The 72,089-nt window shown below is 35.3% G+C and overlaps 3 protein-coding genes across 4 annotated transcripts; all 3 read left to right on the top strand.

Moving 5' to 3' along the window:
* Window positions 1–13,183: 13,183 nt before the first annotated feature.
* On the top strand, window positions 13,184–23,211 carry LOC138691447 (zinc finger protein 235-like). Its single transcript, XM_069813376.1, has 3 exons — window positions 13,184–13,237; window positions 13,718–13,800; window positions 14,955–23,211. Exons 1-3 carry the CDS (start codon window positions 13,184–13,186, stop codon window positions 16,189–16,191), a joined length of 1,374 nt encoding a protein of 457 aa, XP_069669477.1. The 3' UTR covers window positions 16,192–23,211.
* A 2,363-nt stretch (window positions 23,212–25,574) lies between these two features.
* Window positions 25,575–48,338, top strand: LOC138692109 (zinc finger protein 723-like). Of its 2 annotated transcripts, none has more exons than XM_069815062.1 (4): window positions 25,575–25,841; window positions 30,448–30,585; window positions 40,246–40,328; window positions 46,651–46,839. In XM_069815062.1, the coding sequence occupies exons 1-4, from the start codon at window positions 25,728–25,730 to the stop codon at window positions 46,697–46,699; spliced, it is 384 nt and encodes a 127-aa protein (XP_069671163.1). In that variant the 5' UTR covers window positions 25,575–25,727; the 3' UTR covers window positions 46,700–46,839. The 2 variants fall into 2 exon arrangements, with proteins under 2 accessions (XP_069671163.1, XP_069671161.1); XM_069815060.1 differs by having other exon boundaries at window positions 25,586–25,841; window positions 46,643–48,338.
* Window positions 48,339–56,090: 7,752 nt separating this feature from the next.
* Window positions 56,091–68,502, top strand: LOC138692092 (zinc finger protein 235-like). The gene is made up of 5 exons (XM_069815025.1): window positions 56,091–56,170; window positions 58,618–58,718; window positions 61,267–61,407; window positions 64,124–64,206; window positions 66,935–68,502. The coding sequence occupies exons 2-5, from the start codon at window positions 58,623–58,625 to the stop codon at window positions 67,866–67,868; spliced, it is 1,254 nt and encodes a 417-aa protein (XP_069671126.1). The 5' UTR covers window positions 56,091–56,170; window positions 58,618–58,622; the 3' UTR covers window positions 67,869–68,502.
* The last annotated feature ends 3,587 nt before the right edge of the window (window positions 68,503–72,089 follow it).

The raw sequence follows: 72,089 nt of genomic DNA, 5'->3' as shown, positions 1-72,089 counted from the left end.
AATTTAGTTATTGTTTCTGCAATGCATTGGAATGTGCAGAGAATTAGCATGTGTTGTGCTAAACAGGATAAATTCATCCTTTTTTACTTTTTCATTAGGAACAGCAATAAATTTTGCAGTAATATTGAATTAGGAAATGACATCACACTTAATGAAATTGTGACTTTGTTTTCCCTGTATTCTTCATAAATATTACACACTTTATTTGGTGTGTAATCTTTTATCCTTTAATGTTGTGTAAAATGGATGGCCGTACTTTACTGTTAACGTCACCAATGTTTTTGTAATGTATACGGTAGGCTAGTCATGTTTGATTAATGTAATGTAGAATGTAGTCCCCTTTTCCTTAGAAGTTTTATGAAATAACACGATACTTTTTTTGTCATGTATAGTTTTTTATATTATTTTGTGATAAATGATGTAGGGAACTTTTGTTGGTAGAGTGTATACTTGGATGCTTGAACTTAAGGTGCATCTGTACGGTTCAACTTTTCTTTGAACTTCAAGCATTCGAGTATTACATGCCACCTAGCATCGTAATTCTATGATGAAAATAGAGATGGAGATTAACCGATTTGAATCGCTATTTGTTAAAAGGGCCGAAGTCATATTTTTTTTTCAAACTAATTTTTTTTTATAAAATGTGTTCTCTTACCATAGATGCATTAATTTATGTTAAAAGAACTAAAAAACAGTAAAAATCGTTAAAATCCAACATAACATATTATAATTTCTGTTAAAAGTGCGGATCTCCTCCACAGTTTTTTGTCTCTCCTGTAAAATTTATGATTTTGGACTTCTGCCCTTTTAACAAATAACGATTCATTGAGTTGTCTGCATTGATGTTAAGCAATGTTTTGCAATTGATCTGTTATCTTTAATAAATGTACTGTAATATGTGGCTGGATATTGAGTAGAATTCTCATGGAGATATTGGTACTGCAGTAGCTGATTGTGATGATTTGAAATTGATGTTAAAAATTGTTGATGTGGTTTCTATCCAGTAGATTATTTCCTCCATGGATTCAATGTTGAGTAGTTCATGCAGATTTTTATTTGATGTAAGGAAAGTCAATGCACTTTCTACTAATATGATGACTTTCGACTGTGAGTTGTCACATTACCTTATTTTTTGTGACGTTTTCATTAGGTTTAGAAGTCCTTGGATGTTAAAATTTTTAAATAAATTGAGGAAGGATTTTAAATCATATAATGGAGATGGATCATCTGAAGCATTACAATGTAGATTTAAAGAAGGTGAAATTTGAGACATATATTGTCGAGGTAGTGGGGGAAATTCATTTTTGTTGTTTTCTGGTGGATCAGATTTTGCTTCTACTTTGCTTCGTCTCTTAATAAAATGATAATAGTACATTATGCAACGAGCCTATAATGATAGTAATTAAGAATCGAATATGAACATTTATGAAACGAGCGCAAGCGAGTTTCATAATTTTCATACGAGCTTCTTAATTACCATTATAGGCGAGTTTCATACGACTTTTTATGCTCGACCATATTTCTAACTTCAAATTACCGGTATTCAGATTTATACATTTTATTTGTATCTGACAAGATCGAAAGTGACCTTGTTCTAGGTCGTGAATTGTGAGATGTGCGCAGACGCGAAGGTATTGATTTTTTCCGAGGAACAATAATGTCATTGACCTTGACGTAGTCCCGTTAAACTTGATAATATTATAATATTATAACCTTGATTATTGAATTCGACATTGAAAAACGAGATGAAAAATTGAATTTATTTGAATATTATTTACAATTAACGCTAATTATTATAGTAACAGAACATATTAACCTTCTGCGACAGTATTGGATTTCCAGCCTCCGTGACTTTTCGCTAATTCTCTTTCGATTGCATATCCGAGAATAATCGATACTTGCGGTTTTATAACGGTACAAAGCTGACTTGTCATTGGCTGAACACATGTAAGCTGAGTTATCATTGGCTGAAGACCTGTAATATAATGAGTAGGTGTACTTTAATGACTTGCATTAAAGGACTGCTACCTGGTGTATTAATTACTACATTTCGGCATGGTCGAGCATAAAGATGATTTATAAAACAGGGCATTCTCTGAAATTTGAAATGTGATTTCCTTGACATTTGGCACATTTTACAGTATAGTATGGTCCCTTTGTTGGACCTTATGTAAGGTGATTTTCACCGCATTTCAAGCAGCTGGCTTCATACAACCTGAGGACACATGCCCGAAGGATGGCATTTGTGCCAATGTTCAAGACGTACTTGAGAATTATAAGCTTCGGCTTCGATCAATATGTTTTACATACTATTGAGTTGGAAAATTTCTTCTGAATTTGGTTTATTTTCAAGGGTCACTTGGAAAATAGTAAGCTTATAAGATACTGTAGAATATTTTATATTATCACTGTTGTACATTACAGAGCAACCTAATGTTTTTGCTTCATATTTAATTTCTTCCTCAGTTAAAGAATGAACAAAACACATTCAATTGTGCATGCTTTCTTTCACTAAAATTAAGAGTGCATGCGGCAATTGAAAGCCATCCATTGCCAGTGGGTATCTTGTGCGTATTTCGTTCAACAGTAGCATGTAGCGACCAGCTGATTGTTCTAGGAGGCCGCGAATAAACCGAATTTTTTTTTTTGTTTTGTGATGGTGAACTTTTAAGCTGAAAATGGCAGCAAGTATGATTAGCTTCATTGAAGATTATAGCAAATGCAAGTGCCTCTGGAGTGTTGAACCACAATTTTGCAAATCAAGTAGGCCTAAGTATTGGATTGGGAACAGATGCGTTATAGGACCCACCCTAAATAAAATATAGGCAAAGCCGCAAATAAGTGAACGGAAGTAGCGTTTCGATCAAGTAAATTATCAATATATATATATCGTTTTTATTATGTTGCCAACCAACCAATATTGTTGGAAGTAAGTTTGATCATTCATATAAATTGAGAGAAAGTTGACAGAGGACGGACACTGGAAAGTTTTCTTTTCTCAATCGTACTGTCAGGGACTGTAACGCTTTACCTGCAGACTTACTAAAGGCTTTACCAATAACCAAAATGTATTTAAAATTAGGCTTAAGGACTTCACTAATAGACGGTAGTATAATATTATACACACTACTTAAAGGGTGTGATTGATATCTTGTTATTTGAAGTGTTCTATCAGTGAGGAAGTGCGTTGTGTCAGTGAAGTGTGTAGTGTCACTGAAGTCTATTGTGTAAGTGAAATGTGTTGGTGCCAGTGAAGTGGCTGTGCGAAGTATTTGAACAGTGAAATGGTTAGAAGTGTTAGTGAAATCAGATAGAATCAGTGCAGTGAGTGAGTTGACAGAGAAATAAGTGTAGTGCCGAAAGGTACTTGTGCAGATATGAACCTGTCACACTCGTGGGTCTTAGTTCGAACTTAGGGTTAAGATACAAATTACATTTACTTTAAATATTATTTTAAGTGATCATGCTTCATTTAATTTAGGATTCTTCTTGTTTTTTTTTTATTTTATAGGGTTATTTTACGACGCTGTATCAACATCTAGGTTATTTAGCGTCTGAATGATATGAAGGTGATAATGCCGGTGAAATGAGTCTGGGGTCCAGCACCGAAAGTTACCCAGCATTTGCTCGTATTGGGTTGAGAGAAAACCCCAGAAAAAACCTCAACCAGGTAACTTGCCCCGACCAGGATTCTAACCCGGGCCACCTGGTTTCGCAGCCAGACGCGCTGACCGTTACTCCACACGTGTGGACTTCTTCTTATTATTATTATTATTATTATTTTATCATCATTATTATTAATATTAATTATTGTTTTTATTAGTTGTGTTCATTATTGTCATTATTGAGTGTAATTAGTTACCACTGCTACCGGGTATACACCCATTTGCAGTGTGAATATATACATACATATATACATAATCATGGCGGCAATTTCGAATGCTACAGTTAAATATAAAAAAGGATTGGATCAAATTTTCCCTGTTGGCTTAAAATGTAAGCCTAGAAATGGAAATTATACAATTATAAATAGAATCTTTTTACTTCCTTATTCCATGAATACAGATATGTTCTATGGTTTTTATGTGATTGTGGTTTACTTAGGAGTGAAATGTTCTGCGAAACATATAGTTCCGAGATGAAGAAATGAAAAAGTAAACTAGATTGACTCATGTGGAGATGTCATCGGAAAATACAAGGTAGGCCTATTAAATGATAAACACACAACCGCCGTATGTATCACTTTCTGAAATCACTTGAATTACACAGAAAATGAAAAACATCTCCAGTGAGGTCCATGTTAAAATGCTAAATTTACACCAATTTTTTATTTTTTTTTCTTGGTCCGGGGAAAATACTAGTAAAAAGTGCTTTTATGGAAGAATAGTATTTTCCCTGGAGCAGAAATGAAGTATAAATGGAGTAAAATTAGTATTTTATAATGTATTATGAAGATGACTAATATGAATTTAATTTCATCGTTGTTTTAATACCAGTGTTGTATTATTCGAAAGTTTAGTGTTACTGTCATTTTTAAGTTTAGTTTTGGTTTCATTCTTTAACTTTATTTTGAACTAAATATAACATATTGTACAACAGAGGTCACTAATATGAGCTTAATTTCATTGTTGTTGGTTTTATTAAATGATACGTTTGTAGTATGCTTTTAGTTCTGTTAAGTGGCATACTTTGTACAATAATCGAAAATATACAATATATAATCGATACTATGGAATACTCGAGGTGGATCCTATAATGCATCTGTTCCTTGGAATGATATTTAATGTATTTATTAATTAATTATATACATAGTGAAAATGACGTTCAACACAGCGCACCATGTAGACACAAAATCTGCATGCATCTTAATTTAACGTTCATTTTCAACTTGATTCTTTCAATATCCTCTCCAGATTGCATGTGTAAACGCATGGAAAATTGAACCGTGAAGATGGACCTTTAGTGATTTGTTGATACGCTCATTACTTGGGAAAGAGATTTGCTGGCCACAACAGGTGTATATGCCATTCCACAGCTGTACATGGGAGTAAGAAATTGTTCAAGAGTTGATGGAATTACTAATGGGTCCTTGATAAAAAAAATGGATTCCTCTTTTGAAAATGAGGCTGTATCTGTTGACAGGAATGTCGTCCCTTTCTTTAATCAAATTTAGAATTGTAATTTTATCACTATCCATAATTGATTTTCTAACGGTGGTTACTAATTTCGAACAAAATCAATAATGGTTTGCATCATGAAACCATCCAATCAATTCGTCTCATATCTACTCGTTTTACTTTTATAAAAATGTGATATCAATAAGAAATAATTTGCTATCTATCTTACATGTATACACATATTTTGTTATTGTCATGTTTATGAAACGCTGTTTACAATTCACAAATTGTACTTGTCAAAGCAGATAAGAATGGTAAGAAAATAAATGCTACAATATTCTGATATATTTGTAGAATTGTCATGATTGTAGGACCTGTCAGCTTTATGATACAGAACGCTGGTCACCTGCGGTTAGATTAGGTTATTTGTGTAATATTATGTGAGAGGTTAGGTTGTTAGATTAGGTGTCTAGTAGCTATTAAGTGAGAGGTGCTATTTTGAAAAGCTCTTTATTCCTCCCCTCAAATTACGTCACATTTAGGAAATATCACAGCCTTTTTCTCACGCATGACGAATTTGATATATGAGTACGGTATGTATTTGGTGTGGGATTGGTAGGCATACAGCTCTCCAAGTGACCACATCCAATTTCCACTAATCCATACTATAAATCCTAAGCATTTTCAGGTATTTAGGAACTGTCCCGTTCGCCTGAGGTTTTTGTTACGTGAAAGCGTGGGTTAAGTTATTTGTGTAGTATTCTGTGAGAGGTTAGGTCTTGTTAAGTTAGATTAGGTGTGTAGTATTACGTGAGTAGTGTTAGCTACACTGAGAATCCCTTTATTCCCTCGCAAAAATTATGCGAATTCAGGAAATATGGCAGTGTGCTTCATTCACGCATGACTAATTTGGTATTACGAGTAAGATGTATTTGGGGCGGGTTGGCAGGCATACAGCTCTCTCGTCATCACATCTAAAATCCACTACTCTATGTTATAAATAGTAAGTATTTTCAAGGTATTTCACATTGGCAATATAAAAGTGTGCAATATTCATTTACAGTGGCCGATGGAATCTCTACCTTGAATCTATTAATCAGTAATCTTGACAGAAAACTAATAATACTAAAAATATAAACAATGAAGCATGAAACTACAGCCGTTTTGAATCTCGATCATCTGTTAGATCACGGCCTTCTGGTAAAAACTTCGTTATTTCGTTAAGGATTTAGTCAGCCCTGACCATTGTACATATAGAAGAAGGTACTGCATGAATCAATTTAACGATTATCAGTTGTACATAGTCCTACGCAAAGATGTCTTATTCCTCCCAGGATTATATGGACCAGGGATATGCTGTCTCGTCTGAGGTTAAATTCGAGAAAGATCAGGTACCAATTTCGTCCGCTGTAGTGAAACGTGAACCTGAGGTAAGTGGAGCACATGAAATGCGCTACTTATTTTTCTTCCATTGTCTGTCTTGTATTTTGATTGTCACGGACACTGCCTATTTACAGTAGTACTTGCAGTCCGTTTTATTTGTGATACAGATATAAAAATATTTTGGCTCTGTATCTACTACTTATGTCATGTTGCAAAGAAGTCTAATGTTGAACTTACCTGGTTTTATGTTTCAAATTTGGAAACGAAATTGCTTGTTACATTTATCCTTAAAAGTTGCCAAACTACACATTCCCGCAGTGTTACTTAAGGACATGACTTCCGTTTGTTTTCTCCGTGTTTTGTCTCAAATTCTCAGTCCGGGCACTCTTTTAGCGTTTCAAATGATTAGTTTTGTATTAGGTGTACGTACAAATATAACTCCAATTGCTTTATAAAGTTTTAGGCTATCTTTTAATAGGATTGCAATACGTCCATATATTGTACGGACAGTTTGTATTTTAAGAGAGAGTAGAATAATAATAATTGGTTGCTACATCCTTCAAGGGATGACCCGTCTACATAGCCACCAATGGTAGCCTAATATCCACAGTTTGATACACTTAGGTTTTAATCGTGTAGGCCAGGCGTCTCAAGGCCAACGCATGAAAGTTGTCCCAGAGAGCGAGTATAGATAGCATAGTCAGCTGAAGAGATAAGCGCAATACCCGAAGATAGCCGATCGCTGATTAATGTTACAAGCATGAGCGAGCTAAGTTGTAACTGTCGCGGGAGAAATGCTACAAAGCTGCACTTTTGAGTTGTACTGTCACAATAGACGGTTGTTTTCGGAACGAATTTCTTAAGTAGTTTGCAATAATAATAATACTACATTTATTTTCTAATTATGTACTATCAATGAGTAAAAAGAAGACATCTGAAGCATGAAGAACCATACATGTTACGTAATTATTTAAGCACAAGGAACTGGCCACCTTACTCCATTATTTCCTGGCCTAGTTGACTCATAAGTGGTGCCTTGTTGGTATCACTTGTGAGGTTCAGACCTGTCTTCGGACAGTTGACCAAACAATAACAATATTTCGTTTCTAGTAAAGGTTTTTGGTATCGCTCTTTTTTTAAGTTTATACTATATTTAATAAAATAAAATTCAATTAAATAATAATAAAATTACAATTAAACTTGTTGGTTGTTAAAGTAAGTATTCTTACGTTACTCTAATATGAATATATTAATTACAATAATAGTTAAATAATATATTTCGTAATGTTTTCAATAATTAAAAATAACCTAAACATCTTAGAAATTCACAAGCAATTTTTTTAAATTAGAACTATTCAAATCTTAAATCTGGTCTGAAATTCTTTTCTCAAGTCCTTGAGTATTTCATTATATTTGTTACACTGGTCTTGATTCAAATCAGGTAATAATTTTAGATTAATAAAGTGGTAACAGTTACCCACTGAAACTTGCGTCTCCCACAATTTCGCTTCCTCTATGAAAGCTTTTATTTCTTCATATATTTGCGGTAATAAGAACATTCTTTCCTCGGAGATGGACACAATGACTGACTGTTACATCACAGTCTACTATATACAGTCGCGAAGCTCAATATGTAGTAAAAATGCAAACATGGGTAGTTGCCCACCACTAGGATCGCTACTATCGCCTCATCATCGCTGATCTCTCTCCTAGCAGACGGCAAAATATGTTACACTTTCGTTGTCTTGTTCTTTTGGAAAAATTAACACCTTTCTTCCATTATTGAAATATTAAGTGCATGAAGTTATACTTGTTTTTTCGAAAGATGGGACATGACAGTTAAGTGGCCGAGCTTGGAAGTACAGTGCTATGTTGCCAATATGGACTGCCACGCTGCCAGCTGATGGAAGCTAGCAATTGACGTCAAGATGGCTGACGTTAAAACATTAATTGACAATTGACGCGAAGGTAAGAAAAGAATACAAAAATCGACAGAGAATCAAAGACGAAACGTACCAATGCTAACATTGTGTGCACAATAAATGTCGCCAAGAGAGCTATTAAGCACTCGCCACGTGGGAACGGTAAGTTTGGCAACTCAACCGTTGTTACCATAGCAACAGGCCTACCACGCTACGTGACATTCAGTTGTTTTTCCGATCGCAACGCTCCTGTCATGTCCCATCTTTCAAAAAAACAAGTATAATTTATTATTTGAATGAAGTGTATTAAATTCTACCATAAACTCGAAGATACCTGCAAGAAATAGGTTAATGTTATTTTGGTTTGTGCAAAACGAACTGAAATTTACTATAATCGCTTCACTCATCCAAGATTATAGCGATAATGAACTATGAAACCAATAAATATTAATTTGCATTTCCCTTTACAACAATAATAATGGAAATATGAATTAATGGAGTAACTTACGTGTACCGGTACTTGTAGTGTAGGCTTACGTAGTTAACAAAGTGGGATGAGGTTAAGCAATAATAATCACACCAGAATTGGAAATAAAACGTGATCAATAAATTTTATTGTAACAGACTTTTTCTACGTCTCTAGTAAAGTAACAAATAAAAATAACAAAATTAACAGCTATAATTAAAAACATATCCTTTGAAAAAAAAAAGTAGGCCTAAGCAATAATAATCCCACCAGAATTGGAAATAAAACGTGATCAATAAATTTAATTAAAACAAACTTAATTTTTCTACGTCTCTAGTAAAATATTATTATTCCAATTATTGTATTTTAGTCATTAACATTTTCATTACAACCAATAACGAACATTTCACAAGCATCAATGTCAAATACGCAACGAGATAGCTCTCGATGGAAATACCACACAGTCCAAAGTCGACCGTGGACAGTCTATTGTTTCTAGTTGCTAACCGCTTGGAGCGCTTTATCTCGAGATTTGCAAAAAAAAAACACCTCAAGCTTCGCGACTATGTAGGTATAGTAGACTGTGGTTACATCGTAGCGGTTGCAGATGTCTATTCAAACGTCGCGGTCAATGACGTCATCCGGAGATACACGAACTACTCCTGCATCTTGTTCCACTCTTACATTGAAAAAGGGAAAGAGGAGGAAGTGCTCTAAGAAGGTCCTATTGAGACGTCTGGTGTAGGCTATCAAAGACCAAACTACTACATTCACAGATTACAAAGCTCACTTCAAGGAGAAAACATAAATTTATCTCAAGCAGGCAAACAGAAACTAGCGATATTGGTCGCTGAAGGAGAACATTTCGAAAAATATTATGAACTTTTACGACCAGTGGAAATCGTTTTGAGAGACGGCGCCAAAATGAGGAAATTTCGTCTCCAGCTTTGTTCACCACATTCCAGTTTATCAACTATTGAAATTGATTGATTCAGAGACATTCTAATGAGGAAGGGAAGAAATTTATTAAGTTATGCTAAATTTGGGAACAGGATCAGTTATTAAAGCAAACTAATTTGCAGCTAGGTTTACCGAGGTGAACTGTTTAGAAGTCAGTGGAAGAAAATATAAAGTTAGTACAAAAATCAGAAATATTAAAATATTCCAGGGTCGGAATTAATATGAAAAAAACAGGTCGTAAAATAAAGTGTCACCATGTACCGGTTGATTATATAAGTGAATGAAGCTTTGTAGGCCACAAGATCACCTCATTGGGCCACATCTGCCTGCCCGTCTGAAAGACCACGAAATGTAACCTTTGCTACTAGGAATGTTTGGAATAGCATCTTGCTGTACAGTAGTTCGATGGAATAAAAGCAGAGAATGGTTGTTTGGGATTAACCACAGCTTCACTTCATACACAAGAAATTTCTAGCCATCCAGTACAGTCGATCATAAAATATTATATGACCGCTAACAACTAAACTTTTCAGCTTTGGACATGTATGCTTGAAACATGGCCTTCTTCACAGATTATTTTTCTAAACACCATGACATTACGGTGCAGCACTAAATTAGGAAGGCTGTGTCCTAATACAGTTTCATTACGAGTTATATGGAAAAGATAAGGGCTTAATATAATACAGTAATGTTTAAAACATTGTACAGAAGGTACTAACAATATCAGTGTGCAAAGTTAACGTGTTATTCTACATTATATTTACATTATTTCAATTCCAAAGCATTTTCAGATTTAATAACCCCAATTGTTGATGAGGTATCCATGTTTGTTTAGTGAACATCAATCAATCAAGCAAGCATTTTCGTTTACTAGCTACTACGGACTTGATTTCTATGCACTATGTAGCTTTGGGTCATGACTTCTGACGTCACATCCGCCTATTCCGTCAGCAATCTAGTTCACTTCAGCTGAAATTGTAGCTTTGAGACACGGCCTTAGTATTCTTCTTAACATGTTATTCAAATTTTGGGATTACCCCTACAAAATCCCGAAACTATGCTACAGTATTTGCACAATAATGTTTTACGTGCAGGAAACCCTGATATATACAAATATATTCGCGATTTTCTTTGCTTATTCATAATCGCAGACATACATATATAATGTGTATGACTTTCAAAAGGCGAGTAAAATTTTGCCACTGCCTACGAATTCTGGACATATTCTTCATAATGTATCGCACATACAGCGAGTTTTAGTCGAGCTGTGGCATGCATATATATATATATATATGTGTGTGTGTGTGTGTGTGTGTGTAAGGTTATGTAAACATAAGGCCTATATTACGTAATTCTTCAAAACAGCTGAACCAAACGAAACACAATTTCCTTTTGTTGTATTATCTCCTGTGAGATGTACATAACTTACTTTCAACGTAAACGTCATTTGATACTTACATGTACATTCTAATGCACTGTTGAAAGTATTTATGGCTGCAAACTAAAACTACGTGTTTATCACTACCGGTATATACATTTCACGACAGGCAATGAATCGTGCCTTTGGTGTAGGTTTCTGAGAAAATCCTTATAATATCATAAACAATGTAAATATTATATAATTAATTTCAATATGAGTAATTAATTGTTTTTGTGTTCAAAGAATGACGTTACTTTCAGTAGTCACTGTTCTAAAATGAAAGTATATAATTTATTGTAATACTTTAATACATATATTGGAGTGAATTATAATGCAGAACAATATTCTGTTATGCATAATAATTTATTGTAATATTATAACATATTCCAAATGTTTACTTACCACGGAACACGCATATAGGCCTACATAATATCGAACTATAGTTCTGAAAAGAACTATTTGACAAAGTCTTATTATGTGAAGTAATGAAAACAATAACTTCACATACAAATCGCAACTTTCGCAATTTATAATGTATTATAATCGCGATATACAATAAAATACACACATTATTAAAATTGGTGAATTTTTGCCGAACGAGATTTATCAGCTTGAAGATAATCTCCGACCGGAATCAATTGTGTCACTCCTAACAATTACAAAATGACTAACTATGCTGATATCTGTAACTTGTGGGCTGGAAAAGCACTAGATTTAGGCTTGTGATCAAGTAATAGGGGAAATATGTCGAAGTTGTATCTTAGTACCTCATAATATGTTGTATCGAGTATAAAAAGCAGCTTGTAACGTTAGAAGTCATCTTACAACCTCCTGTAATAAATTGTTGATTTAAGAAATCACTTTGTACTGCAGGAACGAAATTTTTCGGACCAGGATGTGACTGGTATAGAGGAAGTATATATGGACCAGAGTCATGACGTCACAGCCGAGGTAAAAGTTGAGGAAGATCCGCTGCTAATTTCCTTCCTTGTGGAGAAACGTCAACCAGAGGTGAGTGCAGCATGAAGAATAAATTGATTTCTTCTTCCAGTGTCTATCTTTGTGTTTTGATTGTCACGCACACTACCGCTTTGCAGCAGTGTTTGCAATGCCTTTCACTCCATGATAGAGGCAAATAAAATTCCTTCACTGTTCACTATTACCAGTTCTGTCATGTTGCAGAGAACTTCAATGTTGAAGTGCTATTTCGTTTTATGTTTTAGATTTGAAAATGAAACTGTTTGTTAAATTTTTTTAATGATTGTCTAGCTACACATTCCCGAAATGTCGTATTTTAGGACTCAACTGCTTTTTGTTTTCTCAGTTCTGTCTAAAATTCTGAATACTGTTCATAGTTTCCCAATAATTGACTTTGCATTAGGTGTAGGTACAAACATCATGTGTCATAATTTATTTTTCATCCATTGTTTTTCATTATTTATTTATTTACAGTACATCCTTCATAAATTATTCTTTTGCCCATAGAGAACAGATATTTAGTATCCTTAAGATAAGTTATAGCGCTGATTTTGAGTGAATTGAATAATAGGTTCTAAATTTTACAAAATATTCTGGTACATATGCACGGGTAGAACATACATGAAACTGATGTCTATTTTATGTGCTCTTATTCTGTCAGTGAAGTGCATTTAATATTAATACAGGTAGAAAGACATAACTTGGCTTCGAGACTTCGGACCCAATAGAGCAGTTCAGTGGGAAATCCACATAACGGTGTACTGAGTATAGTGGTAAAGCATGCAGTGGGTGGGGGTACTGTAGAATGATTGCCAATAAATACGCAAAGGAAAACGCTCTGGATTTGAAGGTTCTGACGAATTATTTGGTTTTCATACAAAACTATTTTCAAACTGTTTCTGAAACTATTACACAGCTACAAACGTCAGAGCAAGAGATGCCGGAAGCCCTCAAATTAGTTGAGGAAATGTCACAGAGAATTAGACACCAAGTACACCGGTTACTGAACGTCTAAAACAGAAGTGGAAGTCAATTTTATGTAAAAATAACGGATATGGATATTTCATTCAGTCGCTAAATAACCCGAGATGTTGATACAGCGTCGGAAAATAACCCAATAAATTAAAAATAAAAAATTGAAAATATTTTATTTTATATGTTAATGCATATACATTTGTATCATTTATTTGTATTTTATAGTGTTCATTCCCTCCTAAATCCCCTAACAGCTTTAGATTATATGGGTCTGCCACAGGATTTAAAATGACACTTTTAGTTTGTCACACGTTGAAAAAAGGTTGAAAAACGCTGTTCTACGAGGAAAAATCTGACACATTAATTGTCTTCTATTAACTAAAATTTCTACTACACCTAACACGATTTAAATGCAGTTCTGTGGAATCTAAAATCTGTGTTCTTCTTAAAATGTTAAGAGTGCTGTCTACCTGTTTTTATTTTTTTGTATTTTTAGGAAGAGCAGACTGACTTGGACACAGTGAATGATGACCCATGGATGGAAGTAACAGCAGAGGACAACGAGGTTTCTACTGAAAGGTGAGTGTCTGCACTGTACCCATAATCCAAAAATTGCCAATTGTAAATGTGGTGTATATGAACAAAGAGTTGAATGTAATGTCTATGTTCCCCTTACATTGGCTTGAAATCTAATTTCATACCTGAACATAACTGATATTGAATATTTCAAGCCCTTTTCAATACCCATAGTTACAATCACTCTGTGTCCTTCGTAGATAAAGTAGCCTAATTCCCAAGCTCTAATATTTTATTCTCTCTTTCCTACATTAATTATAAATGCGTTTTGTTTTATACTTTATGCTCGACCATGCCAAAATGTAAATTATAAATGCGTTTTGTTTTATACTTTATGCTCGACCATGCCAAAATGTAGTAATTATGCACCTGGTAGCATTCCTTTAATGCATGTCCTTAAAGTACACCTATCTATTAAATTTTAGGTTTCCGATTATTCTCGGATATGCATTTGAACGACAACTAGGGAAACGTCACGGAGGCTGGAAATCCAATACTGTCGCAGAAGATTATGTTCTGTTACTGTAATAATTAGCGTTAATTGTAAATAATATTCAAATATATTCAATTTGTCCTCTCGTTTTTCAATTCTATATCAATTTCCAGGTTATATCAAAATTAATGTTCATCTTATTCTCTAGATTATATCAAGATCAATGACACATTCGTTCCTCGGATAAAATCAATACTAATGCGTCTGCGCACATCTCACAATTTAGGTCAGTTCCGCTCCTCACTTATGTAACCATAACAGGAATTCTTATGACTAATTTCAAGTTATAAATATGGTCGAGCATAAAAAGTCGTATGAAACTTGCCTATAATGGTAATTAAGACGCTCGTATGAAAATTATGAAACTGGCTTGGCTCGTTTCATAAACAAATATAATCACGTCTTAATTACTACCATTATAGGCTCGTTGCATAATGCACTATTATTATTATTTTAGTCTGTATATTGGAGTATAATGTTAATTTTTAAAGCGTTCTTTGACGCGTATAAATAACCAAACTAAACTGATAATTCACGACGATGTATCTCCGACGGAGATGTACCTCCTGGTCAAGTGGGTTTAATCTCATTTGGGTATTCAACATAAAATAAATATATATTTGTTGTGGGTATTGTAAAGACTGATAGAATATTTTCTTCATAGGATTGGATCGCCCAGTAGGAGGGAATCATCAGAATCCGTCGGTATTTCACATGAAGAGAACACTACTGCATGTCAGATTCTAAATAATTCAGGATCCTCGGAAAAAACTGTGGGGACTCATCAAGATGAGAGGCAATTTGAATTCAAAACATCTGAAGAATGTTTCTCGCAGCCGAATACTCCAACAATCCATGAATTCTTGCACACAGGGCAGAAGCCTTTCAAATGCTTTGTTTGTGGTGAGAGATTCTCGCATTCCTCTACCCTAGAAAGTCATGAATGCCGATATACAGACGAGAAACCTTTCAAATGCGATTTGTGTGGTAAGTGTTTCTCCCGGCTGTCTTACCTAAGGACACATGAACGTCGTCACACAACCGAGAAACCTTTCAAATGCGATCTGTGTGGTAAGTGTTTCTCACAATCGAGTGAACTCAAATGCCATGAACGCCGTCACACAGGCGAGAAACCTTTTAAATGTGATGTCTGTGGTAAGTGTTTCTCGCAGTCGAATAATCTAAAATCGCATGCACGTCTTCACACAGGCGAAAAACCCTTCAAATGCGATTTGTGTGGTAAGTGTTTCGCGCAGCTGTCTAATCTAAGGGGACACGAACGTCGTCACACTAACGAGAAACCTTTCAAATGCGATGCGTGTTGTAAGCTTTTCCTACGATCGAGTGATTTGAAAAGCCATGAACGCACTCACACAGGCGAGAAACCTTTCAAATGCGATGTCTGCGGCAAGAGTTTCTCGCAGTTTCATAATCTAAAATGCCATGAACGACTTCATACAGGCGAGAAACCCTTCAAGTGCGACTTGTGTGGTAAGTGTTTCTCGCAGCCAAGTGTCTTAAGTAGGCACGAACGCATACACACAGGTGAGAAACCTTTTAAATGCGAAGTTTGTGGTAAGTTTTTTTCGCGACCAAATAGTCTAAAAGCTCATGAACGCTGTCACACAGGCGAGAAACCCTTCAAATGCGATGTGTGTGGCAAGTGTTTCTCATACTCAAGTGATCTGAAATCCCATGAACGCCGTCACACAGGCGAGAAACCTTTCAAGTGCGATGTGTGTGGTAGGAGTTTCTCGCATTTGCAAACTCTAAAATCGCATAGACTCGTGCACACAGGCGAGAAACCCTTCAAGTGCGACTTGTGTGGTAAGAGTTTCTCGCAGTTGAGTATCTTAAGGAGGCACCAAAGCATGCACACTGGTGCGAAGCCTTTTAAATGAGAAGTTTGCGGTAAGTGTTTCTCGCAATTAAATAGTCTAGAATCTCATGAATGCCGTAATACAGGCGAGAAACCTTTCAAATGCGATTTGTGTGGTAAGTGTTTCTCAGAATGGATTAGTCTCAGATGCCATGAACGCCTGCACATTGGCGAGAAATCTTTCAAATGCGAGTTGTGTGGTAAGTGTTACTCAGAATGGAGTAGTGTCAGATGCCATTAATGCCTGCACATTGGCGAGAAACCTTTCAATTGCAAGTTGTGTGGTAAGTGTTACTCAGAATGGAGTAGTCCCAGATGCAATGAACGCATGCACACAGGCGAGAAACCTTTCAAATGCGATTTGTGTGGTCAGAATGGTGTAGGCTCAGATGCCATGAACGCCTGCACACACAGGCGAGAAACCTTTCGAATGCGATTTGTGTCGCAAGTGTTACTCGGAATAGAGTAGTCCCGAATGCCATTAACGCCTGCACATACGTGAGAAAACTTTTAAAGTGCGATTTGTGTGGTGAATATTTGTTGTAGGCTCATTACCTAACGAAACTTATACAGATGTCTCACATAAGAAATGAACGATTGCAGACAAGGGAAACATTTTAAATGCAATTTTTGTTATATATCTCGCATTCATGTAGCCTTAAATGATATGAACACTTGCGCAGACGTGATAACCATTACAAATGCAATGTTCGTGGTGTTTCCCGCAGTCTAATATTCTATAAAGACACGAAAACTGCTATAGAGGTGAAAAAAAAAATCTTTAGAATCCGTTGTTTCTGATGTTTACCGATCTACTGTTATCCAAGAGTCCGTAAAGGCAAGTGTACAGGAGAATAGCCTTTCAAATGCGAGGTTTGCCTTATGCCATTCTCGCAATGCAGTACTTTAGTAATTATTAGTCGCCAGCACACTCATGAGAAGCCTTCCAAATGTGGTGATATTATACGTGTGCCTTGGTTTAAAACGTCACGGGCGAGAAGCTTTTTGAAATGTGATGTTTGTCATAAGCATTTCTTATATTTAAGTGATTTAATGCGCTAGCATGCTAGCGGGAAGCCTTTCAAATGTGATATTTGTCGAAATTGTTTTGCTCATAAGCGTGTCTTATGTAATCATGTATTCAAACATGTTGCCAACAAACGTGTTCTTAAATATACTGACGAGAAACGTTTGTAATCCGACGTCCATGTTACATATTTCTTGCGATCGTCTAACCTAAAATTTCAGGAACGCCAGCAAGCCCGATAAACTTTTCAAAGTTGTGTTTGTCAAACGTTTTTCTTTCGTCAGTTTCGTGTAATACGTCTTGTACTCAAATCATGCTGTCAGTATGCCCTTCTTCTGCCATACTTGAGGTAAATGAGTTTCAGAGGAAAAAAATTGTAAATTCTTGAAGTGTTCAACGTCAGCTGATTATTCTCCTTACAGCGGACATCGTCCCCTTCGCTATCTGAAGTTTTGTACTCTCAGAAAATTTGATTCCTGGAGATAAATTTGGAGTCAATATTTCTGCTTAATTTTTTGGCACTTATTTCTATAATACAAAAAGAAGGGCTAAATGGTATCAGTCAGATACTTTGTCTATTTAAGGAGAGAGGGTGGTATTTTTCGGAATAAATTTTCAAAAAAAAAAAATCTTTAAAACACTCTGTGATATATGTGGAATGCATAGCTTAACATTTTGTGGGTATTTGTGCTCTTATCGGATGTTGAGTCGCCATTTTTAAATTTCCTGCGTTATGTATTTTTAAATCACTCGCCCACTTTTGCACATCGAAAAGTTACATTTCTTCGGATCAAATTTATACACAAAACTAAAATTATTTACGAGGATGGTATTTTTTCGTGAAATATGACTAAATTTTCAAAAAAAATCTTTAAAACACTCTGTGATATGTGTGGAATGCATAGCATAACATTTTGTGGGTATTCGTGGCCTTATCGGATGTTGAGACGTTATTTTCAAACTTCCTGCGCTATGTTTTTTTTTTTTTAATTACACGCCCCCTTTTATCGGTTTCCAGTAACTTCATTTTCTTTGCTATATTGCCAGACAAAAATGCATATAATTTCTGAACTATTAAAGATACATGCACGAAATTTAGAACACACTTTCTTTAGATTATTATGAAACGTTTCTCTGTAACAGAATTTTGTTAATTGATTTCATTTTAAAAATACGTCCGTCTGTTTGCAAGAAAGGAAATCAGAAAATTGGTATTGAATTTTAATTGTTTATTTTACAAACGTGGGGACTAATATCAAAATTCTGTTACAGACAGTTTGTACAACATGCTTTTGCAAAAACATTGCAAAAAAAACTGTTTGAATATATCTTTAAAAATGGTTTAGATATATCGGTTTTAGTACAATCCTGCATTGGGTATATTTTTTTCAAATTTGTGCCCCCAAATAATTTTTTTTATATTTTTATTTGGTTGAGTTGGCACAGCTATGAGCTCTCTACATACAAAAAATTAATATTTTACACCAAATAGGAAAAAAGCTTAAAAAAAATACCATCCTCTCCCCTTAAAGTGGCATTTAAATAGAAGTTTTTAAAATTATTGTCCGATTGAGCGTTCTCTGTTAGAAAAATTAATTATAACTTTCATTATAAATATTAGTGGTTACTATATTGAAGGTAATGTCCAAGTTCTTCAACTGAAATGTAGTTCCAGAACACACTTCATTACAATTTTTTTTAAATCTCATGTAATTGTTTACATCATTGCCATCTTATAGGTTTAAATATATTGGAAGATATCTCTTGACACTATACATACGTTTCTTTTCTAACGACACCAAATTTAGCTTTTTTATATAAAGACTGTCTTTAAGAAATGGCAATAATTTAATTATTGTTTCTCCATTGCATTGGAATGAGCATAGAATTAGCATGTGTTTTGCTAAAAGGATAAAGTCAACTTTTTTTTTTTTACTTTTTCATTAGGAACAGCAATAAATTTTGCAGTAATATATTGAATTAAAAATGACATCACCCTTAAGAATATTGTGACTTTGTTTTTCCCCTGTATTCTTCATAAATATTATACACTATTTCATGTGTAATCTTTTATTCTTTAGTATTGTATAAAATTGATGGTCGTACTTTACTGTTGACGTCGCCAATGTTTTTGTAATCTATACAGTACTCATGTTTGATTAATGTAATGTAGAATGTAGTCCCCTTTTCCTTGAAAAGTTTTGTGAAATCACACGATATTTTTTTCTGTAATGTATGGTTTTTTATATTATATTGTATGTGATGGGAAATTTTGTTGGTAGAGTGTATATTTGGATGCTTAAACTTAAGGTGCATGTACACGGTTCAACTTTTCTTTGAACTTCAAGCATTCAAGTATTGCATGCCAGCCAGCATCCTATTTCTTTGATGAAAATAGACACGTAAATTAACCGATTTGCTTTTGACTCCGAAAATTGAATTGTCTGCATTGATGTTAAGTAATGTTTGACAATTGATCTGGTAACTGCTATCTTTAACCCAGATATGCCTACTGTCCTATTAAAAGGACAGTTGTCAATGTTTCAAATTACTCTCTCTACAGTTAACGCATTTACTTTTTCACAGGTGTCACTGTTACTGGTCTTAATTAGAGGCTTGCTAGGTGTGGAAAGACTGGTAATTGGAGTTCTGGTCATCGTTGAGTTTCGGATGAGGATGTGAAAAATGTTCGTTTATTTCAGCTATGGCATCCGAGACGCAAATCAGATAAGTATGTTAAATATTTTTACAGTTCGGAATTATTTTGCAAATTGTTGTAGATCAAATGACTCCTAATAAACATAAATATAACGTGAAACCACAATGCGTCCGAAATATCTATTCATTGCGACATGACAATGACGAAAACTTATGTGTCCTTTTAGAAGGACAGTAGGCATATCCCCATATATTTTGAAATTGTTTCGCTTTTTCCATTTTAGTGGATTTTCCCTGCATGAAATGCTATCTACGTTTGAAAATTATGCTACGGGCGAAATTTCATCTCAAATACAGACATATCACTATAATGCAGCCTACAAATGCCACACAGAATTCGTGTGCACTCAATTGGGTTTCTGGCGTCTTGTCAGCCCACTGAGGTGTGTGGATATGAAGGGAAAAGTTGAGACAGTGTTGGGTGTAGTTACTGGGTAGCTAGTCGGCAGAGCGTTGGTGCGCTAAGCCAAAGGTCCCGGGATCGATACCCGGCTCCAGAACAATTTTTCCTTTGAAATTATTCAAGTCTACTTCACAGGAAGAATACCTGAAAGCCATATTTGCACAGCAAGATCTGTTTACAAGTGGAGGACTGGTGACGTTCTGGAGGGAGATATTGAACGGACATAAGTTTCTATTGTTTTTCATTTAGTATTTTTGCAAGAGGTCTTATTTCCTATCTAAATTGTCATTGTCATAACAATGTAGATTTTAGAAAATGAACTGAAACCTGTCTTTCTACATTGCCACAGCACGTCACTTCTCTCCCAATATAACCTCCTCCTCGAAACTTTAACGCTCTTTTCGCCTATTACTTATTTTTACGTACCAACAGCAATACGGTACTATTCAATAACGAAAGCATTCCAGAGTTAAAACGAATTTAGCCACAATGCTTCATTCTTCAGAATAATATTAGTAGTAATAATGAAGAAACTATAATAAAATAACAACGTAATAATTTGTTAATATTAGTAATAATTGTAAATTGCATCAATTACATTGTTTCCTTTCATGTGAGCATAGTATACAATTATTCTCAAAATGTATGCTCATATGCCTACTGTCCTTTTAAAGGGACACTTGTTTCTAGCTCAACCAGTTACAACTAGAATGTTTCGACACCATACAAATACTTCAGTCATATACTGCATTAAATGAGATTTGAAAAATACACAAAAATTGCAAAAAAAATATATTTCAGGCATATCTGCGTTAATAAAAGTACTGTAAGATGTGGCTGCATATTGAGTAGAATTCTCTTGGAGATACATGTACTGCAGTAGGTGATTGGTATGATTTGAAATTAATGTTAAAATTTGTTGGTGTAGTTTATATCCAGTAGATTATTTCGTCCTTGGATTCAGTCTTGAGTAGTTCATGCAGATTTTTATTTGATGTGGTGTAGTCTGGATGTTCTATGGTTTAGTTAAGGTCTGCACTCTTTGTTGTCACTAAAGAAAGTCAGTGCACTTTCTATTAATATGATGACTTTCGACTGTATGTTCTAACATTGCCTTATTTTATGTGACGTTGTTTTCATTAGGTTTAGAAATCCTTGGATGTTAAAATTTTTTAATATATTGAGGATGAATTTTATGTCATCAAATGGAGATAACTTTGTAGTTTTGAGGAAGATGAAGTTTGAGGCATATATTGTCGAGGTAGTGGGGGGGGAGGGGAAATCATTTTTGTTGTTTTCTGGTGGATCAGGTTTTGCTTGTACTTTGCTTCGTCTCTTAATAAAATGGTAAAGATTATGTATAAAACAGGGCATTCTCTGAAATTTGAAGTGTGATTTCCTTGACAATTCGCACATTTTACAGTATAGTTTGTCCCTTTGATGGACCTTATATAAGGTGATTTTCACTGCATTTCAAGCAGCTGGGTTCATGCTTACAACCTCATAACACATGCCCGAAGGATTGGCATTTCTGGCATTGTTCAAGACGTACTTGAGAATTATAAGCTTCGACTTTGATAAATACGTTTTACATACTATTGAGTTGGAAAATCTCTTCTGATTTTGGGTTATTTTCAAGAATCGCTTGGAAAATAGGAAGTCTATAAGATTCTGTAGAATTTTTTTTTATTTATTGTTATACATTAACTATAGAGAAACCTAATGTTTTTACTGCATATTTAATTTCTTCCTCAGTGAAAGAATGAACGAAACACATTCAATTGTGCATGCTTTCTTTCACTAAAAATAAGAGTGCATGAGGCAATTGAAAGCTATCCATTGCCATTTGGTTTCTTGTGCGTATTTCGTTCAACAGTAGCATGTAGCAACCAGCTGATTGTTCTAGGACTCCGCGAATTTCCCCCTCCCCGTGATGGTGGACCTTTTAAGTTGAAAATGGCGACTAAGTACGATTAGCTACATTGAAGATTATAGCAAATGCGAGTGCCTATGGAGTGTTGAACCACAATTTTGCGAAACAAGTAGGCGTAAGTATTGGATTAGGAACAGATTGCATTATAGGACCTGCCCTGCAAAGCCGCAAAAAAAAAAAAAAAAGTTGAACGGTAGTAGCGTTTTGATCAATTTATTATCGATATATATCGTTTTTATTATGTTGCCAACTAACCAATATTGTTGGAAGTAAGTTTGATCATAATCATGGCGGCAATTTCGAATGCTATAGTTACATATAAAAAAGGAGTGGATCAAATTTTCCCTGTTGGCTTAAAATGTAAGCCTAGAAATGGAATTATACATGGAACATTTTTACTTCCTTAATCCATGAATACATATATGTTCTATGGTTTTTTTATGTGATTGTGGTTTACTTAGGAGTGAAATGTTCTGCGAAACATATAGTTCTAAGATGAAATGTTAAAGTAAACTAGATGGACTCATGTGGAGATATCATTGGAAAATACAAGGTAGGCTTATTAAATGATAAACACACGATCGCCGTATCTAACACTTTGTGAAATCACTTGAATAACAGAGAAAATGAAAAGAAACATCTCCAGTGAGGTCCATGATAAAATGCGAATTTTTACACAATTTTTTATTTATTTATTTTTGGTCCAGGGAAAATACTAGTAAAAAGTGCTTTTGTGGAAGATAATATTTTTACTGGAGCAGAAATGAAGTATAAATGGAGTAAAATTAGTATTTTATAATGTATTATAAAGATGACTAATATGAATTTAATTTCATCGTTCTATTAATACCAGTATTGTATTATTTGAAAGTTTAATGTTAGTGTGTTTTTTAAGTTTAGTTTTGGTTTGTTTCTTTAACTTTATTTTGAACAAAATATAACATATTATACAACAAAGGTAACTAATTTTTATTTTATTTTATTAGGTTATTTTACGACGCTGTATCAACATCTAGGTTATTTAGCGTCTGAATGATAAGAAGGTGATAATGCCAGTGAAATGAGTCCGGGGTCCAGCACCGAAAGTTACCTAGCATTTGCTCTATTGGGTTGAGGGAAAACCCCGGAAAAACCTCAACCAGGTAACTTGCCCCGACCGGAATTCGAACCCGGGCCACCTGGTTTCGCAGCCAGACGCGCTGACCGTTACTCCACAGGTGTGGACCAAAGGTAACTAATATGAGCCTAATTTCATTGTTGGTTTTATTAAATGATACGTTTGTAGTATGCTTTTAGTTTTGATAAGTGGCATACTTGGTACAATAAACGAAAATATACAATATATAGGCTAATCGATACTTTGGAATACTCAGTGGCGTATGCTGGTTAAAGGGTTTGGGCTACCGCTGACCCTATTATTACACAAAATATATCTAACAATTACTTTAATTTTAATTACTATGGTAAAACTAATAATACAAAATTATTACATTATGTTATATTATAAACTTTTTCTTTTGTAATTTCCTTGGGCTACCCCCGGTAGCCCGCAAAATACGCCCCTGGGAATACTCGAGGTGGATCCTATAATGCATCTGTTCCTTGGATTGATATTTAATACTTATTAATTAATTATATACAGAGTGAAAATGGCGTTCAACACGGTGCACATGTAGACACAAAATCTGCATTAATCTTAATTTAACGTTCGTTTTGAACTTGATTCATTCAATATCCTTTCCAGATTGCATATGTAAACTCATTGAAAATTGAACCGTGAAGATGGACCTCTAGTGATTTGTTGATACGCTCATTACTTGGGAAAGAGATTTCCTGCCTATAACAGATGTATATGCCATTCCACAGCTCTACATGGGAGCAACAAATTTTTCAAGAGTTGATGAAATTACTAATGGGTCCTTGATAAAAAAAAATTGATGCTTCTTTTGTAAATGAGGCTGTATTTGTTGACAGGAATGTCGTCCCTTTCTTTAATCATATTTAAAATTGTAATTTTATCACTGTTCATAATTTATTTTCTAACGGTGGTTACGAATTTCGAAGAAAATCAATAGTGGCGTGCATCATAAAATCATCCAATCAAATCGTCTCATATCTACTCGTTTTACTGTTATAAAAATATGATATCAAAAAGAAATAATTTGCTATCGATCTTACATGTTTACACATATTTTGTCATTGTCATGTTTATGAAACGCTGTTGACAATTCACAAATTGTATTTGTCAAAGCAGATAAGAATGGTCAGAAAGTAAATGCTACAATATTCTGACATATTTGTAAAATTGTCATAATTGTAGGACCTGTCAGTTTTATGATACAGAACGCTAGTCATCTGTGGTGTGTATTACGTGACAGGTTAAGTTATTTGTGTAGTGTTATGTGAGAGGTTAGGATAAGTTAGATTAGGTGTCTAGCAGGGGCGTATTTTGCGGGCTACCGGTGGTAGCCCAAGGAAATTACGAAAGAAAAAGTTTATAATATAACATAATGTAATAATTTTGTATTATTAGTTTTACCATAGTAATTAAAATTAAGGTAATTGTTAGATATATTTTGTGTAATAATAGGGTCAGCGGTAGCCCAAACCCTTTAACCAGTATACGCCACTGGTGTCTAGTAGCTATTATGTGAGAGGTGTTGGCTACATTGAAAACCCCTTTATTCTTTACCTCAAATTACGTCACATTCAGGAAATATCACAGTGTTTTTGTCACGCATGACGAATTTGATATAATGTATTTGGGGTGGGATTGTTAGGCATACAGCTCACCTAGTGACCACATCCAATTTCCACTAATCCATACTATAAATCCTAAGCATTTTCAGGTATTTAGGAACTGTCGCGTTCACCTGAGTTGTTTATTATGTGAAATCTTAGCTTAGGTTATTTGTATAGTATTAAGTGATAGGTTAGGTCATGGTAAGTTAGAATATGTGTGTAGTATTATGTGAGCAGTGTTGGCTACACTGAGAATCCCTTTATTCCCTCCCTAAAATTATGCGAATTCAGGAACTGTGGCAGTGTTCTTCATTCACGCATGACTAATTTGGTATTACAAGTAAGATGTATTTGGGGCGGGTCGTGCAGGTATACAGCTCTCCCATTCATCACATCTAGAATACACTACTCCATGCTTTAAATCCTAAGTATTTCCAAGGTATTTCACATTGGCAGTGATAAAAGTGTGCAATATTCGTTTACAGTGGCGGATGGATGCTCTACCTTGAATCTATTAATCAGTAATATTGACAGAAAACTAATAATACTAAAAATATAAACAATGAAGCATGAAACTACAGCTATTTCGAACCTCAATCGTCTGATCACGGTCTTCTGGAAAAATTTATTTATTTCGTTAAGGATTTACTCAGCCCTGACCTGTGTGACATTGAAGAAGGTACTGCATGAAACAATTTAACGAATATCAGCTGTGGTACATAGTCCTAGGCAAAGATGTCTTATTCCTCCGAGGATTATGTGGACCAGGGATTTGCTGTCACATCTGATGTTAAATTTGAGAAAGATCAGGTGCCAATTTCGTCCCCTGTAGTGAAACGCGAACCTGAGGTAAGTGGAACGCAAGAAATGCGCTACTTATTTTTCTTCCATTGTCTGTCTTGTATTTTGATTGTCACGGACACTGTCTCTTTACAGTAGTACTTGCAGTCCCTTTTATTTGTGATACAGACATAAAAATCTTTTGGCTCTGTATCTACTACTTATGTCATGTTGCAGAGAAGTCTAATGTTGAACTTACCTGGTTTTATGTTTCAAATTTGGAAACGAAATTGCTTGTTACTTACTTACTTACAAATGGCTTTTAAGGAACCCGAAGGTTCATTGCCGCCCTCACATAAGCCCGCCATCGGTCCCTATCCTGTGCAAGATTAAGCCAGTCTCTATCATCATACCCCACCTCCCTCAAATCCATTTTAATATTATCCTCCCATCTACGTCTCGGCCTCCCTAAAGGTCTTTTTCCCTCCGGTCTCCCAACTAACACTCTATATGCATTTCTGGATTCGCCCATACGTGCTACATGCCCTGCCCATCTCAAACGTCTGGATTTCAAGTTCCTAATTATGTCAGGTGAAGAATACAATGCGTGCAGTTCTGTGTTGTGTAACTTTCTCCATTCTCCTGTAACTTCATCCCGCTTAGCCCCAAATATTTTCCTAAGCACCTTATTCTCAAACACCCTTAACCTATGTTCCTCTCTCAGAGTGAGAGTCCAAGTTTCACAGCCATATAGAAGAACCGGTAATATAACTGTTTTATAAATTCTAACTTTCAGATTTTTGGACAGCAGACTGGATGATAAGAGCTTCTCAACCGAATAATAACACGCATTTCCCATATTTATTCTGCGTTTAATTTCCTCCCGAGTGTCATTTATATTTGTTACTGTTGCTCCAAGATATTTGAATTTTTCCACCTCTTCGAAGGATAAATCTCCAATATTTATATTTCCATTTCGTACAATATTCCCGTCACGAGACATAATCATATACTTTGTCTTTTCGGAATAGTGCATCTCCCTGCTTTAGCCCGCAGTGAATTGGAAAAGCATCAGATAGAAACTGACCTATACGGACTCTGCTGTATGTTTCACTGAGACACATTTTAATTAATCGAACTAGTTTCTTGGGAATACCAAATTCAATAAGAATATCATATAATACTTCCCTCTTAACCGAGTCATAAGCCTTTTTGAAATCTATGAATAACTGATGTACTGTACCCTTATATTCCCATTTTTTCTCCATTATCTGCCGAATACAAAAAATCTGATCAATAGTCGATCTATTACGCCGAAAACCGCACTGATGATCCCCAATAATTTCATCTACGTACGGAGTTAATCTCCTCAAAAGAATATTGGACAAAATTTTGTACGACGTCAACAAAAGTGATATTCCTCGAAAGTTACCACAGTTGGTTTTGTCCCCCTTTTTAAAAATAGGTACAATTATGGACTCCTTCCATTGTTCTGGTACAATTTCCTTTTCCCAAATAGCAAGTACAAGTTTATAAATTTCGCTATATAATGCACTTCCACCCTCTTGTATTAATTCTGCTGGAATTTGATCGATACCTGGAGACTTGTACTTTTTCAGATTTTCTATCGCAATTTCGACTTCTGAAAGCGTGGGTTCGGGTATAAATGGCTCAGCAGTTTGTATTTCAATTTCGTCCCGATCATTTCTATTTGGCCTATGTACATTTAGTAGTTGCGCAAAATAGTTTTTCCATCTGTTTAGGATTGATGGAGAGTCTGCAAGCAAGTCACCATTCTCATCCTTGATCACGTTTACCCTTGGCTGATATCCGTTCTTAAATTCCTTTATACCCTTATATAAATCTCGAATGTTTTTATTCTTACTATTTGTTTCTACCTCATTCAGTTTTTCCTTCAAGTAACCTCTCTTTTTATTCCTAAGTGTACGACTTGCTTCCCGTCTTTCATTGAAATAATTATCTCTCTTCTCCTCAACTGGATCCTGTAAGAATTGCTTGTTACGTTTATCCTTAAAGGTTGCCAAACCACTCATTCCCGCAATGTTATTTAAGGACATGACTTCCGTTTGTTTTCTCCGTGTTTTGTCTAAAATTCTCAGTCCGGGCACTCTTACGGTTTCAAATGGTTCGTTTTGTTGTATAAAGTTTTAGGATATCTTTTAATAGGATTGCCATACGTCCGTATTTTGAACGAACAGTTTATGTTTTATGAGAGAGTAGATTAATAATTGACTGCTACAGCCTTCAAGGAATGCCCGTCTACATAGCCAGCAGTGATAGCCTAATATCCACAGTTTCCTACACTTATATTTTAATCATATAGGCTATCAAAGACAAAAGTACTACATTCACAGGTTACAAAGCTCACTTCAAGGAGAAAACATAAATTTATCTCAGGCAGCCAAACAGAAACTGGCGATATTGGTCGCTGAAGGAGAACATTTCGAAGAAAATATTATGAACTTTTACGACCATTGCAAATAGTTTTGAAAGACGCCACCAAAATGGGGACATTTCGTCTCCATTATTGTTCACCACATTTTAATTTATCAACTACTGAAATCGATTGATTCAGAGGCATTCTAATGAGGAAGGGAAGAAATTTATTAAGTTATGCTAAACTTGGGAACAGGATCAGTTATTAAAACAAAGTAACTTGCAGCTTAGTTTATCGAGGTAAACTGTATAGAAGTTATTGTAAGAAAATGTAAACTTAGTACAAAATCAGAAAAATAAAATTATCCCAGGGTCGAAATTAATATGAAAATGAAAAATCAAGTCGTAAAATAAAGTGTCACCATGTACCGGTTGATTCCGTAAGTGAATGAAAGAATTACACAGGAAATAGAGAATCTATGCTGAATATTTTGAGATATTATAGAACTTGAAGTCTGTAAACTCAAATGAAGACGATCATGTCAGTTTTTCTGTAAATATGTGGGTCAGCATTGTAGACCACAAGATCACCTCATTGGGCCACATCTTCTGCCTGGCCTTCTGAAAGGCCACGACATGTAACCTTTGCTACTAGGCATGTTTGGAACTGCATCTTGCTGTGCAGTAGTTCAATGGAATAAAAGCAGAGAATGGTTGTTCTGGATTATCTACAGCTTCACTTTATACACAAGATCACAATGATCGACTGTACAGGATGACTTCCAGTACAGTCGATCATTAAATATTATATGAGTGCTTACAACCAAACTTTTCAGAATCTTATTATTCTTCTTAACAAAGTTATTCAAATTTTGGAATTACCGCAACAAAATCCCGAAACTATGCTACAGTATTTGCACTATAATGTTTTACGTGCATGAAACCCTGAAATATCGAAAAATATGCGCGATTAACTTTTCGTATGAGCTATTCCATCAAATCGACCGAAATATAGAGAAAATTGACCTTACAATTTCTAAATACAATAAAACTTTTTTTTTTGTACGTAGAGATTTGTGCAAAGTTTGAGGCATCAGAACTTCATAATGTTTAAATTAGCAACTTTAAACTGTTGTAGCTCGGAAACCCTTCCCCACAATGATCAAAATCATGGTTTATTTTGATGCAGAGAAATTAAAGTTTATATTGACATATAAACAGATTTTCTTACTTTTTATGGAAAATGGAGAAATTTAGATTTTTTCTCATTAAGAGGCATTTGCCAAGGAAACAATATTTTTAAAATATATAGTTAGATTCCGCATTGAAAGTACAAATAAACATATATTTTTTTCTGATGGCACGTTGATAAGAAAGTATTGAAAATATCAAATAAAGAAAATAACACGCGCGTGAACTAACCAGCTGACTGTGAGACGGGAGCTAGCCGAGTCAAGCAAGGTCAGGAGACATAAACACGTGTTGTTTCGTCTAGTAGCGCATAGCTGTGCTAGCTTTATCACAGGTTTTCATAAACACAGGAGTAAAATGACGCCCAACGCTCGCTTATCTTCAGCTCTCGGCCTGTGTGTGCGATACTGCGCCGTTCAAGTCTAGGCATGTGAAAATAATCTATTCGAAACATATTGCCGTGCCACTAAGCAAACAATGCCGAATCCCTCTTAATAATGCAAGTTTTTTCTCAATATTTTTTTTACATTTTTATAAATTGGCAAAACTTCTAAAAGTAAGTAAAATCAGATTATGTCTCTCTGTGTACAATAAAAATAAGGATTACTTCTTAACATAACCTACCAAATGTCAGCTTCAAAATAAGCTCGTTCAATTTTCTGCAGTAAATGGTTCCAGAGTTCTGATCGCTGAAAGAGGCTTGTTTTCATAAAATACGCTAAATTTGTCGCACAATAATACGAAAACCGTTTGACTTTAGATAGTATATTTTTGAAAATGCACTCTCCTCAGCACCTTGTATAAATAGGCAAAAAATTAGAATATAACAAAATGCGAGGTTTTTTTACTGATTGATTTCATATGGAATAGCCCGTATTCATAATCACAGACGTACGTATAATATGTATGACTTTTAAAAAGCGAGTAAATTATGCCACTGCATACGAATTCTGCACATATTCTTCATAATGTATCGATCATACAACGAGTTTTAGTCGAGCTGTGGCATGCAGATATATAGAAAGCAGCTTGTAATGTTAGAAGTCATCTTGCAATTGTTGATTTAAGAAATCCCTTTGTACTTCAGGAACGGAACTTTTTGGATCAAGATGTGACTGGCACAGAGGAAGAATATATGGGCCAGAGTGATGACCTCACATCCGAGATAAAAGTTGAGGAAGATCCGCTGCTAATTTCGTTCCCTGTGGTGAAACGTGAACCAGAGGTGAGTGCAGCATGAAGAATGAACTGTGATTTCTTCTTCCATTGTTTATTTCTTTTGGTTGGTTATTTAACGACGCTAAACTAGTTCGATTAATTAAAATGTGTCTCAGTGATACGTACAGCAGAGTCTGTATAGGTCAGTTTCTGTGAGATGCGTTTCCAATTCACTGTGGGCTAAAGCAAGGACATGCACTATCACCTTTACTTTTTAACTTTGCTCTAGAGTATGCCATTAGGAAAGTGCAGAATAACAGAGAGGGTTTGGAATTGAACGGGTTACATCAGCTGCTTGTCTATGTGGATGACGTGAATATATTAGGAGAAAATCCACAAACGATTAGGGAAATCACGGGAATTTTACTTGAAGCAAGTGAAGAGATAGGTTTGGAAGTAAATCCCGAAAAGACAAAGTATATGATTACGTCTCGTGACCAGAATATTGTACGAAATGGAAATATAAAAATTTTAAATTTATCCTTTGAAGAGGTGGAAAAATTCAAATACCTGGGAGCAACAGTAACAAATATAGATGATACTCGGGAGGAAATTTAACACAGAATAAATATGGGAAATGCCTGTTATTTTTCGGTTGAGAAACTTTTATCATCCAGTCTGCTGTCGAAAAATCTGAAAGTTAGAATTTATAAAACAGTTATATTACCGGTTGTTCTTTATGGTTGTGAAACTTGGACTCTCACTTTGAGAGAGGAACATAGGTTAAGGGTATTTGAGAATAAGGTGCTTAGGAAAATATTTGGGGCTAAGAGGGATGAAGTTACAGGAGAATGGAGAAAGTTACACAACACAGAACTGCACGCATTGTATTCTTCACCTGACATAATTAGGAACATTAAATCCAGACTTTTGGTATGGGCAGGGCATGTAGCACGTATGGGCGAATCCAGAAATGCATATAGAGTGTTAGTTGGGAGGCTAGAGGGAAAAAAACCTTTGGGGAGGCCGAGACGTAGATGGGAATATAATATTAAAATGGATTTGAGGGAGATGGGATATGATGATAGAGACTGGATTGGTCTTGCTCTGGATAGGGACCGATGGCGGGCTTATGTGAGGGCGGCAATGAACCTCTGGGTTCCTTAAAAGCCAGTAAGTAACTAAGTATCAACTACACGGTTATTTAGCGTCGATGAGATTGGTGATAACGAGATGGTATATGGCGACATGAGGCCTAGGATTCGCCTTAGACTACCTGACATTCACCTTACGGTTGGGGAAAACCTCGGAAAAGAACCAAATAGCTAATCAGCCCAAGCGCAACTATATATCGGCAGGCAAGCGCATTACCGACTGAGCCACGTTGGTGTTTATCTTGTGTTTTGATTGTCGCGGACACTACCTCTTTGCAGCAGTGTTTGCAATGCCTTTCACTCTATGTTAGAGACAAATAAAATTCCTTCACTGTTCACTATTACCAGTTCTGTCATGTTGCAGAGAACTTCAATGTTGAACTGTTATTTCGTTTTATGTTTTAAATTTGGAAACAAAACTGTTCGTTAAACTTTCTTAATGATTGTCAAGCTACACATTCCCGAAGTGTCGTATTTTAGGACTCAACTGCTTTTTGTTTTCTCTGTTCTGTCTAAAATTCTGAATACTGTTTATAGTTACCCAATAATTGATTTTGCATTAGGTGTAGGTACAAACATCACCTGTCTTAATTCATTTTTCATCCATTGTTTTTCAGTATTTATTTATTTGCAGTACATCCTTCATAAATTATTATTTTGCCCATAGAGAATAGATATTTAATATCTTTACGATAAATTATAGGGCTAATTTTGAGTGAATTCCATAATAGGTTCTAAATTTCGCAAAATATTCTTATACATACGGACAGGTACAGCATGCATGAAACTTTTGTGTATTTTATCTGCTCTTATTCTGTCAGTGAAGTGCATTTAATTTTAATACAGGTAGAAAGACATAACTAGGCTTCGAGACTTCGGACCCAATAGAGCAGTTCAGTGGGAAATCCGCGTAATGGTGTACTGAGTATAGTAGTAAAGTGTACAGAGGGAGGGAGTACTCTAGAATGAATGTCAACAAATTATTTGGTTTTCATACATACCCATTTTCAAACTGTGTCTGAAACTATTACACAGTTAGAAAAGTCAGAGCAAGAGATGCCGTAAGCCCTCAAATTAGTTGAGGAAATGACACAGAGAATTAATGAGGCACCAAGTACACCGGGTACTGAACGTGTAAAACAGAAATGGAAATCAATTTTATGTAAAAATAACGGATGTGTAACATAAACAGCAAATTAGTGGACATGGAGTCACCCGAGACAAAAGGACTGTCTCTTAGAGACTACAATGATGTTAGGTTTTTCCGTTTTTCTCCTATCACGTCATGCGACGTAGAGCGCAGCTGTTCACGTACAAACTGTGTTTGGCAGATAACCGAAAAAGGTTTATGTTTGAGACACAGAAAATGTATCTTGTAGTGCATTGCAATTCGGTACTGTAACTGTACTTCCTAAAGACAATACGATAAATGAAATTAAAATTGCTACATATTTATTTCCATCATTAACACTGTGTATAATTAAACACAGATGCTTATAAAAGACAGGAGAATAAATGCTTTTCACATTCTTTTGACATTGTCATTGTGTAATGTATATTTACTTTCAGAATGTTCATATGTGTATGTTTCCCCAAACTACCGTACTCTATTCTAAATAGCAACGTTGCTATCTCTACACATCTCTACCTTTCACTACCTGCAGCGAGTCAAGAACCTATAGTACATGCACAGTAAACTTATTGTATCGGTGAAAGAGTAATGGAATGGAGAAAAATTCCCTCCGGCACTGGGATTTGAACCTGGGTTTTCAACTCTATGTGCTGATGCTTTATCCACTAAGCCACACCGGATACCCATCCCAGTGTCGGACAGAATCGTCTGAGTTTAAGTTCCAACTCTTGGGTTCCCTCTAGTGGCCGCCCTCTGCACTACGTCATAGATGTCTATGAATGTAGGACTGAAGTCCACACATGTGCTGAGGTGCACTCGTTATGAGTGACTAGTTGGTCGGGATCCGACGGAATAAGCGCCGTCTTAAATCACGAAGTGATTTACGCATATCATATATATTATTTTAATGTACCGAAGTACATATATTTCCATGCAGATATTCTGCGTCATCATGCGATGAAAGAGTAATGGTGTGGCTTAGTGGATAAAGCATCAGCACGTAGAGCTGAAAACCCTGGTGCTGGAGGGAATTTTTCTCCGTTCCATTACTCTTTCATCGTATGATGACGCAGAATATCTGCATGGAAATATCATATGTACTTCGGTACATTAAAATAATATATAATATATTATTGTATCGGGTTCCAAGTCTCGAAGCCTGGACATAACATCTAAAACTTCAATCTGTCAAACATCAAATTAGCAGAAATAGACATAAAGTGTTTGAATTTTCTTAAACTTATTATGGATGGACTCTAACTTATTCAAGATCCTCGAGAGAGTTTTCAAGTTGACGAAGTGTTTGAACGAATTTTTTTAACAAATTGTTATCTCTAAGACGTAATGATGATTATGTTCATAAAAAGGGAATCCTTGTGTACTGAAACTTTAGTGTAATAGTATAGTTCATAATTTTTCCAGCTCAAATTATGCAGCTAAACTAGAATAAATTAGTAAGTATTAACATTGTTATCCACATATCCTCTAAATTGAATTGAATATATATGCTATCTGCTGGGATTATGAACAAGGTGCGAATTAACGGCGGGGATAGGGGATTTCCCCCCTTGAAAAGTTATCCCCTCTCATAAATTCATATTAACGTCCCCCCCAGGGATAACTTCTATCCTCCTCACAAAATATAATTGTTTTACTACGAGTGTACTTTATGAAGTATAAAGTAAGCAAGGAAAATAATATTGATGTATTATCATCACCGGCAAGTTGGCAACAATCAATAACTTACTTAGGAATTACATCTTATCTTAAGCCTGCTCATGAAAATAATTATTATTATGATCAAGATGCGAGAGAAGCAACTCAGTGCGACCAAGCATTGAGCCATAATAATAATAATAATAATAATAATAATAATAATAATAATAATAATAATAATTTTATACTCGTATATGATATTCTCTAAGTTAGAATTTATAAAACAGTTATATTACCGGTTGTTCCTTATGGCTGTGAAATTTGGACTCTCACTTTGAGAGAGGAACAGAGATTGAGGGTTTTTGAGAATAAGATTCTTAGGAAAATATTTGGGGCTAAAAAGGATGAAGTTACAGGAGAATGGAGAAAGTTACACAACGCAGAGCTGCACGCATTGTATCCCTTACCTGACATAATTAGGAACATTAAATCCAGACGTTTGAGATGGGCAGGACATGTAGCACGTATGGGCGAATCCAGAAATGCATATAGAGTGTTAGTTGGGAGGCCAGAGGGGAAAAGACCTTTGGGGAAGCCGAGACGTAGATGGGAAGATAATATTAAAATGGATTTGAGGGAGGTGGGATATGATGATAGAGACTGGATTAATCTTGCTCAGGATAGGGACCAATGGCGGGCTTATGTGAGGGCGGCAATGAACCTGCGGGTTCCTTAAAGGCCAGTAAGTAAGTATATGATATTCTCTAGCTAGGATTCTATCCCCCCCTATTAGAAATTTTAATTTGCACCTTGGTTATGAGCCCAGAAATACTTCCAATATCCAACTAAACCAGACCAAAATGTAATGTTAAAATTTGTGGTCATCCAATGAAATAGTATTAGACAATGTGAGAATAAGATGGATTCCACCAAATTCATCTGCATAAGTTGGCTGCTCTGGAAATAAGTAAACACAAAACAAAAGAAATGAGAATTTATAATAGAGTAGATTCTGCTCTTACTTTAGAAGGAGAAGTAGTAATTGAAGCTACAAATGAATTTACATATCTGGTAAGTATAATTTCTGTGAATAGTGGTTCAGATGAAGATGTAAATGCCAGAATAAAGAAAGCAAGACATGCCTCTATTCAATTGAAATCGATTTGGAGATCGAAGCATATCTGCTTAAAACTTAAATTAAGATTATTTAACACAAATGTAAAGTCGATTTTACTATACGGGTGTGAAACTTGGAAAGCAACGAAACAAATTGGAAAGAAATTGCAAGTCTTCATAAATCGTTGCCTGAGGAATACCACGGGTATTCGGTGGCCAGAGATTATAACTAATAAGGAACTCTGGAGAAGAGCAGGTCAGCATGAAATCAGCAAAGAAATCAAATTTACAAAATGGAAGTGGATTGGGCATGTACTAAGGAGAGAAAATGACAACATCACTAAAATAGCTCTGGATTGGAACCCCCAAGGACTGGATAGACGAAGAGGAAGACCTAAAATAACGTGGAGCAGCACAATTAGATATAATGATTTTTTTTAAGTTCGATCTATAAGATTTATCTATTTTGCAAATGTTTATTTGCTACAATATTGTATATAGAATATTAACGTTTTCGCCTTTTCGGCATCATCAGATATTGTTAAGAAACACGTGATCTAAACCTTGAACAAATTAAAAAATGTACATCGTAATATGCATGACAAATAGATTTTCATGAGTTTTAATGTAGTATGTCTTATAAGTAAAAAGGTTTATGTAGAAAAAGATTTTCAGGAAATATAAATTTGGAAGGTCGATATGATTGCAAATACATATAACTCATGCAAATCAAGATTTCAGGTATAACTCCCTGTAAAGTTGATTGAATAATTTCGAGGGAAAAATTGTTCCGGAGCCGGGTATCGATCCCGGGACATTTGGTTTAAGGTTAAACCAAAGGTCCCGGGATCGATACCCGGCTCCGGAACAATTTTTCCCTCGAAATTATTCAAATCAACTTTAAGGGAGTTATACCTGAAATCTTGATTTGCATAATACACGTCACTGTTCGTTAACAGAAAACCACAATTTAAGTCACACGGAGTTAGTGTGCACTCGAAGTTGGTTGCTTGACGGTTGTCAGCCCACTTTGAGGTCTGTGGATATAGAGGGAAAAATTGGATCGGTGTCGGTTAGAGTTCCCGAGTAGCTCAGTGGTAGAGCGTTGGTACGTTAAACCAAAGGTCCCGGGATCGATACCCGGCTCCGGAACAATTTTTCCCTCGAAATTATTCAACATATAACTCATGTTACAAAACACATATGAAATGATTAAAATGATGATGATGATAATAATAATAATAATAATAATAATAATAATAATAATAATAATAATAATAATAATAATTTTATTTATAATTAATTATGAGTAGAATGGTGATGTAATATCAATATAATTAAAGACAATTTATAAAATCAATAATAGATGATTAATAAAATTAATAATAAATAATGATAAAATTTGATAAAATCTTATGTGTCGTATATTGCCATGCTGTTACAATTGATCCTTAGTAGTTGTTCAGCAATACATTTGGCTGTTCTTCATTCATCAATCTTGAATTTATTGACTGCGTATATAAGTACTGCATTCAAATAGTAGCAAACATCATTGTGTTGGTAGAAACATTTGCTTGTACGAGTAGGTTTTAGAATGGGTCATATGGTATGTGTACGCATTAAACCACCAAGTAGAACACCCACACGCAAGCTGAGGCGTTAATAATTTAATGCAAGATATTAGTACATTATGCAACGAGCCTATAATGATAGGCGAGTTTCATACGACTTTTTATGCTCGACCATATTTCTAACTTGGAATTATTCAGATGTATACATTTTATTTGTATCTGACAAGATTGGAGGAAGTGACCTTGTTCTAGGTCGTGAATTGTGAGATGTGCGCAGACGCGAAAGTATTGATTTTTTCCGAGGAACAATAATGTCATTGATCTTGGTGTAATCCTGTTAAACTTGGTATAACCTTGATTATTGAATTCGACATTGAAAAACGAGATGACAAATTGAATTTATTTAATTATTATTTACAATTAACGCTAATTATTATAGTAACAGAACATAAACTTCTGCGACAGTATTGGATTTCCAGCCTCTGTGACTTTTCGCTAATTCTCTTTCGATTGCATATCCGAGAATAATCGATACTTGCGGTTTTATAACGGTACAAAGCTGACTTGTCATTGGCTGAACACCTGTAAGCTGAGTTGACATTGGCTGAAAACACCTGTACTTTAATGAGTAGGTGTACTTTAATGACATGCATTAAAGGACTGCTACCAGGTGTATAATTACTACATTTCGGCATGGTCGAGCATAAAATATAATACGCTTGTCATTTAATCATTTCATATGTGTTTTGTAACATGAGTTATATGTATCTGCAATCATATCGACCTTCCAAATTTATATTTGCTGAAAATCTTTTTCTACATAAGCCTTTTTACTTATAAGACATACTACATAAAACTCATGAAAATCTATTTGTCATGCATATTACGATGTACATTTTTTAATTTGTTCAAGGTTTAGATTACGTGTTACTTAACAATATCTGATGATGCCGAAAAGGCGAAAACGTTAATATTCTATATACAATGTTGTAGCAAATAAACATTTGCAAATAGATAAATCTTATAGATTGAACTTAAAAAAAATCATTATATTATATTAGATTTATCTGAAGACAAAATGAATTGTAAAACACAATTAGAGATGAAGCTAAACAGACAGGGAAAAGCTGGAAAGAAATTAAAGCGTTGGCGAACAATAGAGTACGATGGCGTGCTTTCATCAAGGCCCTATACTTCCCTGCGGAGTGATCAGGACTACTACTGCAGGTCTGACCGTAAAATGAGCGTGCCCGGGTTAAATTACTGGTTGGCACAAGTTACCTGATTGAGGTTTTCGGGAGTTCAATAAGAGTAAGTGCTGGATAACTTTCGGCGCTGGACCATATACTCATTTTGCGAGCATTATCACCTTAAGGGGAGAGGATGGTATTTTTTGGTGCAAAATGAGTAAATTTTCAAAAAAAAAAATCTTTAAAATACCCTGTGATATGTGTGGAATGCATAGCATAACATTTTGTGGGTATGTGTGCCCTTATCGGATGTTGAGTCGCCATTTTTAAACTTCCTGCGTTATGGATTTTTAAATCACTCGCCCACTTTTATTGTTGTTTCCGGTAAATTAAAATTTCAAAAATAATTTATTTTCTTTAAAATACTCCTTGATATGTGTGGAATGCATTGCATAACATTTTGTGGGTATTTGTGTTCTTATCGGATCTTGAGACGTCATTTTTAAACTTCCTGCGTTGTGGATTTTTAAATCACTCGCCCACTTTTATTGTTGTTTCCGGTAAATTAAAATTTCAAAAAACATTTCTTTTCTTTAAAATACTCTTTGATATGTGTGGAATGCATAGCATAACATTTTGTGGGTATTTGTTCCCTTATCGCATGTTGAGTCGCCATTTTTAAACTTCCTGCGTTATGGATTTTTAAATCACTCTCCCACTTTTATTGTTGTTTCCGGTAAATTAAAATTTCAAAAAAAATTTATTTTCTTTAAAATACTCTTTGATATGTGTGGAATGCATTGCATAACATTTTGTGGGTATTTGTTCCCTTATCGGATGTTGAGTCGCCATTTTTAAACTTCCTGCGTTATGGATTTTTAAATCACTCTCCCACTTTTATTGTTGTTTCCGGTAGATTAAAATTTCAAAAAAAAAAAAATCTTTGCTTTAAAATACTCTTTGACATGCGTGGAATGCATTGCATAACATTTTGTGGGTACTTGTGCCCTTATCGGATGTTGAGACGTCATTTTTAAACTTCCTGCACTATGGATTTTTAAATCACACGCCTGCTTTTATCGGTTTTCAGTAACTTCATTTTTTTTGCTACATTGCCAGACAAAAATGGATATAATTTCTGAACTATTAAAGATACATGCATGAAATTTAGAACACACATTCTTTAGACTATTAGGAAACTTTTCTCTGTAACAGAAATTTGTTAATTGATTTCATTCTAAAAATACGTCCGTTTGTATGCAAGGAAGGAATTCAGAAAATTGTTATTAAATTTTAATTGTTTATTTTACAAACGTAGGGACCAATATCAAAATTCTGTTACAGACAGTTTCTAGAACATGCTTTTGCAAATACATTGCAAAAAACTGTTTGAATCTATCTTTAAAAATGGTTTAGGTATATCGGTTTTAGTATATATTGGGTATATTTTTTTCAAATTTGGGCCCCCAAATAATTTTTTTTTTCGAAAATATTTTTATTTGGGTGAGTTGCCACAGCTATGAGCTCTCTACATGCAAAAAAATAATATTTTACACGAAATAGGAAAAAAGTTTAAAAAAATACCATCTTCTGCCCTTAATGTCATTCAGATGTTCAATAACCATCACAGTTGGTGTAGCGTCATAAAATAAATCAGTTAAAAATCCATCAATTGTCGACCAGAAATTGAATTATTCGTTCGCAGGCAATTCCTGCTACAATACAGTACTTCGTTATTCCCTAAAGAAAAGAATTACCACATGAAACTCTTCCCCAAGAATTGTCTTTTGTTAGCTAACATTCTACTAGGCCCACTACGATTTAAATGCAATTCTGTTGCATGTAAGACTGATACGCTTTTGTTAATGTAATTGTGCTATCTCTGTTTTATTTGCTCTATACTTGTAGGAAGACCAGAGTCACTTGTACGCAGTGAAGGAGGAGCCATGGTTAGAAGTGAAGGCAGAAGACAACGAGGCTTCGACCGAAAGGTGAGTGTGGTGTGCGAGTCTTCACTAGAGATGGCCGATATTTCACGAACCGATATTTTGCCACAGGTATTTTTTTGTCACAGATGAACCTGTGACTGATGATGCGAAATATCTGTGACAAAATATCGCTACCGAAATCTGCTCCGTATTCAGTAGTCTGTGACTAAAATATCACTAGTGATCGATTCAGTACTATTATCTCTTAGGAACAGGGAGTCTGTGACGTTCTCAGAACTTTCTCCTCTACGTCGTGGGTTTGCGCATGCGCATGATACAGTAACAGTAATCGGGTGGTGACATTTGATTATTTTTTCGTGATATTTTCTTCAATATTATTTTTTGCAAAGTGATGATTTGTTTCAAAGTTATTAGCGGCATTATAATAATATAATTATCAGTCTGAAATTTTTGTTTTCATAGTTAGTCTGTAGCCTATATATGTTTTATAAATATTTTATGCATTCTCCGATGTCTTTACATTTTCATATAACTGTGAATTTATATTAACTTATATGTACTGTATTTTCCACTCAATTTTTACGCAGTACCAATATTTTTTCAGTTATACTTTTAATTACAAACAGAATAGTTAAAGGAGCCTACAACATTATCTTAATAATGTCACTGAACGTTATGCTCTTCCGAACTTTCGAAGCATTTCTCAGAAGCCGACAACAGCACCTATAGTATTAAAACCGAACGAGACAAAACTGGCTAATATGGTGGGCAACTTATTTGACTAAACTAACCTTGAGGTAGTTTTCTTCGTATTCCCCTTATACACTTTGCATATACGAATCTGTGACAGGTCAGGTTTGGTTAGTTTAAGCTTTTATTATGCCTAGACATATATGATCAACAACTAAACTAGCGTTGAGGTAGTTCTCTTCGTACTCCGCGCATACACCTTACATATACGAATCTGTGACAGATTAGGTTTGGTTAGTTTAGGCTTTGCTATGCCTTGCATATACGATCACCTGCATCTCCACAAAATATCAAATTCAACGATTTTCATTTCCGATATCACCGAAACTACCTCAGCGCTAGTTTAACCCGATCAACTGCATCTCCACAAAAAATTCCTTATAAATACAACGATTTTCACGTCCGAAATTGCCAAAACTACTTCAGCGCTAGTTTCACCATCTTATTATAAATGATGTGATTACTTCCGATATCACCGAAACTACCTCAGCGCTAGTTTAATCCGAACAACTGCATCTCCACAAAAATTCCTTACAAATGCAACGATTTTCACGTCCGAAATCGCAAAAACTACTTCAGCGCTAGTTTTACCGTCTTATTATAAATGATGTGGTGATTACACGATTTAAATAATACCATTGATTACCAGTACCACTTTATCTTTTGTAAAATCCTATCTGAACAACTGTTTTGTTTCGTAATTATTTTCCAATGTTTTTCCGAATACTTGTGTTTCGTTAATTTTTATTCTATGACTGAATATTATAATGTTAATGCACTACTTAAAATAATTATCCATTATATTATATACAATAAAAATGATCAATTTTTAAAACGATTAGGATAATCACATAACCTCAATTTCTCCATATCCAACTACATTTTAAAATGATCAATTGATTCAATATTTATAATATAACCTCTTGTTAACTTTTGACATTTATTTATTTATTAATGGTTGGATTTTCCCATATAAATCACTGATGTGTGGCGCGTATAGAGAAATCGCATTCACATTTCATTGCTCTTCAATATTTCCTGCTAGTTTTTATGGGTGTGACAAAATATCGGTGTAATTCATGCATATTGTGCTTACTTATCGATATAAAATGTCGGTGTGACAAAATCACAGATAAAAGTCACAGATATTTAATTGTCACAGTCACAGTTGTCACAGATACTTGAAAATATCGTTCAAGCTCATCTCTAGTCTTCACCAGACTTCTGCATTTTCACGAAAACGACCGACCAAAGCTCACCTATCAGCTTCGGTTGTAAAGAAGGCAGGCAGGTAATGCTTTGCTCGACCGCAAAGAGTCGCGAATTTACAATCGATCAGTTGAAGCATTTACTCATTCGATCACGAGCTCTCGAGGTTGTTGCACTACATTTACATCACCATTTGTTGCATGGTACTAAGAGACCAACCCTATCAAGAAGGTTACTATTTTGTTTTTATTTCAAATAGCATGAAAACCAAGGAGTATTTTAACATATAAATAAGGAAATATAATCTTTAAAATGACACTTTTCGTTAAATGAAATAATGCTTTATATCAGCATATCTCAAACTTTTTTTAAGTGGGGACTTTTTAAGTCAGAACAGTTCATTCTTGTTCCCTTCATTTTTATAGCATATTTTAATACCAGTATAATCTACTTATATTTTAAAATAGACTTAATTAATTATAATACTTTCGTAATTATATTTTTTACAGCCAATCACAAGTAACTTATAACAAATTCTGTGCATTGTTGATTCATTGCTTGTCTGTTAACAGTTACAGTAAAACCTCGATAAGACGCTGTTCAAGGGACCAGGTATAAAACGCGTATTAACCGGGACCGTGTATTAGGCGGGTATACTAATTTTGACTTATATACAGTATCTATTAGCATTTTTCTTTAATGAAATACATGATTCTTGAAAGGTAATACAGTATTACTCCATTATCTAATTACTATACTGTACGTCAAAGACATTTACAATATGTACTGTACTTAATCCTTTCGGAAAAAAAATTTAAAAGTCATTTATAGTTGTTTGTCGTGTGCGTGTTCTCCAAGTCCTCATGTTTACCACACTTCAGTTTCTGCGATTACATCCTCCCGACGTCGCAGCTGTAGTGATTGAGTCGCGATTTTTTATTATCATTCTTAATGTCGATGATGGGATTCCTAATGAATCAGAGAGTTGTTTCTGAGTAAGAGTACTGTTCTCATCGTACTTTTGTAAGATTTCCAATTTTTCCGACACAGAAAGGGTTTTTCGTTTAACACTCATTGTAATCACATTCACAGACACTTCAATACACTAAAGGACAACAAACTGCCCAGCAAAAATTTCCAGAATTTTATTACGGCCGAGTGAGGAATGCTGTTTGAGAGAGAGGGTTAGCAAGAGGGTGAGGTATTGTAACTGTATGTAGGCTTTAACCACGCAGGTAAGGAGTCGAATAAGAGAGCATAACAAGAGGGTGGGGTATACTAAGGTATGAAGTATGAAGGGTTTAAATGCGCAGGTCAAGGGTCGAATACCAATACTTTTCAGGTTAATGGCACCAGTGAACTGAATGACCAAGATGTTTCAATGCTGTTACAATACATTGCTGAAAATTACATCGAAAATATTCCACAAAAACAGCGTATTATGCGGGACTTGAACGCAAAAAACTGGGTATTTTATAAAGGCGTTATATATGAAATGTGCAGGGACCGGACAAAAAAAGGGTATTACACGGGATAGCGTAATAAGCGGGCGCATCTTATCGCGGTTTTACTGTAATTGATTGAAATCCTTCGTATGTGGTACACGCTAGTAGTTGTCCATGTCTCTGTTAAATAGTGCCCATTATAAATAATGGAAAACTGGCTTTGATCCGGATCCTTGAAAACAAAGGAACATGATTATGCGCTTCATTTAGGCAGTGCTAATAGTTCAGAAGCTGTGCGTGAAGAAATATATTATTTATAGTGTCGAACTCCATTATTAACTAATTTTCTTTCGGCTATACAGTTATTTATTTTGACACTTATTTTGCTCTCTGTGTAGATTTCTATTATATTTTGTAATAGCAAATTTGGAATATTTTTATCTTGTAATATGTCGAATAAAATGTCTCTTCGGACTTTATCAAAAGCTTTCACAAAATCAATAAAAGCTATATAGGTTTCTAAATTAAATTCTCTTCTTTTTTCTTACAATAGAGGGTGGAGACTGGAGAGAAAACTGCGTAAATTTTTTCAGTCACGTAAAAATAATGCGGAATATTCTTCAAAGAATTGTCGCCATAGTGCAGTGTCTCACAGTTCATACATTCTGTGGAAATAATTGCGGAGTTTGATGGTTTTTAGCTACTCATATTGTACTGCATGTAAACAATGGAAAAATTAACCTAATTTCAAAGTGAGAAAATTAACTGTATATTAACATTTTATATAGCATAAGAATAAACCACAACATGTTATATACTATTGAATCGCACAAACTAGCACATTCATGTCCAGAAACGATAAAGCAAAGGTAAATGATTTTTCTTTGTAGGATACTCTTCGATTAATGGTAATACTCAATATACATAAAATTGTTTCTCTTTCTAACAATGAGGATGTAACTGCAACAAGAAAACATAATTTCACTTGCTTTTAAGGACATGCAAACATTAATTTCTTACGTTTAATTATGTATATAATAATATAGTGTTTTTATGACAATAATTGTGTCCAAAGTAACCCTATCTGCTAGGCGACTTTAGACAGAGTGTTTTCTATAGCTCAACGGTCTTACTAATAAAAACTCTATATACAGACGTTTAACTGTCTTATACTTATAGAATGAGTAGCTCGTTTATACGTCGTGTGTAAATTCCTTACTAATAATCACTACATACGTCGTGTATAACAGTATAACTGTTACACAGCTACGTCATAGTTTCGTCATTACTTCGTTACGAAAGTTAATACAATATCTGAGGTTCTCTATTGCCTCTGGTAGACCGCTCTAGTGTGGCATGTCAAGTATCGATAGTACAACTGGCTCTAATCGATTACCACACTATATTTTGGTCAAAGAGTACAAACTACAGCAATATTATTCTAATTATTCTGTGCCCTTTGATTTGTTCTTCTGTGGTTACAAGGTAACCATCATCATAAAATGACAGTCGATACGAACAGCTGTTAGAAGGGCGGCCACTTTTTCTCTGTATACAACACTTAAACAAGGGGTTTCGTGTATATAACTACTGCAAAGCAATTCCCATTGTATAGTTACAGTCTGTTTATGCATCCATTGCTTATGCATGGTTTATTAGTAAAGTTTTCTGTCTCAAGTCTGCATAAGTCTCGTAGAAAAACTATACACGGTTTATTAGTAAGACTGCAAGACTATAATTATGGATAAATATATAATAGGATGCGAAACTGCGGTCAGCACCATCTGTCGCAAGAGATTTCAAATAAGATGATCAGCGCCCGACGTCGTGAACATTAGAACTAAGTGTTGGGTTGATTACCCAGAGTTCTCTATGTATCCGTTCGTTCGAGACGAACAGACGATGCTCGACAAGAGAAGATGGCAACCAGAAACTTGCTAATGTTATGTTATGTTTTATTTAACGACGCTCGCAACTGCAGAGGTTATATCAGCGTCGCCGGATGTGCCGGAATTTTGTCTCGCAGGAGTTCTTTTACATGCCAGTAAATCTACTGACATGAGCCTGTCGCATTTAAGCACACTTAAATGCCATCGACCTGGCCCGGGATCGAACCCGCAACCTTGGGCATAGAAGGCCAGCGCTATACCAACTCGCCAACCAGGTAGACAACTTGCTAATGTCTGGACATAAAGTGTTACTACGTGTGTGTATAAGCAGTGTATGTTAAGCAGTGATATTTATGGACGTTGTAAAAATAGTGTTATTGAATGTATTTTAAGGTAGTAATAATATAAATTATTGAACTACCTAAGTAGTTCTTGCAGACTTTACCATTGCGCTGTACACTAAATACCCAAAGAATACAATACCAATTATCTAACCTTGTGCTTAGTTTTCTTTCTCAACTTCGTTATATTTTAATTGGGTAGTGTAAAATAGATCGTCTCTTTAATCTTCGTGTTGGCTGCGGTAAGAATTTTCAGTGGAAGATGGTGTGACAAATAAAAATTTAAAGGTTTTATTTTAAATTGGGCTAGTTGTGAATATCGATGAGTTTGGGAGGGAAGGAATATTTTCTGTATAGTTTACCATCTTCGTCACTAGGTACGCTGCTAAATGTATGAAATAATTAGTTACTATTTTCGCTACTTGGTGCTCTGCTAGATGTAAGAAGTTCTCCACCGTCCAACAGGTCGCAGTTTCTACATTATCGCCTCTTGCATGTGTTACGGGAAACTCAGTAAGTTTCACATCCTGTTATATATTCATCCATGCTAGAATGCTGAGACAATTTTGATATTTCCATCATAACTCAAAATTTATTTATGGCATTGTATCTCTAATGGTAACGTTTGTTCTGGTGAAATAGGTTCGTTTAGGTTTGAAGTTAATTGCTTTAATGTATATTTGTTGCGACTATTCTATTGACTGATAGTATATTTTCGTCAGGATTGCAGCTACCAAAGAGAGTTCTGTATCGCCAGAATTCGACAGTATTGCAGATGAAGAGAACGAGACTGTATGTGAGATTCCTAAGAATTCAAATTCCTCAAGAAAACATCCCCGAACTGATGAAGATAAGAAGCAATTGCAATTCGAAACGTCTAAAGAATGCCCCTCCAATCCAGCAAAATCGACGACGCATTTACGTAAGCGTGTAGTCAAGAATCCTTACGAATGCGATATTTGTGGCAGAAGTTTTTCGAAGTCGAGTAGTGTAAAGAGACATGAACTCCTGCACACAGGAGAGAAACCTTTCAAATGTGATGTTTGTGGTAAGTGTTTCTCGCAGTCGGGTACTCTAAGAAGACATGAAGCCGGGCACACAGGCGAGAAAACTTTCGAATGTGATGTTTGTGGTAAGTGTTTCTCGGTTTCCAGTCATCTAAGAAGCCACGAACTCATTCACACAGGTGAAAAACCTTTCAAATGTGAAGTTTGTGGTAAGTGTTTTTCGCAGTCTGGTCATCTAAGTATCCATGAACGCCTTCATACAGGCGAGAAACCTTTCAAATGTGATGTTTGTGGTAAGTATTTCTCGGTGTCGAGTAGTCTTACAAGGCATAAACGCCTTCACACAGGCGAGAAACCTTTCAAATGTGATGTTTGTGGTAAGCGTTTCTCGGCGTCGTGTCATCTTAAAAGCCATGAACGCGTGCACATTGGTAAGAAACGAAAGTGAAGTTTATGGTAAGTGTTTCTCGGTGTCGAGTCATCTTAGAAGGCATAAACTCGTGCACATTGGTGGGAAATCATTCAAATGTCAGGCGAGAAACGTTTCAAATGCGGTGATTGTTGTGTTTCCTTAAGTCGAGTAACTTAAAAAGACATAAACACGCGGACACAGGCGAGAAACCTTTGAACTGCTGTGTATGTGGCAAACGATCTCAGACTCCAGAGCCCTAAAAAGCCTGAAATTCTGCACACATGCCAAAATGCGAAGTTTGTTAGATTTGTTTTTCGTATTCGAATGGCGTAAGAAGACATGAACTCGTGCACAGAGGTGAGAAAACTCTGAAATCCGATGTTTCTTGGAGTCTACCCAAAAAAAGCGATGCATGCGTGCACAGAGACGAGAAAACTCTCAACCTTGATGTGTTTTGTTCAATCGAGTGGCCTGAAAAACTCCTGCACACAGACGAAGTTTTCAAATGTAATTATTCTGGTCTTTCTCGGCGATGGGTAACGTAAAGAACCATCAACACCTGCACACAATCGCGATATCTTTCAAATGCTATGATTGTGGGAAGTGTTTCTCGTTGTGAGTTATATAAGAAAGCATGAACAACTCCATGCAGGCGAGAAGCCTTCTAAATATAATTGCTGTCTAACGTAATTAATCCTATACAGGATAGGATGGATGTAAACACGATTAATTGCAATGTAAAATGTATATCACATATCAAAAAATAGTAATAATAGGCTATAAATAATTATTAAACACTTACCAAAACTACAAAAGAAGAGATTCTACATTATCATTATTATCGTCGTCTTCTTTTTCTTCAGCTGTAGTTTTGGAAGTTGAAGCACCTACAATTTCTGGTTTGTATGTTTCCATTGTAATTTGTTTTAACAATGTGTTCAGGCAAGTCAAAATCATGGGCACATTTACCACGTCTCAATGCAGCCTTAATTGTCAAAATTTACCGTGATACCTTTGGCCCCAGTCTATTTCTAATTTTGGTTTTAATTATATTAATCTGTAATACGAATATTTATTTTCAGTCAATGACTACTATTAATATATGTAAGGTGCAAGTCCTTGCATTACATGATTTAATATTGTATGAACGTTTTCGACGGTTTCATACCAACATCATCAGATACAACATTCTATTTAGCAATATCATCGCTAACAGGTACATATGTCTCTACAAACCAAAATACAATATATATTAATAAGCATACAATATGATAAAAACAAATATCATTAGGATATAAAAGTGACTTTCTTGTGTGACTACAGCCTACTATCAAATGATTAAAAGCACACGTGCGATTATAATACTTATACAAATATGTTTGCAGGTCTTCACTATAAAAAAAATAAAATGAAATCTGTATACTGTATTGTGTGAAGAGATGCATTACATTATGACGTACATACATTTAGAAGGTAAAAAGACGTCCAGTAATGATAAAACAAGAATACGGGCACGAAAAAATCAATTAACATAGTTCAAAGACTGTAATGCATCTCTTCACACAATATAGTATACAGATTTAATTTTATTTTTTATTATTTTATCATTGAAGACCTGCAAACATATTTGTATAAGTATTGTAATCGCACTGTGCTTTTAATCATTTGATGGGGTGTACTCACACAAGAAAGACACATTTATATCCTAATGATGTTGGTTTTTATCATATTGTATGCTTATTAATATATTGTATTTTGGTCTGTAGAGACATATGTACCTGTTAGTGATGATATTGCTATATAGAATGTTGTATCTGATGATGTTGGTATGAAACCGACGAAAACGTTCATACAATATTAAATCATGTAATGTAAGGACTTGCACCTTATATATGTTAATAGTAAAGTCATTGACTTAAAATAAATATTCGTATTATATATCATAGACTTTTCTGAAAATTAATCAAAATGAATTGCAAAATATATTAATCTGGCTAAATAGCCTTTCTACTTTTGCATTTGACCAGGGAAGCAGCATAGAAAGTGCGAACTCGCTAATTCTTTGAATATGTTCATATCTGAAGCATCTTTATACTCGAAAACTTCACACCAAAAACCAGTGTTAAAACATGGTGTGGTGCCTCCAAGTGTTATGTACGATTCGGAGCTTCCCCTTCACTACAGACGAGGGGAATGCTAACACAGGACAAAGTCGAGTTTAGTTCTTTAAAGAAAAAACAAATTCCCATTGATCTGAGCGCGAAAAAAACTTCAATAATTTTTCCCCACCGACAGAGAGAGAAAAAAAACTAGATTTAGTGGGAAAACCATCTTGTTGGCAACACTGCATATGATTTGTGAAACAGAATTTGTTAGATAAAGATGGATTGCTACAACTATTATATCAGAAAACATACCTGAAGAATCTCTAGTTCTGATCACTTTTCCCATAGTAAGGTGTGAAGCGGAGATGAGGTGCTGTTTTCCACACCAGAGAGTGTGATAACACAAGTAATTACTTGAAACGAGCGTTGAGTGACTTCCGCCAATTTTGGAATAGAAACCGACGCAATTGAACTGCCAACGTAGAAAACAAAAAATCACTGCCTGTTTAAGAGCGCCACACAATCGCTTTCACCTTCATCTTGACGGTAATAAAAGCCTAAACTAACCTAAGCTAACCTGTCACTAAAATCCTAACCTAACCTAACTTGTCGCAGATTCGCCTATACAAGGCATAACAAAAGCCTAAACTATTGTAGCCTAACCTGTCACAATTTCGTATATGCAAATCATAATAAAAGCTTAAACTATTGTGACCTAACCTGTCACAGTTTCGTATATGCAAATCATAATAAAAGTCTAAACTAACCTACCTAACCTGTCACTTACTTACTTACTGGCTTTTAAGGAACACGCAGGTTCATTGCCGCCCTCACATAAGCCCGCCATTGGTCCCTATCCTGAGCAAGACCAATCCAGTCTGTATCATCATATCCCACCTCCCTCAAATCCATTTTAATATCCTCCCATCTACGTCTCGGCCTCCCTAAAGGTCTTTTTCCCTCCGGTCTCCCAACTAACACTCTATATGCATTTCTGGATTCGCCCATACGTGCTACATGCCCTGCCCATCTCAAACGTCTGGATATAATGTTCCTAATTATGTCAGGTGAAGAATACAATGCGTGCAGTTCTGTGTTGTGTAACTTTCTCCATTCTGTAACTTCATCCCTCTTAGCCCCAAATATTTTCCTAAGCACCTATTCCCAAACACCCTTAACCTATATTCCCCTCTAAAAGTGAGAGTCCAAGCTTCATAGCCATACAGAACAACCGGTAATATAACTCTTTTATAAATTCTAACTTTCAGATTTTTTGAGAGCAGACTGGATGATAAAAGCTTCTCAACCGAATAATAACACGCATTTCCCATATTTATTCTCTGTTTAATTTCCTCCCGAGTACATTTATATTTGTTACTGTTGCTCCAAGATATTTGAACTTCTCCACCTCTTCAAAAGATAAATTTCCAAATTTTATATTTCCATTTCGTACAATATTCTGGTCACGAGACATAATCATATACTTTGTCTTTTCGGGATTTACTACCAAACCTATCTCTTTACTTGCATGAAGTAAAATTCCCATGTTTTCCCAATCGTTTGTGGATTTTCTCCTAACATATTCACGTCATCCGCATAGACAAGCAGCTGATGTAACCCGTTCAATTCCAAACCCTCTCTGTTATCCTGAACTTTCCTAATGGCATACTCTAGAGCATAGTTAAAAAGTAAAGGTGATAGTGCATCTCCTTGCTTTAGCCCACAGTGAATTGGAAACGCATCTGACAGAAACTGACCTTTACGAACTCTGCTGTATGTTTCACCTGTCACTAAAATCCTAAACCAACCTAACCTAACCTGTCACAGATAAGTAGGCCTATATAAGACATAATAAAAGTTCAAACTAACCTAACTTGTCATAACACTCCATTTTCTTACCCCTACACACTTCCCTGAGGTATGTAAATGGCCGAATTTCTATCCCGCTGGAACATTGCAAACTAGCGTGAAACATTCGTATTGTCTCGTAAATTATGTTGATACGATACGTAAGACGGCTGAAGATTCATATCCCCAGTAGGAATAGAAGTCACTCAACGCTCATTTAACCTAATATTTTTAGTGTCCTGATGATGATGATGATGATGATGATGTATTTTGTTTGGGTGAAACTTAGGTATCTCCCCACACTACAAAATTCCTCATTTCACTTTAATAAATCTTTGAACTAACCCACTAGTCCAGTTCAGTCAAAGGTGTAGTGTAAGTTAGAAAGAGCAGGTATCTATGTCTCTATTGCGGACTCTGGCAACAGTGCGCCTCAACCAGCATTCAGTTGTCTTATCCCATTTTCAAAGTTGTTTTGCGTTCATTGTACATTCACAGAATACAAAGCTCTCTTCCAGAAGAAAACATAAATTCATCTTCCTCACAGATCAACAGAAACTTGTGATATTGGTCGCTGAAGGTGAAATGAAGGAAACACATTTCGAATACAATATTCTGAACTTTTATGACCAGTGCATTTCATCTTGAACTATAGAAGGTAAGTTTTGAGGTTAATTAGTAATTTTCTTGGATTCAAATAAGTTCAGTTTATGAATTACATTAGAGAAGTGTCGAGAAATCTGATGGAAAATGCTGGAGCGACTACTTGGGATAATATAGGCGCAAATACATGGAATACAGTAGACGATAACATTAGCTATGATGAAACATCAACTCATTTAGAGAAATGGCTATCACACAATAAATTAAGACAACACAAACAAAACCATTTATATAAACTTTAGCGAGCAAAAATTACACGATCCTGTCCAAATATTACTTAATAATATCAGGATTAAGGAAGAAAGTTATACAAAGTTCCTAGGCATATACATTGATTCAAATCTAACATGGGAATATCATGTACTATTCTTGAATGAAAAATTGTCCAGATTATGTTATGTCTTTCGTATCTTAACCAAAATATCGCCCCTTAAGCGTCTATTGTCAATATACTATGGTTGTGTACACTCAGTTATTGCATATGGCATAATCATTTGGGGATCATCATCAAAATCCTTACAGATACTAAAATTGCAGAAGAGAATAATAAAAATCATGAAAGAAGTTCCAATACGGACTGAGAGCAGAGGCATTTTTAAAGAGCTCAATATACTACCGGTCCCCTGTATCTACGTACTAGAAACAGTCTGTTACATCCATCAGAATGCAAAACAGTTTATACCAAACTCTGAACAGGGGCGGCCCGTCCTTATGTGCTACAATCCTACAGCACAATGATAATTTTGGCTCAAATAATGTATTTGTAATACCACCATAGTATTTGATCTGTCATTTGACAATTTCCCGTGGTTATGTTCATGACGCGTTATAAAGTGTTCAGTCTTCGTGCCTTCTTTGGTGCCTCAGGGGGTTCGTTGTGCTACTCAAAGCTCCACATGAAAAATGTAGACAGTTATGCGCATGTGCGAAGCTGAAATCACTGCTCTGATTGGCTATTTTTACGCGGGAAAGTGCTGTAGTCAGCTTCAGCACAACACAGCTTGGAGATTGCAAAAGTAAAGCGTAACGAAAGAATGCTTGTTTGTGGAAGAATTCGGAACTATGTTTAATGTATTTGGTAATTCAAGTGTCCGACTGCTGCTGCCATCTACCAGTTGAAGTTGCTGTCAACAGCTATTCTAGACTGAACAAAAGAGTGTTCCAATACAAGTTGGATTTCTATACGGAAGACCTGACTTCCGAAATATAAATGGCTGTTCAATTGTCACAATACATAGTATCCAACAATTTACAGGATCAATTCTGTGAAGTATCGAAGTTGTTAAATATTTTGGTTACAACACCAATGACCACTGCTGAGCCAGAAATATGTTTTTCTTCCTTGAAACGCATAAAAACGTTTTTAAGGAACACTATGTCCAGGATCGTCTCACTGCTCTTGCAATACTGTCAATAGAAAAGAGTATGATGTCCAAGATGGAGGGGTTTAACACCAAATGACAAGTTCTGCAGTATGAAAGAACGTCGTATGGACTTCATATTTCATCACTAGATGAGACTCCAAATTAAGATAAATACATAAGTGTAGGCCTCTACAGTAGGCCGATATAGAGATTGTAGCACACTCATTATTTTGACCACCAGCCGCTACTGACTCTGAATACCATGACTACAACACTAGAACTTCCAGTAATATGCATTTAAAATACCACAGGCTTACCAGAAGTCTTAACAGTATATCTCATAATGGTTGTAAATTATACAACAAGCTCCCCTTACATATCAGGAAGTGTACCCAACAAATTTTCAAGAAATCGGTAAAAAATATACTGTTGAAGCATATGCCACTGAGCATAAACGAGTACCTAAATTTAAGTCTTGAACAGGAAATGTAACAATCTCTATTTTATATACTGTTATTGATTGCTGTTGTTTTCCCTGTTTACTGCTCCTTACCTTCCTCTTCATGTATCTGGTAGAAGCACGCTGGACAAACTGCCAAGATTGTCATTGTAATAAAATATACAATGTTAGAAAGTGAATTATTATTATGTTGTAATTATAATTGTTGTCATTATTATTGTATTTGTTTACATTACTATTATACTATTGTATTGACATGTAATTGTTATCTGACGATGCCATGAATCCTTGTATTCTGACGGCTAATAAATACATACATACATACATACATGTGGGCGAGTCTGCATGGAATAACACGTGGGATTATGATGTTTTTTTTTTTTTTTTTTTTCTTCCACTAACACCTCATTCAGTAGATGGCCGCTGCAGACTTCTAACACAGGAGTACAGGCTGTTGCAAAAGAAACATTACAGTGCTTCCATTCCTCACACGAGGTATAGAAATTCTTACACATTCAGAAATTTAAAATATTATAGTTTAGACACATGATCTGAAGACATTAATTCGTTAATTTAACCGCAGAAACTTAATAATTGATTAAATGTAGATCTTACTCGTGTTAATTATGTAAGCATGTGTGGCTTACAGCTGTTTCGGTGTTACTTGACACCATCCTCAGAGCCTACTAGATCTTGGAGCTATCTCAACTTCGTTGCCTGTTGTGTGGGTGCGTTCGTGTGATGAAGAGTTGTGTCAAATAGTGTGTGTTCTGAAATTGAACTGTGTGTTGAGAATTTGATCAGGGTGTGTTTTAGTGTGTCTGTATATTTCATATTTTTCTAGTGTGTTCAGTTTTGGGTTGTACGTGTAGGATTTTCATGTCTGTATTTATGTTATTGTATGTGTGGTTAGCATTAGTTATGTGTTCGGCATATGTAGATGTATTGTGTCCTCTGGTTATTGCTTTGTATCGAGTTTGGAATCATCTGCCTGTCTGTCCAATGTAGAAACTGTTGCAACTATTGCCTGTGAGTTTGTATACGCCTGTGTGGTTGTATTTGTTTCTTTGTGTTGTTTGTGTGTTGAGATGTCTTTGTAGTGTGTTTTCTGTTCTGTATGCTATGTTGTATTTCTGTTTTGTGAATGAGGATGCGATCTTGTGTGTGTTTTTATTTCGTATGTTAGTGTGATGTATTTCTTGTGTTTGTGTTGTGTTTTTGTGTTTGTTGAGTTTTTATTTTGTCTTCCTTATGATGTTGTCTATTATGTTTGGGTTGTAACCATTTTCTTGTGCTATGTATTTGATTGTGTTCACTTCTTCATTGTAGTGTTGTAGGCTCATGGGTATGTTGAGTAATCTGTGTACCATTGTCCTGAATGCAGCATGTTTGTGTTGTATGGGGTGATTAGATGTGTTGTTTATGTGTGTGGTGGTGGTGGTGGTGGTGGTGGTTGGTTTTCTGTATATTTTGAAGGTGTGTTTGTTGTCAACTTTTGTTATGGTGATGTCTAGGAAATTTATGGAATTATTGTTTTCAAGTTCCAGTGTGTATTGGAATAAGATCGCCATTTAATCAATTCTTTATATTCAAGTGTTAAAAGTAGTGGAAGAAAAGTATTTTGCATTAAATATTCCCTAATGTTAATAGAAAAAAAAAAGGAGGTCAGACAAGTTTCAGGGGGCAGTGCTCCCCCATCCTCCCATAACTCCGCCTATGATAATAATAATAATAATAATAATAATAATAATAATAATAATAATAATAATGGAGTTAGCATAATGTGCGCTAAGAAATATGTAGTTCATTTGTCGGTACAGAATTTTCTCAATTAAACATTTCTTTCTTTGCAGTACATAACTTAAAAGCTTTGTGGTTAACACGACAGCGCATCTCTGGAGCAATGAGATCTGTTATGTCGCCACCAGAGTTGCCAACTGGATGGAAATTACTCGAAACTGATGGAATTTCAATGTAGTGGACGAGAAAAGAATTGCTTTGACGGGTGACGTTTTTAGCTGCTCTAATTTTTAATTGTTTAATTTTTGGGGAAGCGTAGATCAACCCAGCACATCAACTGTAAAACTAAAAGCAGATGATGTGGATGAATTAATATTACTATTTTAATCAAGACTAGTAAGGAAGATTTGTTAATATTTGTTTTATTTGTATATAGATATATTGAATGGGTCTTTTTTTTTTTTAATTTTGACGGATTCTGACGGATTTCCAGGTGTAAGACTGACGGGGATACGTTTATGAGTTGGCAACACTGGTCGCCACATTCACGGCTGCATTGATCTCCGTCGTTCCTCTAGATAGAGGCAATAAAGTTTACATTTTGGGAGAATATTACAGTATTTGTTTTGTAGATTTGCAATTGTGGGAAAGGTAAGTTGAAATTTTTACATGTAACATATAGCTATAAGTCAACATAAACTTCACACTCGAATATAATCGTCGTTTTGTTTTCATTATATCTGTTTCAATATTACCTTTGTTTCGTGGCACATTTTAGTTTCGGAACTGTAATATTAAATGGGGAATGGGGTTAATGAATTGGCCATCCCACCTCTTTATCTCCTTGCTTAGTTGCCGCGTGAGCGATGCCCCAGCTCGAAAAGTAAATTTTGGAAAATTGATTTCTCCAGTACCTATGATGGCAAAATAACGCCACAAATTTTTGGGGATGTATTAATAAAAACTGCATCGTACAATGATGGAGGGCATATTTCCAGTAGATCTCATGAATGAAAACCAGTGAATTACCCAAGTAAGGCTGTTTTTCCTTGCTGTGTCTACAAGTCACATTTTTTCCCGAAACGAGCGCCCTCTTCACCTGAGGCAGTCCTCATTCATTACCCGGCACATTTCCTTGCACACCCACTGTACTAACAAAGTTATATCCGAATAAATTCAATGAAAAAATTGTTCCGGGGCCGGGTATCTATCCCGGGACTTTTGGCTTAGCACACCAATGCTCTACCGACTGAGCTACCAGGATCTCCACCGTCTCAATTATTAAAATCTGCTTTACAGGAAGCTTTACCTGAAAGACTAGATTTGCATAATATATGCGTCACTGTGTACGTTAACAGAAAACCACAATTCCAAGTCACACAGAGTTTGTGTGCACTCGATGTAGGTCTCTGGCGTTTCGTCAGCCCACGCGAGTTGTGTGGATATAAAGGGAAAAGTTGAGACGGTGTCGGGTGGAGTTCCCGGGTAGCTCAGTTGGCAGAGCGCTAGTATGTTCAACCAGAGGTCCCGGGATCGATACTCGGCCCCGGAACAATTTTTCCCTTGAAATTACATTTTTATAGTATTGTCGTTTTTGGTGTATCAGAATTCTAGCCAAATTTTTGGGTCTCGCCTGTTATATCAATAAAGTTACGCCGTTGGTTTTCAAGTTCATTGTAAACAGCTGTCTTCTGATCCCATAAATGTTGCAGTTTTGTTGAAGATTCGGAATGCCTGCTATACGTCAGAACGTCTATATTTGTAGATGCATATACACTCACTTTGTTGGTTTTCGAGGTTTGTTTATTAATATTATTTTTTTTGTAATAAATTAGTTATAAACATGTTTCTTTTCACTTCGTATGTACAAGATTTAAAGTTCACCGAGTTTACGCTAATTGGAACGTACTTAATAGATAATGATGTGTTTTGTTACGTATTATGTTGAAGGTATGTCTCTTCATTTTTTCATAGATCTTTATACTTGGCCATGGCCTATTTAAAATTATATTTTAGAAAATTTGTAACAAATAATTTGGGATAACAGTATTGTTATGGTGACTGGCGAGGTTCAAACTAAAAGTGGCTTCCTGGCCATCTGAAATACTTATAGAAAAGAACGACAGATAATCACATGAAATTAAAATGTATATGATATCCTAGACCTTTCACGTCAGAAGTGAAACAACATAAAGCGGCAAAACATTGTCAATTTACTACCCACATAATGGTTAACTGATTGGAATAGGGTATTGCGAAACTACGTCGTTATTTTATTTACTTTTGGTACAAGTAACATTTCTTTAAGTATTTATTTATTTTGCCTTGTACCATCAATAAAAAACACGTATGCTTTTAATTTTTTTTTAAGTTATAAGTGGCTGTATGCAAGTACTTACGCGGTATTCTGAAACTCAAATAAAATACCATTTCGGATTCCGTAATAAATTACGTACATCAATACACTGAATCTTGATCATATGCACTTAGTTTTATATCAATTAATGTCGAAAATGTACATGTGACAACGAAATCAAAGCACTAAAACGTCAAACGTCATGCCTTTATTTCGCCTCTGCCCGCCTCCACTCAGCGTTGCCAAACCTACCCATGCTCCGGCTTGTAACTAAAGATGGCGCTGGCACTAGGCTTCTTTTCCTTTCTACAAAGACAGTACAACCACAATTCCACAAGTACAAATAGAATTACAATTACAATAGAATCTAAGTACTAAAATCTATCTGATTAATAGACACTAGGCAGTTTATTTGTAGTAGTTAAAAACAAGCAACGAATCAGTTTTAGAATTTAACATTAAACCCAGAATATTTATATAGGGAAGAAATTACTTTTGATTCTTTACGAGAAGCCATGTATGAACTAGTGGCGAAGTGTCTAGGAAGTCAGTGTGCGTTTGAATTGAAGATTATTTTGACAGTGTAGCGAATTGAGGAATCTTTGCAGGGAATTGTGAAAGAAGATTGAGTACCTACGAGGTAATGAATGTGATGTGAACTATATCGTAGCAATTTGTAATAACTGTTTCTCAACAGCACAGTTTCTGTAGTCACTGTCAGTTACATAACCTTTTCTTTCAGTTGTGATGGACGTGATCAAAATGGAACCTGCAGTTGATCTGCTGGACTTACAACTACATGACAGCATATACGAAATGGAAGAAAATGATCCTTTATCACAGGTAACTGAAAAGTCTTACAATATATTTTGTTTATTTCTTTGTCTATCACTCATTTCAACATTTCACTCTTTATATTCAGTAGACTAAATTACAGCTCTATGGTGTTGCTGTTTGGTATATGGCGTCATGAATTGGTCTGGCATTATGAAGTGTGCGTTGGTTCTACTCTCCTATTGGAAGACCACTACTCACCCTGCATTAGGCCCATAACACACTTGAAGAGTTTTCGCTAGCGAGAAATGTGTTGCGAGGAAGAGGCGAAGAGCCTTCCTCCACACACTTGGCGAGTTCTCGCTATCACAGATCACACCTCGCTATGATCATCTATGCACTGCCTTCATGCAGAAAGCATTTTTCTGATTATAGTAATCACTCGTTGAGAGAAATATTATAGGTTATGTATTTACGTATATTGTCGTACTTAAATATATATCCTGTAAATATATTGTCGTACTTTACAAATTAGGTACGAATGCTATGTTGAATCTGAGTATTAAGATGTTGAGGAAATGGAGTTACATGAACATATTTTGTTAATGAAAAGAAAAAGTAAGCCTAAAATTAAAGCCAGAAATAATTGAAAATCACATTGTATCTTAAGAAAATAAGGGCGAGTTTTGGACACTGGTTTCGATTTGAATGATGATACGTTTAGGCATTATTTCAGGTTGAATGGACCACAGTTTTTTGCCATTCATTATATGATAGAGGATTCTTCGCTATGTTCTGATTAAAATTATGTAAACTGTTATGACATATAGATACATTATTTAAAATGTTTAATTAATAGTATTAAATCTCATCAAAATAAAATATAGCCCTATTTATTTTCAGATAATCTGATATTTGTCTCCAGATTTCTTCTTTCGCTTTCGTGTTTTTATAGTTTTCATCCCGTGTATCATATAAATAGGTCTACGGGTGACATCGTACAAGTTCGATAAGTTTCTGACTGCAATAATCAGCCATCTTTCCTCATTTTCAAATAAAAACAATACAATTCATCACCATCTGTGATGTCTTTTTTTACATTCAGTCGTCATAAAGGGTATAAATGTCAAACATCTTTGATAAATGTATCAAGAAAATTCGCTGAGCTACCGATTCCAGTGAGAAACTCGCGCGAGGTTTTTGCCTCGAACGAGAAACTCTTCCAGTGTGTGGACGTCCATTTGAATCCATGTTATCAATTTTTTTATTTTCTCGCAACACATTTCTCGCTGGCGAAAACTCTTCAAGTGTGTTACAGGCCTTATTAATGTAATTCTGACCACAGCTCCACTGTGATTTTGTTTGGTATCTCTGTATGAAACTTAGATGAATCTTGAACTAAAATAAAAATTGGATTTTGTATGAGAGAGATTTTCCTCTGTATCCCGTAACATTTTGTTTGAATTATAATTTCTAAGACATAAATTCATCTAGGTGCTTTCTGATATCCTACAACAGTAACCTTTTTTCATTCACTTGATCAGTTTTTATGGAGCACATGCTACCACTTATTGACGAGGAAAACTGTGACCTTATTTGAATTAAATATGTGGAAAGCTTACAAGCACACTGATTTAAGATCTGCTTCTGTTATTGACGTGCTCATTATGATACAGGTTAGCTCGTAGTTGTTCTCGAGAGGAATGTTTGAAAGTCTAAATCAATTTGGAAATTATTAAATATGCTCTAGCATCACAAAATAGCCAAGCAGGATAAATGTAGATATGAAATAAGAACAATGTTCAAGAGTAAACAAGCATTGACCAAATTATATCTTAATTTGTGACAACATTGATACTGTTGAAAATATAAAAGAAAGAGCATAAGTTATAAAATGCATTTCCTATTCCCCTTAATGCATGTATAGAGAAATTATTGTTAGGAATGTTGGCACTGTCATTGGTACGGTTTAATAACATTGCACAATAAAGAGATCTATTTTTTAAGTTTATTCGAATTTGTTAAGCAATTCCCTTTATTATAGACGAATTAATTATTTTGTACTATACTGTTGTATTGTATGTATTTCTATTAAAAAAGATATTATTCCATTTATATTTCTAACCCAATTGACTTTATGAATTTTGAGGGGAAAAGACAAATTTAAAATAAATCACAATAATGTCGCGAGCTTCCTGAAAGCCAAAACAATTCTACATTGTATGATGGGCATCGATGGGGTTGAATATTTTTAGTGTTCCGTTCTATTAATGTGGGGTATAATCCTACTTTGTTATTGTCCTGATTAATAAAATATAATAGACGAAAAGACATTTGCTCGCATTTTCTAGAACATAAATCGGATTATTTTTACACATATTACTCTATGTAAATCATTTTCAAAAGTAATACATGGCCTGTTATAATAATCATTAGTCATTGCCAGAGTCCTTTAAGATCGTGTTCCTGTACTGCCTTCAATTTTCTTCTCTGATTTGTCGTCTGTGTTGAAAGTTAGTCAATGACTGACATGCAGTATCAGATTGGTGCTTGTTACACATGAAGACATCTTTGAAATAGCTGAAAACCATATTCATGATGTCTGTTTGTTCTGTAGGAAAGGAAATCATCGCATCTGGAAGTGACGGCCATAAAGACAGAATGCGTGGACCAGAGTTACGATATCAAACCAGAGCTAAATGTTGAAGACACCACACTAGAGCCTGTTGGCTTTGCTATAGTAAAAACTGAAGTTGATGTAAGTGGTTATGTGTCAATATACTTATATACCAGTAGTGATTTAAGTATGTCAGACCTGTTAACAGTCTCGAATTGTATTAACGCTTTTCCCTTTTTCCATAAAGGCCCATTCACAATGAAAATTAAGCATAAACATAACGTAAGCATAAAACCTGTGTCCATGTTATTTAATGAAAGCATTCACAATGAATTACATCAGCATAAACTTAATCTTAATCATAAGACGTTAACATGAAAGTTTGCAAACTCCAAACTTTCATGCTTATGTTTATGCGATTTGGAAACAGTACACAAGCGGAAAGCGTGTTTTCACTTTTTGTTTAACATCTCATGGGCTTTGCCTACAGGCAATATTTTGATCTATTGGCCGTGATGATAGCTAGGCGCGCAACATGGAATCATATGACGAAAAGTTTATTATTTTACATCTCCGTTTCTTTGATTTCAAGTATTGAAAGCCATATACTGATGCCATTGTAGTTATTAGAAACATAAATTGAATAGCTACATCGTCAGTCATTGTGCAATTCTCCATTTTTATGTAATAGATTCTGTAGTTTTGTTGATTCGGTATGTTTGTTTCCACACACGTGTTATGTTTACGTTATGTTTAATTTTCATTGTGAATGAACCTTTATAGTTTCTACGTGATTATTTTTTATATGAAAACTTCAGGTTTCGTTGCGCATATAAATGGCATGAATGATATAATATACTGTCACTATCTCGAACATGTTTATTAAATTATATTATAAATTTTTTGTTTCCCGGTTTTGAAGGACCTAATTCTTTATTATACTGGCTTACCGCTACTTTACCACTCCTACAACTGCCAACTAGTGGAGCTGATGTTGCTGTGAACGGTTTTCATTATAGATTTGAAATAACGTAATAATTGGGAAATATCTCGAAAACAGAGAGACAATTGTGGCTACAGTCTTTGAGGAACAAGTTGAGACAAAATTTTGAACAGAGACAGCATATGTACTTAATCTTGTGACTCGCACAGCTGCTGTTACTGGGTTGTTGTCATTGGTGCTATCCCTTCCATCATGTCAGTGGTAACCTCCTCCTCTCTAGAGTGTTCACATCCTTCGTCCTTGCTATCTGTCTCTCCTATGTTGATTACAAACTGATCGATGACTTCATCAATTAAACCATTTTTCTCTCAATTAAACTTTTTCTCCTTTTCTATACTTTCGCACGTGTTCTCCATTTCCTGGTCTCTCCTTTGATAATGCAGTTTGAAAGAGAAGTGTTACATCACTGGGTCTGAAAGATACATTATGTTGGCTACATCGTTCTTTACTTGGGCCCAAATTAATTCATTTGCACTGAAGTTGCAATGATAGGGAGGAAAACGGACTATGGTATGCCCTGCTAACTCTGCAATAGTGTCAATTTTGTATTTTCTAAATCTGTTCTTTCTAAGGCCAGTAACACACTTGAAGAGTTCTCGCCAGCGAGAAATGTGTTGCGAGAAAGAGGCGAAGAGCCTTCCTCCACACACTTGGCGAGTTCTCGCTATCACAGATCACACCTCGCTATGATCATCTATGCACTGCCTTCATGCAGAAAGCATTTTTCTGATTACAGTAATCACTCGTTGGGGGAAATATTATAGGTTATGTATTTACGTATATTGTCGTACTTAAATATATGTCGAAATTTACAAATTACGTACGAACGCTATGTTGAATCTGAGTATTCAGATCATGAGGAAATGGAGTTACATGAACATATCTTGTTAATGAAAAGAAAAAGTAGGCCTAAAATTAAAGCCAGAAATATCTGAAAATCACATTGTATCTTACGAAAATAAGGGCGAGTTTTGGACACTGGTTTCGATTTGAATGATGATACGTTTAGGCGTTATTTCAGGTTGAATGGACCTCAGTTTGTTGCCATTCATGATATGATAGAGGATTCTTTGCTATGTTCTGATTAAAATTATGTAAACTGTTAAGACATATAGGTACATTATTTCACATGTTTAATTAATACTATTAAATCTCATCAAAATAAAATATAGCCCTATTTATTTTCAGATCATTTGATATTTGACTCCAGATTTCTTCTTTAAGTTTCGTGTTTTTATAGTTTTCATCCCGTGTATCATATAAATAGGCCTACGGGTGACATCGTACAAGTTCGATAAGTTTCTGACTGCAATTATCAGCCATCTTTCCCCATTTTCAAATAAAAACTATAAAATTCATCGCCACCTGTGATATCTTTTTCTACATTCAATCGTCATAAAGAGTATAAATGTCAAACATCTTTGATAAATGTGTCAAGAAAATTCCAGCGAGAAACTCGCGCGAGGTTTTTGCCTCGAACGAGAATCTCTTCCAGTGTGTGGACGTCCATTTGAATCCATGTTATCTATTTTTTTATTTTCTCGCAACACATTTCCTGCTGGCGAAAACTCTGCAAGTGTGTTGGGGGCCTTAATATTGATAATACTACTTTGATGGATCTCGGATCGTATTGAATGTTCTTTTCGTGTAACCAGGTTTCCATTTTTCTTTTTAAACTTGATAATAGGACCTTATTTAGTTCCGCGGAATGATAAGGTGCATTGTCCATAACAGTTACACCATTTTGAGGAATGTTTGGAAGGAGTTTGTTTACAAACCAATCTCTGAAAACAATACCGTCCATGACCCATAAAGCCAGTTAAAGCTCTGTTCATTATTTCCTCACTTTTCTAGGAAGATTTGTTCGATGTGGACAAAGTTCAGCAGGAACAGAAAGTGAAAGTATCTTCAGAAGAGGATGAAGTGTTGACTGAGAGGTGAGTGTACTGTACTGGTTTTGCTTCTTCCATTCTTTCAGAACTTCCTACACAACTCATAAATTATTAATAACAATGTATCTCTAATGGTAATGTACTTTCTGGTGACATAAGTTTGTTTTGGCTTGAATGTTCATTACTTTAGGGCCGTATTCATAAACGAGACTTTGGATGAAGACTTCCCAAAGTCGGCTTTCGTAGTAAAGTTTAACTTTGTTGAAAGTCCTATTCATAAACAATACTTCTGAGACTTTGACTTTGACTTTGATAAGTCGATATTTGACGATCTTGTTCTAATGTTGGCAATCAAAATCACTGCCTTCTAAACGAATTAAATTAATAGATAGTTGAAATAGAGTAGGCATTGCCACAATCAAAGCCATCAGTCACAAATCGATGAAACAATTGAACATCGGTACATGTTGAGCGATTGTTAACCGTTCTTGCAGCTTTACATAAGAATAATTATTCAAGGGCTTAGAGTGAAACTAATGTAAGTACAAACATTGACATTTTTAGGTCTTTACACCAATCGATAATAATTTGTTCTACTTGGCCACAAAAAATCGTAACTCAGTTCGAACAGTCTTGTATGTAATACAATTCGCGACTACATAACATGATGGTAGCCTTCATATGAAATAGTATTGCCTGTTAAGAATTTTGTTGCGAATAAAACATCGATTGTAGTTACATTAGTTTCACATTAAGCCCTCAAATTATTTCACTGTAAAATCATTTTATTCTGAAGATATAAAAGTTAAGTTGGTGCCACCAATGACAGACTATGAAAGAGACATATCCTGCTGACAGTTGGCATAGTTATTCCCTGCATGTCTGCAGAAACTACTTGAAAATTATTTGAAATCAATATGCAGAAAACATTATTATGACAACAGCAGAATTATCTAACTGTATAACCTATCCTTTATAGAATTAAATAGTCAAAATCAATATTAAGCTATCAATCCTTACCGGTACTTGTAGTATAAAATCGCGATGAAATAAATTGTATTATTTATTTGTGGAACAGATAATCCTTTTTGATTATTCATCAATGAAACTTAAAACATGAAGATATTTATTACTGTCTGTTTATCAAATCTCTACCCTTATTTAGGCTATTCTGTTCGCGAATCGTAGATTAATTCCTGAAGTCAACGACCTGAATATTCCACCTGTGAAACTACCGTAAAAAATCTCGAAGTGCATTTCGAATCTAATCTCAATTGGGATACGTATATTAAATATACATGTAAGAAGGCATTCTCTATTCTCCATTCACTAAAAAGATTGTATCATTATCCATCTAAATTAAAACAGACGCTGGTACAGACACTCATTCTACCTCACTTCGATTATTACGACGTTTTGTTCAGTGATCTCCAAATTGATTCCACTCAGAAACTACAGCGTGTTCGTAACACGTGCGTCCGCTTCATTTGTAATGTTCGATACTATGATCATATCTCACCTTCTTTCGAGAAGTTATCATGGCTTAGGTTACATGAGAGGAGAAATCTGCACTCACTTTCTCTCTTATATCGAATTATGCACACTTCATCCCCCTATTATTCGCCCGTTTTCATACTCTCTCTCGCTATCATAATATTAATACTCGATCACAACGCGATAACACGTTAGAAATTCCACTTCACACATCATCTCTGTATTCCTCATCTTTCACTGTTGCTACCTCTCGTCACTGGAACTCTCTGCCGCCTGAAGTCAAGGGCTGCCGAACATTGAAATCTTTCAAATCCAAGTTAGAAAATTATCTTATGACGAGTTGCCAAACTAACTTACTATTATGACAAGTGTTGTATTGCATGTTTCCACGTATTCACATTTTTTTATGTTCTGGTGATATTTAACTTATTTTATATTTTTGTTTTCATATTTTCCAATAATGGTATATCTCTAATGTGATAAGTTGAGCTATATGTAATCATAATTTTCCTTACTGTGTGTACTTAAAAATATTGTATTCATTGTATGCTTTGTACTGCACTATTTTATTACTACTATTATTATTATTATTATTATTATTATTATTATTATCAATAATTGTCTTACTTTTTTTTAATACTTTGTATGCCTCATTTATTTTGACCTGCTGTTCACATTTTATTATGCTTTTTCCTTTCTTTCTGTATGTTATATATTATGTCTGATTTCTTCTTACTTGTTTACATTTTATTATTATTTTTATCTTATTCAGTTTTGTGTGTAAAATTGTAGTGTACTTTGTAAATTTGTAGTGTTTTTGTAACGCAGTTTTTACTCCTGGTTGAGTGTTAGAGAAGGCTGTATGGCCTTAACTGTGCCAGGTTAAATAAATCATTATTATTATTATTATTATTATTATTATTATTATTATTATTATTATTATTATTATTATTATTATTTGGATTTATAATCTTTAATAATACGCTAAGGAACATGGGCAGCTTAATAATCATGTCCTCAATATTCTCGGCAAATTCAACAGTTTTCCAAATATCAGCCATTTTCCTTATGTCCACGACCGAAAGTCAAAGTCAAAGTCTAGATTTTCGGCGACTTCGAAGTAAAGTCACGATTGAAGTTTATTTTCGTCAACGTGTCGACTGTGACTAGGAAAATGGTGACTTTGTACTTTCCAAAGTCAACTTTGGTCCAAAGTCTCGTCTATGAATACGATCCTTAATGTATATTTGTTTATTGACTCGTATTATATTTTCATCAGGATTGCAGCTACTGGCGACAGGACTGTATCATCGGAATTAGATGGCGTTGCATATGAAGAGAACGAACCAGTATATCAGACTCCCAAAAATTCATATTTTCCAGGAAGACCTCCAGAGAAGCAGTTGGAATTCGAAATCTCTAAAAAATGTTTCCCCATTTCGGAAAAACTAAACGGGCATTTAGACAAGAATGCAACCGAGGAACCTTACAAAAGCGATGTTTCTAGTAAGAGTTTCTCGAACTCGTGTTCCTCAAAGATATACGAACACGTGGACACTGGCGAAATACCTTTCAGATGCGGTGTTTGTGGTACTCGATTCTCGGATTTATGCTACCTAAAAAAACATGAACTCGTTCACACAGGCGGGAAACCTTACAAATGCAATTATTGCGGTAAGTGTTTCTCGCGTTCGGGTAACCTAAAAGTCCATGAACGCATGCACACAGGTGAAAAACCTTACAAATGTGCTGTTTGTGGTAGATGTTACTCGCTGATTAGTAATCTAAACCAGCATGAACGCGTACACACAGGCGAGACACGTTTCAGGTGTGATATTTGTGATAAGTGCTTTTCGACCTCGACTTGCCTAAAAAGACATGAACGCCTGCACACAGGCGAGAAACCTTTCAGATGCGGTGTTTGTGGTAAGTGTTTCTCGGATTCAAGTAATCTAATCCAGCATCAGCACAGACACACAGATAAGAAACCTTTCAGGTGTGATATTTGTGGTAAGTGTTTCTCGCGTTCGAGTTACCTAAAAAGACACGAAGGCGTGCACACAGGACATAAACCGTTCAAATGCAATGAATGTGGGAAATATTTCACGCGTTCCACTACGCTAAAAAGACATACACTTTTGCACTCGGGCGAGAAACCTTTTGTGACCAGTGTTTTTCGGAATCGGGTTCTACAAGAAGACATGAACGCTTGAAAAAGGCGATAAACCTTTATAAGTCCCGTAAAACACTTGCAGAGTTTTCGCCAGCGAGAAATGTGTTGCGAGAAAATAAAAAAATTGATAACATGGATTCAAATGGACGTCCACACACTGGAAGAGATTCTCGCTCAAGGCAAAAACCTCGCGCGAGTTTCTCGCTGGAATCTGTAGCTCAGCGAATTTTGACACATTTATCAAAGATGTTTGACATTTATACTCTTTATGACGATTGAATGTAGAAAAAGATATCACAGGTGGCGATGAATTGTATTGTTTTTATTTGAAAATGAGGAAAGATGGCTGATCATTGCAGTCAGAAACTTATCGAACTTGTACGATATCACCTGTAGGCCTATTTATATGATACGCAGGATGAAAATTATAAAAACACGAAACTGAAAGAAGAAATCTGGAGACAAATATCAGATTATCTGAAAATAAATAGGGCTATATTTTATTTTGATGAGGTTTAATAGTATTGATTAAACATTTGAAATAATGTATCTATATGTCTTAACAGTTTACGTAATTTTAATCAGAATATAGCAAAGAATTCTCTATCATATCATGAATGGCAAAAAAACAGTGGTCCATTGAACCTGAAATAACGCCTAAACGTATCATCATTCAAATCGAAACCAGTGTCCAAAACTCGCCCTTATTTTCGTAAGATACAATGTGATTTTCAGATATTTCTGGCTTTAATTTTAGGCCTAATTCTACTTGTCATGAACAAAATATGTTCATGTAACTCCATTTCCTCATCATCTGAATACTCACATTCAACATAGCGTTCGTACGTAATTTGTAAAGTACGACAATATACTTACATTATATATATTTAAGTACGACAATATACGTAAATACATAACCTATAATATTTCCCCCAACGAGTGATTACTATAATCAGAAAAATGCTTTCTGCATGAAGGCAGTGCATAGATGATCATAGCGAGAACTCGCCAAGTGTGTGGAGGAAGGCTCTTCGCATCTTTCTCGCAACACATTTCTCGCTGGCGGAACTGTGCAAGTGTGTTACGGGCCTAAGAAAGAAGTGCGAACAAACGTGCAATTTAGTTTGGTATGAGTTACTTCTTTTTACTATAATTCAACAGTGACTTTGTTCTATTCACACATTTACTAAAATGATATTTTGGACACTTCGTTGCACAGTTTGCACCTTTCAAACGCAGTGATTGCTGGAAACGTTGCTTACGAGATTATACAAGCTGGCGCATAGCGCTTGAAATACGGGTCTAAAGTGGTTCCTGCGTAATGCCAATTCCGCCGCTCAGAGCGCTGTTCGGTTCTAGATTTATTTTTTATGCTGACAGAAATTAAACATTACACTTAAAATATTGCATACATAATAATTAACATATTTTCATTTGTAAACAGACTTTGATGTAATGTTTTCTTTTAAATATATCGTCCATTTCAAAACCATAATATTGCAAACAAATTAACTTGCATTTTTTAAATATATAAACACCGTTCCTCTGTGACATTGTTACATAGTGTTCTGCGATCACAACTAAGTATTTATTTTAGAATTACGACCTTGAATCTAAAGATATTAAATTGTTATAATTGAAGGAGCTCAAGTTTGTGGATCTTTGATCGAGTATCACATCTTTTCCGTTTTCAGCATTCCTATATAGTCATTTACAGTTGGTAGTTCTGTTGGTGGGTCGATACAAAGGAGGACCTGATTCACACCAATCACACTCTGGATATCTCCTATACTACACCGTCGTCGTTTTGCTTCTTCCCAAACAAACTTTGCAGGTCCACAGTTCGTTACACGATGTTTTTGTGTATCCAAAAACCTACATTTCCTGCAGGCCGGTGATGCAGTGATATTGTGGCGATACTTCTTCTCTTCCGTTGGGATAATTTCATTGATGTATTCGTATGCTGAAATCTTCCATGTGCTGGGAATGTCCGCCAGGTGGAGGTTATTCCAGATTTTGAACCATCTCTCATTCAGGTATCGTTCCATTATATGTGGTGTCTGATAAGTGTCTTGCAGAATGTGCTGATATATCATTTTTGTTTGTTGAGGGCCATTTACCCCCAAAAAAATCTGCTGGGTATTTTTCAATCTGTTCCCAAGATTGTCTTATCAAGTGGGGGGTCCTCTTTCGTAGTGATGGTGTGTTATGTTCCCAGAAATCTATATCTACCTGGTCCCCCCCCCCTTTCCTTGTAGTGCTCGCATTACGTTGATTATAAAAAGTGCTTGACATTTCTGTTTTACGGCTGTTAGCTGCAACCTTCCCTTCTTTTTCGGTAGATATAATTGCATTTTATTGAGCTTATAGAAATGCCCCTTCTATATATAATAGTATACCGCTTTTCCATGATGCATGAATATTTGTTAGTCATCGGCAGAACTTGAGCGATATACCATAATTTTGACAGACAAAATACATTGACGTGCCAAATTTTCTGAAACAAATTAAGATTTCTGGTGACATTTTTAAACACTGAGGCTCTGAGTGACTGTATAGATGAGTTGCAATCTACGAACAACGCGGACGTCACGACATCTCTGAGAAAGAATCGTGTACTATTTGTGAGTATGTGTCTATTTTACAAGTCTTGATCACAGCATGTAGGGACGACTATTTTATTCTTATGCTAATTATTCAACTTTCCTGTAAAACTGAAACATTGTTTATAACATTTATCATTAGCTTATTTATATGTACTATATTTCATACAATTTAATTAAAAGATGCTGTACTCCTATTCTCCTTCAACCTTCCGACAGATGGCTTCAATGCACCGGAATGGTATTCGAATTTAAAATTTTGAATGCTGGTTGCCGACATGGAGGGGTTGAACTCCAAAGTAACTGACAGCAGTGTTTCCAACTGGACGGAAATTCTGTCAGTTCCGTCAAAACTGACGGGATTTCAGTGTACCGGACAGGAAAAGAATGGCTTTGACTGGTGACAGATTTTCTGGCGGAAATTACGATTTACATCGTCTTTTGACTTTTTAAACTGTTGTCAATTTCAATTGTTTAATTTTTGAGGGAACGTAGACCAACCCAGCACATAAACTGCAAAACTAGAGACAGATGATGTGTACGAATTATTATTATTTTAATCAAGATGGTAAGAAAGTTGCGTTAATATTTGCTTTCATTTTATATAGATATATTAAGTGGGTCTTATTATTTTTAAATTTTAACGGATTCTGACGGATTTCCAGGTGTTAGACTGACAGGGATACAATCTATGAGTTGGGAACACTGATTGACAGATTCTACATTATGAACTTTATACTGTTCCACTAGTGAGTAGATTAACCAAATTTTAACGAATTTTTTAAAGTAAATTTTTCATATTGTAGCACTCTCTCATTTTCAGCCACGAGCCGCCACTGCTTTGTGGTGAGTTTATCTCGCTTTGAAGTAGCCTAAGAATCCTCCATGCTCTGGAGCACACAGACTAGAAAACTCTGAAATGTTATTTTGTGGTTATGTTTTTCTCTCAAATGAGTAGCCTAATAAAACATGAACGTCTGCACACACAATGCTATAATCTTTCCGCCGTAAGAAAAATCCTAATATAAACAACACCACGTGACTGAAGTGAGGCTTCATTGGCCGCTGTTTGGCGCCATAGATTCTCAGTACGTGTTCCCGCCTACTGTTGTACATTCTGTTTCATGTTAAACATTTCCCGTTACTCGTCAAGTAGACCTAACCTCACTACTATGCATTCGTTCGCTTAGGAAACATTTAATTTATAATTACTGTAATTAAAACTCACTTAACATATTATATACATTTAAGACTATTTGTTTTTCTCCGCTTTTGAGAGAGTTTCCACTCTTATGTTTAATAACCACACACATCGAGGATGCAGAAGCCATACTCCAGTACCACGTGCTTACGTCAACAACTACGAGCTCAAGTGACGCCAGCTTATTACAAGAACAGACTACCTCAGTATTACCACAATCTAATACATACAGTCGCGCAACTCATACGTATAAAATATGCCAACATTTGACAGCTGGCGCGACAGTAGCCCTCTAGCGGCAGGCAAGTTAAAAGTATACAGACTACATATGATAACACATCAGAAAACGGGTTTTGCGTAATTTATTTTATATTTTTATGCTATACAGTACGTGTATATGGCTCTTATTAATTTTACTTTAGAATCCTAGAAGAATTTCACACGCAGTTAATCTACA

The sequence above is a fragment of the Periplaneta americana genome, chromosome 16 (genome assembly GCF_040183065.1).
Source record: "Periplaneta americana isolate PAMFEO1 chromosome 16, P.americana_PAMFEO1_priV1, whole genome shotgun sequence".
Lineage (NCBI taxonomy): Eukaryota > Metazoa > Arthropoda > Insecta > Blattodea > Blattidae > Periplaneta > Periplaneta americana.
The sequence above is the reverse complement of the archived record's forward strand: the minus strand, read 5'-3'. Positions and strand labels throughout refer to the sequence as shown.

Coding starts and splice junctions, on each gene's coding strand:
- LOC138691447 (XM_069813376.1), top strand. CDS start 13,184: ATGCCGGAAGCCCTCAAATTAGTTGAGGAAATGTCACAGAGAATTAGA. Junction 13,238..13,717: donor CACAGAGAATTAGACACCAA/GTACACCGGTTA, acceptor TTGTATTTTTAG/GAAGAGCAGACTGACTTGGA. Junction 13,801..14,954: donor AACGAGGTTTCTACTGAAAG/GTGAGTGTCTGC, acceptor TTTTCTTCATAG/GATTGGATCGCCCAGTAGGA.
- LOC138692092 (XM_069815025.1), top strand. CDS start 58,623: ATGGACGTGATCAAAATGGAACCTGCAGTTGATCTGCTGGACTTACAA. Junction 58,719..61,266: donor AAAATGATCCTTTATCACAG/GTAACTGAAAAG, acceptor TTTGTTCTGTAG/GAAAGGAAATCATCGCATCT. Junction 61,408..64,123: donor TAGTAAAAACTGAAGTTGAT/GTAAGTGGTTAT, acceptor TCACTTTTCTAG/GAAGATTTGTTCGATGTGGA.
- LOC138692109 (XM_069815060.1), top strand. CDS start 25,728: ATGTCTTATTCCTCCGAGGATTATGTGGACCAGGGATTTGCTGTCACA. Junction 25,842..30,447: donor TAGTGAAACGCGAACCTGAG/GTAAGTGGAACG, acceptor TTTGTACTTCAG/GAACGGAACTTTTTGGATCA. Junction 40,329..46,642: donor AACGAGGCTTCGACCGAAAG/GTGAGTGTGGTG, acceptor TATTTTCGTCAG/GATTGCAGCTACCAAAGAGA.